At 52.5% G+C, this 68,234-nt stretch overlaps 4 protein-coding genes and 1 non-coding gene across 6 annotated transcripts; 3 read left to right on the forward strand and 2 right to left on the reverse strand.

Moving 5' to 3' along the window:
- Positions 1 to 8,336: 8,336 nt before the first annotated feature.
- Positions 8,337 to 16,788, forward strand: Erf (ETS2 repressor factor). Its single transcript, XM_032894182.1, has 4 exons — positions 8,337 to 8,519; positions 12,804 to 13,038; positions 13,386 to 13,501; positions 13,620 to 16,788. Exons 1-4 carry the CDS (start codon positions 8,498 to 8,500, stop codon positions 14,900 to 14,902), a joined length of 1,656 nt encoding a protein of 551 aa, XP_032750073.1. The 5' UTR covers positions 8,337 to 8,497; the 3' UTR covers positions 14,903 to 16,788.
- Positions 16,789 to 21,045: 4,257 nt separating this feature from the next.
- Positions 21,046 to 30,828, forward strand: Gsk3a (glycogen synthase kinase 3 alpha). 2 transcript variants are annotated; one of them, XM_032894183.1, is made up of 11 exons: positions 21,046 to 21,482; positions 23,123 to 23,310; positions 24,943 to 25,047; positions 25,182 to 25,292; positions 26,991 to 27,121; positions 27,214 to 27,320; positions 28,114 to 28,211; positions 28,299 to 28,394; positions 29,070 to 29,256; positions 29,547 to 29,639; positions 30,178 to 30,828. In XM_032894183.1, the coding sequence occupies exons 1-11, from the start codon at positions 21,200 to 21,202 to the stop codon at positions 30,249 to 30,251; spliced, it is 1,473 nt and encodes a 490-aa protein (XP_032750074.1). In that variant the 5' UTR covers positions 21,046 to 21,199; the 3' UTR covers positions 30,252 to 30,828. The 2 variants fall into 2 exon arrangements, with proteins under 2 accessions (XP_032750074.1, XP_032750076.1); XM_032894185.1 differs by having other exon boundaries at positions 21,048 to 21,482; positions 24,943 to 25,026.
- Positions 30,829 to 31,203: 375 nt separating this feature from the next.
- On the reverse strand, positions 31,204 to 38,215 carry Znf526 (zinc finger protein 526). The gene is made up of 2 exons (XM_032894186.1): positions 37,458 to 38,215; positions 31,204 to 34,719 (listed from the first exon to the last, which is right to left on the reverse strand). Exons 1-2 carry the CDS (start codon positions 37,534 to 37,536, stop codon positions 32,702 to 32,704), a joined length of 2,097 nt encoding a protein of 698 aa, XP_032750077.1. The 5' UTR covers positions 37,537 to 38,215; the 3' UTR covers positions 31,204 to 32,701.
- Positions 38,216 to 39,050: 835 nt separating this feature from the next.
- Positions 39,051 to 54,555, forward strand: Dedd2 (death effector domain containing 2). The gene is made up of 5 exons (XM_032894187.1): positions 39,051 to 39,171; positions 39,802 to 40,168; positions 41,268 to 41,390; positions 46,181 to 46,333; positions 53,454 to 54,555. The coding sequence occupies exons 2-5, from the start codon at positions 39,841 to 39,843 to the stop codon at positions 53,843 to 53,845; spliced, it is 996 nt and encodes a 331-aa protein (XP_032750078.1). The 5' UTR covers positions 39,051 to 39,171; positions 39,802 to 39,840; the 3' UTR covers positions 53,846 to 54,555.
- Positions 43,219 to 43,325, reverse strand: LOC116894837. The gene has a single exon (XR_004387052.1). It is a non-coding gene; the product is annotated as a U6 spliceosomal RNA (small nuclear RNA).
- Positions 54,556 to 68,234: the final 13,679 nt, after the last annotated feature.

Consider the following 68,234-nt stretch of genomic DNA (forward strand, 5'->3'; position numbering starts at 1 on the left):
AGACACACCAGAAGAGGGCATCAGATCCCATTACAGATGGTTGTGAGCCACCATGTGGTTGCTGGGAATTGAACTCAGGACCTCTGGAAGAGCAGTCAGCGCTCTTAGCCGCTGAGCCGTCTCTCCAGCCCCATTCTACTTATTTTGAATGTTTGGCTTGCAGGTATGTAAGTGCTCCATGTGTGTGCCTGGTGCCTATGGAGGGAGTAAGAAGATGTCATCAGATTGCCTGAAACGAGTCACTCACAGTTGTGAGCCAGCCGCCTCTGTGCACTGGGAACCAAGCCTGCGTCTTCTTTGAAAACAACCAGTCAGTTTTAATCCCAGCACTCAGGAGGCAGAGGCAAGTGGATCTCTGAAATTGAGGCCAGCTGGATCTACAGAGTGAGTTCTAGGACAGCCACGGCTACACAGAGAACACCCATCTCAAAAAGCAAAAGAAAAACAAGAAATGTTCTTAGTTCTTAACCACTGAGCCATCTCTTCAGCCATCTCATCTATCATATCATCATCATCATCATCATCACCACCACCACCATCATCACCACCACCATCATCACCACCATCATTATTTTGGAGATAGGGTTTCTCTGGGTTAGCCCTGACTGGCCTGGAACTCTGTCAGTAGACCAGGCAACCCTGGAACTCACAGATCCTTCTGCCTCTGCCCTCTGAGTGCTGGGATTAAAAGTGAGTGCCACCAGGGGCTGGAGAGATGGCTCAGTGGCTAAGAGCACTGACTGCTCTTCCAGAGGACCTGAGTTCAATTCCCAGCAACCACATGGTGGCTCACAACCATCTGTAATGAGATCTGGGGTCATCTTCTGGCCTGCAGGCACACATGCAGACAGAAAGCTGTATGGTGTATACATAATAAATAAATAAATATAAAAAAAAGTGAGTGCCACCAGGGGTTGGGGATTTAGCTCAGTGGTAGAGTGCTTGCCTAGCAAGCGCAAGGCCCTGGGTTTGGTCCCCAGCCCAAAAAAAAAAAAAAAAAAAAAAAAAGAAAGAAAGAAAAAAAAAAAGTGAGTGCCACCACTGCCTGGCTGTCTGCTATTCTTGACCTCGAACTGGATATATGAGAAGGATGACCTTCAACTCCTGGTCATCCTGCCTCCAACTCTCAGGTGTGTTGATTATTGTGTGTAACCACGACACCTCCTTCACCTGTATGGGAGAGCTCACTTGAAATAACAGGATACTCCACCTTCAAGGGGAATCCTAGTGTCTTAACTTGCGTGTGTATAGAAGAGAGGTTGGGTTACCTCTAATGGGAGAACTAAAATTGGTGGAGATGAACAGATCATATAATTGTATGGTTACAAAAGCCCATGAAGAGCTGGAGAGAAATGGCTCAGCAGTTAAGAGCACTGACTGCTCTTCTAGAGGCCCTGAGTTCAATTCCCAGCAACCACATGGTGGCTCACGACCATCTGTAATGGGATCCGATGCTTTCTTCCTTCTTCTGGTGTGTCTGAAGACAGTGACAGTGTAGTCATATACATAAAATAAGTAAATAAAAATCTTCGAAGGCCCAAGGAATTTTTTTTTTTTTTTTTTTGTCGGAGCTGAGGACCGAACCCAGGGCCTTGTGCTTGCTAGGCAAGCACTCTACCACTGAGCTAAATCCCCAACCCCGAAGGCCCAAGGAATTTAACTGGAACATGAGGTATCTATTAATCAAGACTGGAATGAAACTACTATACTCTCACTAGAATTTATTGGAGCCACTGTTGATTGAGGTTCAGTGTAAAAGTTAGGTCTGGTGGCTCCATGCTTCCAGAAATAAGACTCAGGGTCAAAATATATTTACAAACACCTTAGCCATATAGCTAGGCTCTTCTCTGACTAGATCCTAACTAACACAGCCCATCTATTTTAACGTACATTCTGCCGTGTGGCTGGTTACCTTGAAGCCACCTAGGCATGTTGATCATGGGGTTCTCTGGTCGGGAAGCACACAGCTTCTGAGAGTGAGCCTAGTTACATGACTGTCTATATGTAGTCATGTATATGTTGTTCGGGAGTTGCTCCCAAATCCAAAGGAATCCAAGTAATGTGGGAGTCACTCTGCTTGATAAATCACACTAAGGAAAGAATTGTGTGGGGAACATGTGGTTTGCAGCCTGTGTCACCGTTTACGCTCTGCAGTGTCCTGGGTCTCACTGGGTTTGATAGGTCTTTCTCTCGCTACTCTTTGTGGTCATGGAGACTGAATCTAGCGGCTCACACAGGGTTAGGGTAATGGACTACCGAGGAACCGAACCGTTCACCTTGCTGTCTATCTTGTCCTGGCTGGGCACTTCCAGGCAGGGTTCCTGTTCATGTTTTTGGTCTAGTTTGTTGACATTTGTTTTTCTTTTTAAGATGTAATTTATGTGAGTGCTATTTTCATGACGTGTGCATGACAGAACAGGGCATCAGATTCCATTACAGATGGTTGTGAGCCACCATGTGGTTGCTGGGATTTGAACTCAGGACTTCAAAAGAGCAGCCAGTGCTCTTAACCTCAGCCATCTCTCCGGCCCTGTTTTTTTTGTTTTTCAAGACAGGGTAGCCTTGGCTAGAATTTGCTCTGTAGACCAGGCTGGCCTCCTGCTTTTGCTTCCAGAGTGTTGGGATTAAAGGCCAGACATGTGCCTCCTCTGCCGCCACCACCTGTTTTTGTTTGCTTGCTTGTTTGTTTTGATTCTTTTTGCGGAGTCTGTATTGAATCCTAAGCTGTCTTGAAATCACCGTATAAGCAACTGTGGTAGTTTTCCTGTCTCGGTTTCTCAACCGGTACACTTCACAGGTGTGAGTCATCCCACCCAACTCTTGTCCATGCCCTGACAATAAGAGGATGTCGGGCTGGAGAGATGGCTCAGAGGTTAAGAACACTGACTGCTCTTCCAGAGGTCCTGAGTTCAATTCCCAGCAACCACATGGTGGCTCACAACCATCTGTAATGGGATCTGATGCCCTCTTCTGTGTGTCTGAAGATAGCTACAGTGTACTTATATATAATCAATGAATAAAATCTTAAAAAAACAAAAAAAAGAGGATGTCATCTGTGTCCCGGTGGTAATGGAATGAAGTGTGCCAGGCCCATGAGAGGAGAGTTATTTACACTGGTTTTCATGGTAACAGAAGCAAAGCTCCCTTTTCTTCTCTTCTTCCTCTCCCTTCTCATCATCTTTAAACGGAGTCTTAGCATGTAGCCCTGGCTGTCCTAGAACTCGCTCTGTAGACCAGGGTAACCTGGAACTCAAGAGATCCACCTGCCTCTGCCTCCCGGGTACTGAGATTAAAAATGTGGGCCACTTCCCTAGATTGACCACACATGCTTTTAGTCCCAGCATCCAGGAGGTCCAGGACGGCCTGTACCAGGATAGCCAGCACTACACAGAGAAACCTTGTCTTGAAAAAACAGAAAGAGAAAGAAAAAGGCAGAGGTTTGTACAGGGTACCCGTGAAGCATCGGAGGATCCCTTAGCCCATGAGGACTCAATGGCCTCCTTGCAAGAAATGGCCATTGATCAACAGTAGTTTTTTTTTTTTTTTTTTAAAGATTTATTTATTTATTATATATAATGAGGAGCTGTCTTCAGATACACCAGAAGAGGGCCGGATCTCTTTACAGATGGTTGTGAAATGTGGTTGCTGGGAATTGAACTCATGACCTCTGGAAGAACATGCTCTTAACCACATCTCTCCAGCCCAACAGTAGTTTTGATTATAAATTTGACTGTGTGGGTATCTCTCCTAGAGATGGTTGGGTTCACAACTGTTACCACCTTTTAGGCTGAGAATCACACGGCAGTCACATGGATTGGAGAAAGAAGTTACAATAAGATCCGTAAGTAAGTTACCGCAGAAGACAGAAAACCTGGGGACATTTTCGGCCCCTGGCTTCCATTCTCTGGTCGAGGTAGTGGTGGCACATGCCTTTAGTCACAGCCACTCAGGAGGGAGAGACGAACCGCTCTCCTTCCAGGCCACACAAGGAAATCTGCACACACTGCATAAACTCTATCTACGTATGCCTGAATCCATGGTAACCTATGTGGAGGTCAGAGGTTAACTTTAAGGACTTGACTTTTTCCTTCTGCTCTGTGGGTCCCAGAATAAGATTCAGGTTATCAGGCTTAGTGGCAAGCAAGTACCTTCATCCACTGAGCCATCTTACCAGCCACTATTTATTTATTCCGGCTTTCAACCTTCCAAGAGCTCACACTGCATATGTATATTACCCTGCCTGAGCCCTGAGATAGCCCAGATTGGTCTCAAACCTCTTATCTAGCTAAAGATGACCTTGAACTTCTGATCTTCCAGTCTTCACTTCCCGAGTGCAGGAAATAGAGGAGAATGTATGTCCTGTTTCACTCCGGTCAGGAGCGGGAATGAAGGTCTTTGTGCCTAAGAGGCAAGCATTATCAAAACAGAACTACATCTTCAGCCTGGCCCTGACTCCTTTTACTTTAGCCATACCTTTGGAAGCTGGAGAGATGGCTTGGGGGGGTTAAGAGCAAAGGCTGCTCTTTCAAAGGACTCAGGTTCAATTCCCAGCACCCACAGGGTGGCTCTCAACCATCTTTAACTGGATCCAGGTTCAGGGTGTATGACACTCTCTTCTGGTGTTTTGGCTCCAAGGCACATGTCATACACGGACAGACATGCAAGCAAAACACTCGATACATAGAAAATAACAGCAACAATAATAGTAATAATAATAGTTGTTTTTAAAAGGATTTAACTTAGTGCATTGCAAGAGTACAGTCAGCAGGATAGTTAATCAACACCCATCTCTCTGTTTGCTTGAGGTAGGGTCTTGCCAGTTACCTTGGGGTTCCCCCCCCCCCCGGAGCTGAGGACAGAACCCAGGGCCTTGCACTTGCTAGGCAAGCGCTCTACCACTGAGCTAAATCCCCAACCCCCAGGGTCTTGCTATATATTCCAAAGTGGCTTTAAACTTAGGGTACTCTGTCTCAAGCCTCCCAAATACCAGGATTACCAGCAACCATCATCGACTTCACAGTGCCAGTAATGTGTGTTATGTGTGTTATTTATAGTTGGGTGTCTGTAAGGCATAGGGTGCTCACATCAGTGAGGTAGATATATTTGCATATACACATACTATATACACTTATAAAGCATGTATATACATGTTTCTTACTGTTTATATTTATTACCACTATAAATCTCATTTGTATATGTATTTTGTTATTTTAAAAAATATTTTGAGGGGTTGGGGATTTGGCTCAGTGGTAGAGCGCTTGCCTAGCAAGCACAAGGCCCTGGGTTCAGTTCCCAGCTCTGAAAAAAAGAAAAGAAAAAAAAATATTTTGAGCTGGGCAGTGGTGGAGAACACCTTTAGTCCCAGCACTCTGGAGGCAGAGGCAGGCAGGTCTCTGATTTTGAGGTCAGCCTGGTCTACAGAGTGAGTTCCAGCACAGCCAAGGCTACCCAGAGAAACCCTGTCTTGAAAACAAAAACTAAGAGGGATGGCTCAGCGGTTAAGAGCACCGACTGCTCTTCCTGAGGTCCTGAGTTCAATTCCCAGCAACCACATGGAGGCCCACAACCATCTGTAATGGGATCCGATGCCCCCTTCTGGTGTGTCTGAAGACAGCAATGGTATTTCCATATACATAAAATAAATACATATAAAAAAAGAAAACAAAAACTAACTAACTAAATAAATAAATACTTAGCTGGGTGGCACACGCTGTTACTGTCAGCACTCAGGAGGCAGAGGCGGCCAGAGTGTTGTGAGTTCCAAGTCAGTTTGTTCTACATAGTGAGTTCTAGACCGGCTAGAAGTATAAATCAAGGAGACATGATTTAAAATAGATAGATAGATAGACAGACAGACAGACAGACAGATAGATAGATACCTGGGCTGGAGAGATGTCTCAGTGGTTAAGAGCACTGACTGCTCTTCCAGAGGCCCTGAGTTCAATTACCAGCAACCACATGGTGGCTCCCAACCATTTGTAATGGGATCCGATGCCTTCTTCTGGTGTGTCTGAAGACAGCAACAGTGCACTCACATACATAAAATAAATAAATAAATCTTTAAAAAAATACTCAATTAAAAAAATGTGTGTGTGTGTGTGTGTGTGTGTGTGTGTGTGAATGTCAGCGGAGGAAGGAGAGTGTATTACATTTACCTGAAGTGGGATGCACAGACAGGTAGTTGTGGGCTGCCAGATATTGCCTTAGGAACTGACTAGGGTTGTCAGCAAGAGGTGCTCCTAACTGCTGAGTCATCTCTCTACCCTCCTTATTTTGGTTTCTTGAGACAGTGTTTCATGCTGTAGCACAAGCTAGCCTTGAACTCTCATGTAGCCCAGGCTGGTCCTGAAATGGGTGCTGAGATTACTGGAGTGAGCCAGCCCGCAGAGCTTTATTTAATTAATTATTGGTGCTGGCAGGGAAACAGAGACTCCCGAGCCTGCCAGAGACACGCTCTACCACTGAGCTATTACCCCACCCCAAGTATTACTGTGCGTTTACATCGCGACCTTGTTTTTAATAATGATTTTATCTTTCAGATAAATACCAAATAGCATTTTTACAGATGAGGCTTAAAGAGGTGATTTCACTTGTTTAAGGTAAGAGAGTGGGTAGCAGAAGTAGAGTTGCCACTCAAGGCTGTGTTTGTTGTCAGGAAGTGGGGACACGGGGTGTGTTAGGGATCTATTTTAAACAGCGCAGTACAATGGCGAGACTGGAATTGTACGGATCGGGCCTCTCTTACTGATCCCAGCACTTCCTTGCTATAGTAGATTTTTGGCAGATTGATTTCCCCTGGAAGAAAGAGCCTTTTATTCTAAATCTGTGGTAGGGGTTACAATAGTAAGGCCCCTCATTGGGATTTTATGAGTATGAAGATGTTACGGACAATGCTTGGCTCACAGCCTGGCACATCGTGAGCACTCAGGATTGAGAGCTGTTATTGTAACAATGATGATTATTGCTGGACCACGCTGCTCCCAGAGGGTTACAATATCCGTGGGGAGCTGCACTGTCCGTAGGCAAGGTTACATAATTCCCCAAAGGGGTGACACTTCCCTGGAGGCCATGGTCTCCCTAAGGAGGAGGCAAGAGACTTCTCTGCGGCACCCGTGAGCTGGTTTAAAGGCTGAATAGGAAACCGGCAATGGAGAAGTTTGGGTTTGAAGCCTTAAGCACCTATAGCCTGAACCAGATAGGCCTTCCCTCTTGCCTGCTGCGTCTCTGATTCATCATCCTTTCAGTCTCCTAGCCCCATATCTCTTCCTTTGGCCACTCCGGTTTATTTTTCATTATTTCCCTGAGAATGTTCAGGCTTAGCTTATGAGAGTATAGCTTCTGTTTCCCCTCTACCCAGCAGCAGCAGGCTGCCTACCTGCATCCGATCGGTACCCCGATTTCCTGTTTCCCGAGCCTCAGGCTCCATCCATTCTTCCCATCTGCTGCAGCGAACGCAGACTTAACACTTCCCCTACGCTCAGGCCTTTGGTCTTAAGCCCTGTCTTCCTCTCTCCTGGCGACCCCCAATGCTCCTCCGGAGCACATTTGTTCAGACTTGGGTCGCCCCCAGCATCCTGGCACTATCTCCGGAACCCCCTGCTCCAGTGTGGAGGTGGGGTACCTCCGGCCGCGCTCCCAGGACAGCTGCAGCCTAGGGACCGTGGTGATTGTGGGGGCTCCCGAATGCATTCTCTGGTCACTTCCTCCGCAGCTGGACTGGGTCTATCAGGAAGGCCAAGACCCCATCTCCACAGGAGTCGAGGGTACAACCGCCTCCCCATTTCCGATGCTGGGAAATGTTTCCCACCCATTCCACCCCACCCCTGGACAGCTGCCCTCTTTCAGGCTCGGGGTTGAGGGGGGTTGGGTAAACTCAGGCTGGGAAATGGCTCTGCTCTTGATCATCCTCCAAGAACCAGACTCCGCCCCCCTGCAGAGAAGATTCTGCCCCTTCCCCACAAAAATTTCTAATCGTCCCCCTTCATAAAATTCCTTTCCTCCAAAAGGTCCCAAAAGAAACTCTGGAGCCAGGAAAGGGCAGAAGAGAGGCAGCAGGTACTGAGCGCTGAAGACTTAAGTTCTTCTGACTTAGAGACTCCAAGAAGGGTCGTGACCCCCAGGACCCCCCCCCCAGCCCCTCTCTGCCCTCTTCTCCCCTTCCGCCCCCCCACCCCCCCGCCGCGCGGCCCCTTTAAGCCTAGAGCCGACCGGTCCTCAGTGGCTGCGCGCCGGCAAGCGTGTGTGAGTGCGCGGGAGGGGGCGGGCACAGTGTCTCCATGGCGACGCGGTGGTGACGTCGCCGGCCGGGGGGCGTGGGCGTCCCGGCCCCGGAGTGCGATATTAACCCGGGAGGCGGCGGCGGGGAGGGGAGAGGCTCTGAGAGGCGAGGCCGGGTGCGGCGGCGAGGGCGTCCCAACGGGCGCGGGACGGGACGGGGCAACGCGGGCGCCTGGAGCAGCGGCCCGGAGTCGGGGCGCCTTGCCCCGGGCCCCCCAGCATGAAGACCCCAGCGGACACAGGTGGGGGCGGGGGCAGCACGTGTGGGGGAGACTTGTTGCCCCGGGAAACCGGGAGGAAAAACTTTGGGTGGGGGCTGAAGGGGTTCTGGGGAGCCCGATTGATACCCAGTTCTTGGGGACCCCCAAGCACTCGAGACCTGTTGCTTCTCGCGGCGCGAGCTGGGGTGCTGCCTGGAAGCCCCAATTCCGTGGATCTTTTCGGAATGGTGTGGGTGCTGCGGGTGCTGTTCTTTCCCTGCCCGGACCCGGCAACTTGGGTTCTCCCGGGATCACTAGGGTGGCAGAGTCCCCTCCCTGTCGTTCTGTCACGTTGCACTCCGGGGGCCGGGACGTGTGCGGGGCGAGGTGGGGGTTCTGCACAGGGACCCGCTATGCTCGGTTCTGCGTTGCGCGGTCCGGCCCGTGACCTTCACGGCGGCGCGTGCCCAGCACCGGGTGAGCGGGATACGGGATGGCCTGGAGCTGGGCGTGAGTGGGGAACACGGGACTCGGGGTCCGGGCTGCACCGCCCCTCCCCCGTCCGTCTCCTCGCTCCCCCGCCCGGACTGAGTCGCAAAGTTCCAAAGCGCAGCCCGAACGTTCGAAAAAGGAACTTTTTGTTTCCGACCTTAGAACGCGCGGCTTTAAGGTGGCTCAGGGGAGACTTGGGTACCCTCCTCCGACGCGGGCGGAGGCTGGGAGTTGAGGAGGGTGGGAAAGATGGGGGGGGATGCAGAGGCTCCCTCTTCGTCCTTCCCCCCCCCTCCCCGATTCTGCGCCTCTTTCAGCGGGCCGTCTTTTCCCTCCGCCCCTCTCTTCCCCGCCAAGTTGCTCCTCCTTAAGGGGCCAGGGTTCCCCTCCCCCCCCAGATCGCTGGGCGGGGGGCAGCAGGATTAACCCCCCCTCCCACTCGGACTTTCCCCCTTCCCCTCCCCCGCCGCCCCCGGGCTTGCACAGGCTGGACTTTGCGCCCGGGCGCGCGGGGGGGAGGGGGCCTCGCCGCCCCCTGCCCGTCTGCCCTGTCGGAATCCGGCCCGGGGCGGGGACGAGGGAGGGGGAAGGGGGCCGGGCGCCGCTGTTCAAACTTGTTTCCTTCCCCCGGCGGCGGCCGCGGCTCCGGCTCCTATGTGCGGGTGTGTGCCCCGACCGGCCCACCCACCCCACCTCCCTGCTCGGCGGGTGGGGGCGGCTCTTAAAGGGCTCGGAGCAGGGCTCCGGCGCCAGGGGATTGGGGCTGAGGAGGGGGTCGGGGGTGGGGTAGGGGTGCGCAGTGCCGTAGGGTCAGTCACGTGCGTCCCATTTAGTCCCCACTCCTGGACTCTCACAGGCTCCCGGGCTGCGGGGCCCTGGGGGCAGCAGGAGCCTCGCCTCACCCGGGGAGGGGACCAAGGCGCCCAGACAACCCCGCCTTGTCTTCCCTCTATGTTACGGGCCTTGGCCTGACGGGACCTGTAAGGCCACTGCAACCCTGTCTGGGGTCCCGGTCATGTGTAGATTCTCATGGGAAGGCGGGGGACCAGAACGGCCTCGAGGTCGGTCTGTTTCTCCTGACTGCCGGCCACTGCTCGCCCTTCCATCCGATCCTCCATCCCGGCGTTTCTCTGCTCCGCCGTGGCTGTTTCCCACTTCCTGTTTTCTTCCCGGCTCTGGCGCCATCGAGGTCTGCCTGGAGTGGGGGAGGTGTTGAGGCCCCCCGGGAGGCAGACGTATTTTTCCTCAACCACCACCCCTCCTATCTGACCCCTATATTCCCATAAAAAAGTTTAGGCAGTCATGTTGAGTTGGGGATTGTTTCCCAGAACTTATGCCCCGACCCAGGCTTGCACAGTCTGGGATATCCAGGTGTGCCTTCTGGGACCCAGCCATCACAGCCCTTCCTGTCTGCAGCCACCTCTACACCCTGTCTGCGTTTCTGGAGCCCTCTTTCAGTGTAGCTGCTTTCTTCCAGCCTCTCTGGACCCCCCATGCTGGAGAGGTCTTGCACCCTCAAGCTTTCTTGCTGCAGAGCTGGTGTTTCCGTGATTTAAGCACGTGGACCCGTATACAACACACACATGGTCTCCTTGCCCGTGCCTGGCTCCTGGCTCCAAGGCCTGGGGAACAGAGCCCCATTGAGACACCCTGACGTCACCCCCACTCCGTCCCCTCCCCAAAGCTGGGAACAGGCCCTCGTGTATGCTGTGTCCGATGAGGAAAGCCGGTACTGGGGTGGTGCTGGGTGGGCCTGGGCATGAGGAGGGGTCTCTGCCAGAAGTAGCAACCAGGGTCCAGGCCCTGGGGGTGGTGTTTCTCAGGGAAGAAGGTTAGCAAGGGGGCCTGGGACAGCTCCCAGAATGCGGGCTTGAGGCCTTTCCAGAGCCCCCCCACCTCCTTTCCGAGTTCCCTTTGTGTTGCATGTAGTCTCTCTCTCTCACTCCCTCTCTTCTGCAAAGTTTATTTTTAGCCTCCTGCTCCCCCGCTCCCAGGACTGTCGCTGCACACACGTTGCCTGGTTACCGGGACACGGAGGCTGGGGCTGGTGGGCTGGGAAGGGTGGCTTTAATTTTGGGGGGAGGGTGGAAGTCAGTACACCCCTCCACCTCCACATTGATGTCTTAGGGGCTTCAGCCCCCCTCTTGGGACAGGGAGCCAGATTGGAACTGAGATAGGAGAATTGTAGAGCTTCATGCCCTGAAGGGAGCCAGGAGTTTTTTTTGGAGGTGGTTCCAGGGTATATGGAGGGGTGACTTGATGATTTGGGTTCCCAAAGACCTCAGGACCCCAAGGGGTACCCCGGGACCTTGGTTTTCTATATCAGGACAAAGATAATGCGATGAACACCTGGGTTCCCAGGAGAAGGATGAGGCTATGGACGCTGGGGTCCGTGGAAGGGGGTGTCGGGCTGTCACTGCTAAGCTGAGGACCGCTGCTGTTGGACTCTGGGCCCAGCATCCTACACAGCTGGAAGTCCTCTTCTGGAACCTGGCAGTGGTTGGCTGGTTTGAGATGGGGATTTCTGAATGGGACTATGGACCAGGTGGGGAGCGTTGAGCAGGCCATCCCTTTACCTAGGCCCAGGGTTCCACAGACCCACCGACTGACTGACTGTGCAGGGGATGCTGAGTTCCAGTTGGGGAAGGTGCTCTCTAAAGGAGGCAAAGGAACCACCTTTGGATTTCAGATTGAGGTTGAGGCTTTAGGGAGGCTGAATCTTGCTTGCTTTTCTGTTTGAATTGGACCCCGCCCATTTTTAACCATATACCTTGGTCTTCCTTCTATAGTGGCTCCAGGGCCCCTCATCTGCCTCCCCCCTTCCTTGCCTTCCTCCTCTTTCCCTCCTCCCACCCCTCCATTACCGGCTGCCTAGTGCTGAATTATTGATGGCCCCTGATTACCCGGGGGTTTGGGAAATGACAACAACCGCAGCCCCCCCCCCACCCCAGGCTGCCCACCCCCTCCTGGGACCAAGTCAGCCCGCCACCAACCTCCACCCAAGGTTAATGCTGGGGGCGGGCCAGCAGGTGGGCTGGGAGTAAGCAGAGGATGAGAAGACAGGAGAGGCAAGGAGATGACAGTTCTGAGCCTGCTTGGGCTCTGTCTGGGCCAGGTCCCCTCCGTCCAGGTCCTAAGGGTGGACTTGGGGAGGAGGGCATTATGGCTCAGAGGGTCCATTGCTGTGTGGGTTGGGGGGGCCTCTCAGACAGTCTGGGTTTCACTCTCAAGGGAAGACAGAAGCCTCTGTGTGTGCAAGCGCTGACCTCATCGTCAACCAGCCCCCCCCACCCGGCCTGGTCCTTTTAAAAAAAAAAAAAAAAAACCCTCTCCAGTCCTGGGTGGGAGTAGGAGCTTCTATAACCTGAGAGGAAAGATCATATGTTTCTGAGAAGAGGACCACAGAAGCTGAGGGGCACTGTTAGCTTTGAATGGAAGTTGGGGTACACATAGGGGGCTGTGCCCTCATCCTGCTGGCCACGTGTACCCTTTTCTGCCCCTCCCCCTCCCTCACTGGCAGCCCTGCCCGCCATCCTGGCTTGGTGCCTGGCCCCCTGGCACTGGCCCCGGGACCCGCCGCCGTTGGTTTCCTGTTTCTCCCGGTGTCGCTGGAGTCTGCTCCAGCTTCCCCTCCTCCCAGCTCCTGTCTAGCCCCCTCACGCAGATGCACATACTGTTACTCTTTGATTTGGGTCTTCATCTGGCTGAGGAAAGAGGGCTTTCCTAATGGTGGAAGTCTGAGGGGTGGGGCAGATCGTAAACTCCAGGGTAGAAGCCAGAGACACCCCACCTTGGCATCTTGACCCCAGGCAACTCCCTGTCTCCTGTCCCTAGGGTTTGCCTTCCCAGATTGGGCCTACAAGCCGGAGTCATCCCCTGGCTCGAGGCAGATCCAGCTGTGGCACTTTATCTTGGAGCTGCTTCGGAAAGAGGAGTACCAGGGCGTCATCGCCTGGCAGGGAGACTACGGGGAATTTGTCATCAAGGACCCTGATGAGGTGGCCCGACTCTGGGGGGTCCGCAAGTGCAAACCTCAGATGAACTACGACAAGCTGAGCCGGGCCCTGCGGTGAGAAGGGGCTGTGGGCCCCAGAGGACAGGTGACAGGTCCCTATGGTTGGAAATTCCTGGTGTGTGCGGACAGGTTTTGGGTTCGATGTCTGGCTAGCTCTGTTAGATCCTCTAGCTGTGTGAACAAGGGCAAATTCTGGCTGTCTCGTGAACCCATAGGTCATGCAGAGGTGTCCCAGGCAGAGAAACGTAGTCATCGCTGGTGCTCTAGTGTGGTCCTCACTCTTTGGTTACTTGATTTCGAGGCTATGAGCTGCCCTTTATGCGTGACAGCCAGCCCCACATCACGGCGCCTGGGCCCTTTGGAGGGGAGCTTCATGTTCCAATGGTGTTTTATGCCCACAGCTATTACTATAACAAGCGCATTCTGCACAAGACCAAGGGGAAACGGTTCACCTACAAGTTCAACTTCAACAAACTGGTGCTGGTTAATTACCCTTTCATCGATGTGGGGCTGGCCGGTGAGTGTCGGTCGGTCGGTCGGTCGGTCGCTTGGCCTGAATGAAGGGAGTGAAGAGGTGGGTCTTGCTGTGTTCAGAGTGGACTGGAGATCATGATGCAACTCTTTCCTTTTGTCAGGGGGCGCTGTTCCCCAGAGTGCCCCTCCAGTGCCATCGGGCGGCAGCCATTTCCGCTTCCCTCCTTCGACGCCCTCCGAGGTGCTGTCCCCCACCGAGGATCCCCGCTCTCCACCAGCTTGTTCTTCATCGTCCTCCTCTCTCTTCTCCGCTGTGGTTGCTCGACGCCTGGGCCGAGGCTCTGTCAGCGACTGCAGTGATGGCACCTCAGAGCTGGAGGAGCCTCTGGGGGAGGATCCCAGGGCGCGACCACCTGGCCCTCCGGAGCTGGGTGCCTTCCGAGGGCCCCCGCTGGCCCGCCTCCCACATGACCCTGGTGTCTTCCGTGTCTATCCTCGGCCCCGGGGTGGTCCTGAACCCCTAAGTCCCTTCCCTGTGTCACCTTTGGCTGGGCCTGGTTCCCTTCTACCCCCTCAACTCTCCCCAGCTCTGCCCATGACTCCCACCCACCTGGCCTACACACCCTCACCCACGCTGAGTCCTATGTACCCCAGTGGTGGCGGGGGCCCTAGTGGCTCAGGGGGGGGTTCCCACTTCTCCTTCAGTCCGGAGGACATGAAACGGTACCTGCAGGCCCACACCCAAAGCGTCTACAACTACCACCTCAGTCCCCGCGCCTTCCTGCACTACCCAGGGCTGGTGGTGCCCCAGCCTCAGCGCCCTGACAAGTGTCCACTGCCGCCCATGGCACCGGAGACCCCGCCGGTTCCCTCCTCAGCCTCGTCTTCCTCTTCCTCCTCTTCATCCCCGTTCAAGTTTAAGCTGCAGCCACCCCCGCTAGGACGCCGGCAGCGGGCAGCTGGAGAGAAGGCTCCAGGGGGCACTGACAAGAGCAGTGATGGCAGTGGCTCTGGTGGGCTGGCCGAGGGGGCAGGCGCATTAGCCCCCCCACCGCCACCACCCCAGATTAAGGTGGAACCCATCTCAGAGGGCGAGTCGGAGGAGGTGGAGGTGACTGACATCAGTGACGAAGATGAGGAAGATGGGGAGGTGTTCAAGACCCCCCGTGCCCCGCCCGCTCCCCCCAAGCCAGAGCCTGGAGAGGCACCAGGGGCAGCCCAGTGCATGCCTCTTAAACTGCGCTTTAAAAGGCGCTGGAGTGAAGACTGTCGCCTGGAGGGGGGCGGGTGCCTCTCTGGGGGCCCTGAGGATGAGGGTGAGGACAAGAAGGTGCGTGGGGACATGGGCCCTGGGGAGCCTGGGGGACCCCTCACTCCTCGGCGGGTGAGCTCTGATCTCCAGCACGCTACAGCCCAGCTCTCCCTGGAGCACCGAGATTCCTGAGAGCCGTGGGCAAGGGCCCGGTGCGCCACCCCCACCTACCCCACTGCCCCTGAGCTTTTGCTGCCTTAACCCCCCCCCCAGCCCTGGAGGTGAGGGCAGCTCTCTTTAGTCTCCTCCCTGCCTCCTCCCTTTCTCCTCCCCCACATTTTGTATAAAACTTTGAATTTTTTTTAATGGTAGGGTGGGTGGGTGCCCAGAGCTGGGGGCTAATCTCCTCTTCTCTGGGTTTCTAAGTTCTGGGCAAAGTGGTGGGGGGGGTGGGAGGGGGGTCTTAAAGGGGGGGCACCTCCATTCTGGGGATTTCTATTTGAACAGAGGCTTTGGCCTTAAAACCCAGGAACTTTTTTATTACAATCGTAGGAAGTAAAGCCTTGTCTCCCTCCCTCTTCTCTGCCTCTTACCTCGTCCTGCCTCCCCCCCCCCCTCGTGCCCCTCCCCCAGCCCTAACCCTGCCTTCCTTGCCCCTCCAGGGGCTGTGAGTGCCTGGGTTTCTTATACCCCATAAGGTTGCAGCAGAGGCAGGAGGGACAAATTTTATAAACCAAAAATTCTGTGGGGGGTGGTGGGGTGGGAGGCAGAGGAAGGTGAGGGGTGCCGCCTATGGGCCACAAATCTCTACAAGTGCCTGTTCCCTACACCACCCCAGTACTGGTCCAGTCCCTTCACACCCACTCCCAGCTGCTCCTAGGTCTGGCCCATGGGCAGGTGGGTCAAGGGACAGGAAGGGGGGGTCCCTCAAAACCAAACTGGAAGCCCCTCTCTGCCTCCCAGCTGGGGCCCCAGGGGTGGGCTGGAGGGTTTCGGTCAAGCCTTATTCTGTATTGGGAATGGAGGGTGGGGTGGGACATGAGGGGGCTGCTGGAGAATGTATTCAAAACAATAAAACTTTGGACCTTTGCATGTGGTAATCCATCCTAGGTGCTGGGTACAGCCACAGTATCCACACAGACTTGGTTTACTTCTGGACAGGTCTAGACACCTGCTCCTATCTGTGGCCAGAAGGTCTGACTCCACCTGAACAGGTCAGCTAGGCCTGGGGAGTTACTGGCCTACTTTCAGATGTCACAGACCTCCGAGCGGATGATTAAGGTTTCTGGCTTTCTCTAGTCTTGTATTTCCTTGACTGGTTCCTTATCTCATCTGCCTCTTGGACCCTTAACATGACCCTGCTGTTCCTGGCTCTCCTACCTGAATCGAATTCGCCCCCCAGCTCTGGCTGCTAAGCCACACCCATCAGGGCCCTAGGGAAGGAAGGGTCGTGTATTTTGGACCAAGGCCAGCTTCTTGCTCATCTCCCTCAAAATGTATGGAGGAGGCTTTAGTGGTCCACACCTGTAAACCCCCCAGCACTGGTGTTAGGAAGTTTAAGGTTATGGCCTGCCTGGATCATGTAAAAGGGAAATGTGTGATCCTGCTTCGGAGCCTTGGACCCGGAGGCCTGGAGTGTCTTGAAATGCAGCCCTTGGGCTGGAGCGCCGCTCAGCTCTGTGTTCAAGGGTGCTTCCACTCTTCAGAGAACCTCAGTTCATTTCAGAGTACTTTACGTGGGGTGGCTCATGACAGCTGGCACCCCCAGTTCCAGGGGATCCAGCTTCTGGCACCCACACAGAATTGGCATACATTTACTCAGACACATTAACAAAAATATTTTAAGAAATTTATACCTATGCATATGAACGTTTGGTCCGTATGCATATCCATGTATCATGTGCGCTGTGCCCAAGATGGTCAGAAAAGGGCGTCAGATGTCCTGGAACGACAGAAAGATGGTTGCGAACCGACATGTGGGTGCTGGGAACCAACCCTGGGTCATCTGCAAGAGCAGCAAGTGCTCTTAGCCACCAAGCCATCTTTCCAGCCCCAATAAAATGTACGTCTTAAAGGAACCTTGGAAAGTAATTGGAGGTCTTTGTCTCACTGAGCCTCCCAACTTAAGATGGTGACTGACGGGGTTGGGGATTTAGCTCAGTGGTAGAGCGCTTGCCCTAGCAAACGCAAGGCCCTGGGGTTCGGTCCCCAGCTCGGGGGGGGGATGGTGACTGACCTGTTTTGTGCAAGGCAAACATTTCAGGTTCCCACCCCTGCCGGCCAGCCAGTTTCTTTGTATAGCCCTTGCTGTTCTGGAACTCTGTTGAACCAGGCTGGCCTCAACTCAGATTCACCTGCCTCAGCCTCCTGGGTAGTGGGATTAAAAGGCCTGTGTGCACACACCCCGCCCCCGCCCGTCGTTTTAGTTCCTTAAGCATTCAACAACAAAGGCCTTCATTAAACTTGCCTATGGACCTAAGAGTTGAGCTATTCAATAAAAGTGGCCCTTTAATCTAATGTCTTAACTGGATTTTCCAGTGGAATGCCAGGATATCCCAGTCCAGATCAAAGGATCTGGAATCTTGGAATTTGGTTGATGATGATGATGATGATCGTATAGAGCTAAGAAACCAGGAGTTTGGAGAGCTGAGCCCTCAAGGAGATAAAACAATCAGGAAGAATTCAGGCTTTGGTTGCTGGAGGATACAGGCCCCACCTGGGCAGTGCAGGTGTGATGCCCTAGGCCCAGAAAGGGGAAAGGGGTTCCCTCAAGGCCATACAGTTGCTGAGAGATAGAGTGGGACTTGAGAATTCGGCCTGTTGGACCTGCTTCACTGTAAAACTCCACCTTGTGCAGCCCCGAGGGGGACGGAACATGGAGCTGGCAACTGCTTCGCACCCCTGCACTGAAATGTCAGTGTGTGTGAACCCTGGAGTGGGTGCTCCAGGATTCTGCTGCCCAGGACCGGGAGACTGGCAGGAAACAGGCGCCTGTGGCAGCTTGTGGGCAACTGCTCCCTCTCCTGGGTGATGTAAGCCACATTCCCTGGGGTGGGAACCACTGGGTTATTTCTGGAAGTTGGGATGAGACATATCTCCTGGCAACATAGATGCAGCTGAGTTGCTAGTGGGGTGATACAGAAAGGCGGATGTTGTCATTGCAAGAAAGAAGCAGGACTGGCTAGGATCCTCCCTCAGCAGAACTCCTCAAAGTCTTGTGGTTTTTTATTTTATTTTATTTTATTTTTTTATTTATTTTTTAAAGGCTGGATTCCTCCATGTAGCTCTGGCTGTCAAGGAACTCACACAAGGAGACCAGGCTGGCCTCCAACTCACAGATCTGCCTGCCCCAGCCTGCTGGGATCAAAGGCATGTGTAGTCACCGCTGGGCCTTCAAAGCACCTCTAATCATGTGACTCTAATCAAAGCGTTCAGCCTCAGAACCCTTCCAGAGGACAGGTCATGATCTAATCAGACTTGTCGACCCAGATTCTGGCCGTGTGGGATGTCAGAGGGTGCTTTTTGGCCTTAAAAACAGCAGCTCCTCCAGTCCTTTAATCGCCCACCTAAATCCATTTGGAGGTCTGGAACATTTCCTGCAAAAAGATGCCCTGAGTTTAGTGTGGTGGCTCCTGCCTTTGTCCTCCTTGGTGCTGGGAAGGCTAAAGTAGGATTGTTGTGAGTTTGAGGCTAGCCTTGGTCCAGAACTATGGCTCCTCCTCCTCCTCACTGCTGCTCTCCCAGTTTGGTTTTTCAAGACAGGGTTTCTCTGTGTAGCCTTGGAACTCTATAGACCAGGCTAGCCTTGAACTCAGAGATTCTGCCTGCCTCTGCCTCTGCCTCTGCCTCCTAAGTGTTAGAACTAAAGGTGTGTGTGTGTGTGTGTGTGTGTGTGTGTGTGTGTGTGTGTGCGTGCGCGCGCTCGTGCTGGGGATGGATGCGGCTCAGTTTGTAGAGTGCTTGCCTAGCACACAATTCTCATCACCATAAAACTGTCTTGGCGGTACTAGTCGGTAACCCAAGCACAATACAGGCAGGCAGGAAGATGTCTTCAGCTTCATAGTGAATTTGAGGGCAGTTTGGGCCCCATGACACCTGGTCTCAAACATAAACAAGACACATGACTTTGGTCCTGAGATCTTTGCTTCCAACCAGAAAATCCTCCGTGGACCTTTCGCATTTTACAAATGAATCCATTCCAACTAAAATCCCATTTGCAACAGCCCTCCTCCCAAGTACCTACACGGCTGACTCTCCCAAAGTCTCTTCCTTGCGTTTCTCAGCCATCCCCACTAATACAGGCTGCTCAGAGATTTTCCCTCATACCTTTCACAAATACCCCTTGGGATTTCTCCATAATGCCCCAATTGTTTTGCACTGCTCATAGCCTATCAAAGTCTTTCATCTCTTCATGGATCCCCATCAATTTCTCCAAACATCTTTCGGACTCTCTTAGATGCTCAGGGAACACTTTACAGATCTCTGACATTTGCCCTCCAGTGCCTCACAGCTCTCAAGGCCAAGAGCAGTCCACTGTGCAGGTCTCACGGGTTCCGGCGGTTAAATAATCTGTTCTATCCTCCTACACACACCCTAGTGAGATTCTTTGGTCCTATACCTTAGGGCTTGACTTCACTTTTTCAACTCTGAGCAGCCATCAGAGGGCAGCCACCATTCGACTGCGTTACTCCAGAAACTCCCTCTCCAATGGAGCGTGAAGAGTCTGGAGGCTGTGCAGAGAGGAAGTACACGCGCTTTGCCTTCTGGATAACGTAGTCTTTAGACTGCGTTCCCTGTCCACAGTCAGCAAATGACCGAGTGATAAGACTTTAGGCTTCAGAAAAGCCCTAACAATTAGACGGAACACAGGCTACAAGTAAAGTAGAGTACAGAGACTCCGTTCCCGAGGCAGGAGAGCTGACAGCACTTTGATCTCTGCCTCTGTGTTTCTGTTTCACACACACACACACACACACACACACACACCCCTACCTCACGGTGGTGGTGGTGGTGGTGATGGTGGTGAGGACAGTGTATTTCCTACTTTGGAGCGATTTCCCGCGGTATTAATTGGTTAACGGGAGATTCATACTCAGGAAAGCTGAAGCTCCTTCTTGTAGTCATTGGAATCCTGTAATATAGGAAGAGGGTAGACGCAAAAAAAAAAAAAAAATTTGAGTTGGGGTTCAGGATAGAAATTCTCTCTCTTTAAATCTTGCAGCTCATCTTCTTGGTCCTAACTATATTGCTAGGGAAAGGTAGACTATCCGAAAACAGATGTTCTGAGACACGGTCTGGACTGTTTACAATACTAAATCCTTTGAGAATGCAAGCCGACCTTTTTCTCTTCTCTTTATGTGGCCACTTGGGATTTTTTTTTTTTTTCCAGCACTCAATTATCAGTTTAGGTCTTAGTCCTAGGGACCAGAGGAGACATTGTAACACATTAGTTTCCCCCTGGGAACTGTCATTCTTAACCTTTCACCTACACTCTCAGCCACCGTACTCCCTTTAGACTACAGCTCCCACCAAGCCCCAGAGCTTAGCTTCACGAAAAGTCAGGGTCCACTGTGGATTATTCCCAGCATGCTTCTGGTTGCTGGTAGCTCCCCTCCGCTTCGTCAATGGTGAGGCAGTGTTGAACTTCATTTCCCAGAAGACACCAGACTCACAGAAGCGACGCGCTTAACTCTTGGTGTCGACTACATTTCCCGGAAGGAACTGCGACGCCGCTAACTGGATAGAGAGAGCACGATGCCTATTCTATTTCCTATCCTATGCCTTCCAGTTACAGTACCTACTTAAGGTTTGAGGACCACCTGAGACTTCATTTCCTATCGTGCTTTATCAACCGTTCTATACCTGCAATGCGGTGAGGGCGTGGTGACGACTTCATTTCCCAGAGTGCCTCACAGCCCGAGTACTAAGTAATCACGGGTGCGGACTCGATTTCCCAGAATGCACGCGTGCAGGAAGTCACCGACCGCCCAAAGACTAGGCGGGTGGCTGGACTCTATTTCCCGGTGTGCATTAGGCTTGAATGACGCTCAGTATTGGAGTGGCTAAGATTTCATTTCTGAAATACCCTAAGGGACTTGCTTTTGCCTCTGTGTAGTGAGTGTGTAGCTCTGACTATGTTTTTCAAAGTGCTTCCAAGTTGGCTTTTGGCAGAGTCGGGTGACATTACCCAGGACTCTATTTCCCGGTGTGCAGCGCGAGCCGTCACACCCCGCCCCCAGCGGTCAGCTACTCTGAGGTCTTGAGAACTCCATTTCCCGGCGTGCTGTGCGAGTCGAGGGTGGTGACAACGAAGCCGACGGCAGAGGGACTTCATCTCCCGGCGTGCCCCGCGGCGGGCGCTGGGCCGGAGCCGGAGCCCGAACGGCGCGGCCTGGAAGAGGCCGGAGCCCAAGGGAGGCGGCGGTAGAGGCAGCGGCGGGGGCAGCCCAGGCAGCCCGAGCCCCGCGGCCTGGGCCTGCGCTCGGCGCCATGAGCGGCGGCGGGCCTTCGGGAGGTGGCCCTGGGGGCTCGGGCCGGGCGCGGACCAGCTCGTTCGCGGAGCCAGGCGGCGGAGGCGGAGGCGGTGGCGGCGGCCCCGGGGGCTCGGCCTCCGGCCCAGGAGGCACTGGCGGCGGGAAGGCGTCAGTCGGGGCTATGGGTGGGGGCGTGGGAGCCTCGAGCTCTGGGGGTGGCCCCAGCGGCAGCGGCGGAGGAGGCAGCGGTGGCCCCGGCGCGGGCACTAGCTTCCCGCCGCCCGGAGTGAAGCTGGGCCGTGAGTACTTAGGGGCGCCCTGTGGGGTGGTGATCTGGGTTTCCCAAGCGCATCAAACGGCGATCAGATTCTTTCATGTACCCAGATAGAAGCTCGAGGTCACCGTGCTTCTTCAAGCCGGGATCTGAGCTTTCTGTTTCCCAGATAAAGGAGTTTGGGGGTTACCATCACTTGGAGTTTAGAATCAGAATTACCAGCACCCGAGAAACAGAGGTCACAGGTCCTATTCTTCCAGTTATCAAGGTCTCGAGTACTTGACGACGTTGCCATCACTGGAGAATAGGATCAGAGGTCATAGTTACTTGCCAGTGGTGATCTAGGATTGCTGTCCCCTAAGAGACAAGAATATGATTGCTGCCACCATCCTGTATGAAAAGGGGCTATTCATTTCCTTTCCATCAAAAATGGGCATTTGGATTGAATATCCTTTAGAAACACCGATTCAGGATTATTAATGTTTCCCAGAACAGGGCCAGGTTTAAACCATAAGGCCTGACATTACCACCTAGCCCACTGAAAACGTGTAGCCTTGTAGTCAGTCCTCAATGGTGGCAGTAAATAATCACTGTTGTTTATAAATAAGAACAGATTGGAAATCAACATGGACGTCTAATCCAGCTCATTGCCAGTTTTCTTTTAAAACAAGGTTGGGGAGCAGGGCTCTTTAGCAAAAATAGAATTGGGGTGGGGGTGTCACACAGGTCACACCTATTATAAAGGTTTTGAAGTGGCTGGTACTGGCTCTGGAAAAAAATTAACAGCCATGTGGACTATTTTCCAAATAACCCTCAGTTGCCCCTCTCTCAAATTGAATTTGTTGATAAGTTTCCCAAAGGGAGCGGGTCCCTATGGGTGGCATGTAGGTTTGCTGCTACTCAGAGACAGGGAATTGGAAATCAAAGGTTTCCTCCAAAGGCATCAGGCTGGAATACACTTCAGCAGTTGTGGAGATTAGCTGCGCTGTTCGTTCTCAGGCTAGGTACCACTCTGGAGCACACGGAGGCCAGGCCAGTGCTCATAACAATGCAAAGTAGTTGGTAAGAGTCACAACAGACCCACAACCCTCCAGCCCCTACCCCAGTGAGGATCAGGGCAAGGGCTCTTCAGACCAGTTCATTTCCTTTACATAGAAGCTCTGCCAGGAAGGATTTAGAAGCCAGAGCTCTCTGGCTGTGAGGATTGATAAGTGTTTTCCTGAAGAAGGAACGCCCCCATAGTTTCTGCTCCTTTGTGTGGAAGCTGGCACCTTGTACCTGCCCTGCAGAAGGGAAAAAAGGCTGGGGAACCCAGTGTGGCTGGATTCTACACTTGGGGTATTGGTGCCCCCCACACCCCCATCCAAGTGATTTCGCTGTTTGCTAGAAGTAGAAATCTGTAGGTGCTTTACCTACCGACGGAGAGTGAGTTTGATGTTGGTGTATATATGGAAGGCAGACGTTGGGGTTTCTTGGAGGAGGCTCTAGGACGTGACCTCCCCAGCTTAGGTACTGAACCCAAGGTACTGGCCTGTGTGTGCCAGACAGTCATTCTACCATGGGGTAATCACTGTCCCATCCCTACAGTGGCTGGACAGCTTCCTTTCCCTGGGCTATGGTGGCTAGAGAGGAGAGATCAGGGATTGTATTCCCTTTGTTCCTTAGGTGACAGCGGGAAGGTGACCACAGTGGTAGCCACTCTAGGCCAAGGCCCAGAGCGTTCCCAAGAGGTGGCTTACACCGACATCAAAGTGATTGGCAATGGCTCATTCGGAGTAGTGTACCAGGCACGGCTGGCAGAAACGAGGGAACTGGTGGCCATCAAGAAGGTTCTTCAGGACAAAAGGTTCAAGGTAGCTTGGGTAGACTGGAGGTTGGGCACTGGGAGTGACTGCTGAGTGTGCCCAGCAATAGAGTTGGAGCCAGGAATTTCATGTTCTCAGTATTTATTAATGTGTGCATATGTCTGCTGTCTGTATGTAAGTGGCTGGCATGCGCATGCCATGGTCTGTATGTGGAAGTCCCAGCCTTTGGAAGTTGGTGGCTCTCCCGCTGCAGTCCAGGGACTGAACTCAGATCTTCAAGCTTGCACGGCAAGCACTTTTACCTACTGAAGCCCTCGGCAGCTTGAGCTTGGGGTTCAAGCTGGCCCAAGGAGAGGGGAAGGAAGAGAATGAACAGGGGAAGAGGGGATGCACATTCCAGAACAGCTGAGAGCTAAGGTTTAGTGGGCATTTCCTCAGTGTAAGTGCTTGACAGGCAAGTTTCTAATTTAATTCACCTGAGGAGTCTCTGAGGGCAGGTACTGCTGCCGTTGCTGTTGTAAGTCAGCAGAAATGGAGCCGCATAGTAAGGCCCCTTCTGGAGGAGGCTCTGGCCTGTGTGTCTCACAAGTCCTCCTCAGCCCCTTGGTCACATCTCTTCCAGGAGAAAAACTGGTAAGGCTGCTGCTGGCAGCTCTGAAGGTAGTTTAGAATGGAGTCCAGCCCTTCCAGGGCTCACTAAGCCACTTGTCATGCTGCAGGGCTGTCCCTGGAGGGAAGGGTGCTCTGTAAGCTAGCTGAGGCCTAGGGAACCTTAGAAAGAGAGGGAAGTGGGGGGATATGTGGTGATTGGAGAACTCTGCCAGACTAGATGAGGTGACTGGCCAGGACCTGGGCAGTGAATGCTCTTGCACAGGAAGAACTCCGGGGCATCAGACCTTGGTGGAACAAAGCTGAGCTGAGAACTGAGAGGGATCTGAGGAGAGTTCTGAGGCCCTAGAGGACTGGACATTGGAAAGAGTTCCTGGTGTGGAGTAGAAGATGAGATTGGAAGTCTAGAGACTCAGATCTAAGCTAGAGCTGTGAGCCCCCTGTACTTCCAGGGAAGGTGACAGGGGTCGGGGTGAGCCAGGCAGCCACTGCCCGTCTGCTGCTGCCTGTGCCAGTGTCAGGTGGTAATGTCTATGTGGTCTGATTTCTTTAGTTTTGATAGTATGTGGGATTGAGCTAGCTAGATTCCTAGCACTCTCTACTTTTGAGACAGAGCTGTACTAAGTTGCCCAAGCAGTCCTTGAACTCGAAACTCTCCTGCCTTATGCTTCCGAGTGGTTGAGATTATAGACCAGCAACCATCAGGCCTAACTTCAGCAAATTTTTCAAGACATGCTGAGGATTGGCGTTATGAAGGAAATAATTGGTCTTTACATGTCTCTAGTAGTCAGAGAACCTCTAAAAAGCAGGTTGAAGTAGTAAACACATTTGTGGCCCTGGACTGACCGACCTGACCTGCATAGACCTGCAGCTTCCATATGGGGGTAGGGGCCAGGGCTGAAGAAATCACCCCCGTCTTCTGCCTCCCACAGGCCTTGGAGCCTTGAGTTTCAGACACAGAACAGTTGCCTGCTCTACTAGCAGAAATTAAGTGTAGGGTGGCGGTGAGGGTACTGGGGGGAGGAGGAGGCAGGGGATTGGATGTATTGAGATTCTCCCTTTTTCCTCAAGAACCGAGAGCTGCAGATTATGCGTAAGCTGGACCACTGCAATATCGTGAGGCTGCGGTACTTTTTCTACTCCAGTGGGGAGAAGGTGAGACACTGGGAATCTAAGGTGTGTAGTAGCCCCCCACACTGTGATGCTGTCCACTTTCCTGCCTGTCTTTCCCAACGGTCCTGTGTCCCTCACTGTTCCTGCACACTTTCCTCTTTTCTTAAAATATCTCACATCTCTCCTTTGTTCATCAGAAAGATGAGCTGTATTTAAATCTGGTGCTGGAATATGTGCCCGAGACGGTGTACCGAGTGGCCCGTCACTTTACCAAGGCCAAGTTGATCATCCCTATCATCTATGTCAAGGTAGGCGGGCAGGTGGGTGGGCTGCTGGAGCACAGGTCCACGGCCAGGGAGTCGGGGGCCAATGCACCTATGGGTTCCTTCCTCTTCCCAGTTGGTCTTGGAGGCTTATGTTCCCTACCCTCTGCTCTGTAGCTTGCAAATGGGTTTGGCTAAGCCTGGGAGAGGGCCAAGGCGGACCAGTGTCATTGGGGCTGGGGTGGCTGGGAAGACATAGTGGCAGGAAAGATATGCCAGAGGAGCCATCAGGCCTCTCTCCCGTGTCACCTCTCAGTTGGCTCTGTGTGGCTTCAGCGCCCTGCACCTGGACGAGCGGACACTGCTGTGGGCTGTGCTGTGCTTGCTGCTGCTCCCATGCTGGGAAGGGCCTTGAGCTCTCAGTCTGAGGGCCATGCTGTGGCCGTTACTCTGCTCAGCCAAGTGCAGAGCAGGTCCAGAGACACAGCTGAGACCCAGGCCTTGCCTTTGAAGAGATTTTTGGCTGGACATGGTGGCACACACCTTTTGTCCCAGGATTCAGGAGGCAGAGGCAGGAGGATCTCTTGAGTTCAAAGCCAGCCTGGTCTACATAGTAAGCTCCAGGACAACCAGGGCTACATAGAGACCCTGTCTTTAAAACAAAAGAGTTGTGTTTGGTGAGGTTACAGGCGCCATCAGGGGAAATGACAAAGCTTAGGAGCTGCTGCCATGGAAAGGCCACAGTGAGGGCTGGAGACAGAGCCCTATCTGCCTGGCTCCGGGGCCTCAAGGATGAAGGAATGCTGGGAGAGGAGTAGTGACAAGGTGACAAGGCTGGGAGAGGAGTAGTAACAAGGATGAAGGAATAATGGGAGAGTAGTAGTGTCATGGAGGCACAAGCAGTAGTTAGTGTGTGTGTGTGTGTATACATACATGTATGAATGTATGAATGAACATCGCGTACTGGCTTAGGCCCAGGAGACTCAGGAGCTACAACTCCAAGGTCCTGGCTGTGTGTAGTGGTGCATGTTTGTAATCCCAGCACTAGGGAGGCTAGGGCAGGAAGATTTCAAGTCCAGGACCAGCTTGGAATCCAGTCTTTCACCCTGTTTTGAAAGAAAAAAACCTAGAAAGGTTCCATTGGTAATTGTGTTTGCTGCTAAGCTTGAGGCCAATTCCTGGGCCACAAATGATGAACCTGTAGAGCATGTTGTCCCGATTGTCACTTGTGGTCTATGCACATGTATAACCCCTTTAAATCCAGAGGCAGTCGTGTACATACAACCAAACTGTTACATAAATTAAAAACAGATCAGAACTGGAAACCTTACTTTGGTTCTGGTCAGTGGGAGCGGGAAGCAGGAAGAACCTGGAGAAGACCTATGCATGGGAGCTGCTGTCAGCGAGGTGGGCTGGGGGCTGAGGCCCTCCAGAGCTGGTGGATTTGATGAGACGGGAAGCAGAGTACTTGGCCCACAGCCTGCGTCACAGCAAGACCTTCTAGTGCCAGTCATCCTAGGTTAACTGGAGCAGCAGTTCCTCATGTGTGACCAGGCCCAGTGGCCTGTCTTCCTAAGTCTCCCTATGATTGCAGCAGGCAATAGAGTTCCAAAGCCAAGGATTTACAACAGTTCAGGAGCTGAGGCCATGGGGCAGCCAGCCTGGACAGTGGCGTGATATGGGCCAACAGTGTGTTCTGTGGGAAGTGTGGGCTGGAGTTGAGCTGTGCCCTGCCCCTCCTAGGTGTACATGTACCAGCTCTTCCGGAGCTTGGCCTACATCCACTCCCAAGGTGTGTGTCACCGTGACATCAAGCCCCAGAATTTGCTTGTGGACCCTGACACTGCTGTCCTCAAGCTCTGCGACTTTGGCAGGTAGGTCTGACCTGCAGCCTGTGGAGTGCCTGAAGGGATCAAAGATCCTTGAGTTTGGTTTCATGCTTAACCCTGCCCATCTCTTCCCACAGTGCAAAGCAGTTGGTTCGGGGGGAGCCCAACGTGTCCTACATCTGTTCTCGGTACTACCGTGCTCCGGAGCTCATCTTTGGAGCCACAGATTACACCTCGTCCATCGGTCAGTTAGGGGAGGGGCTGGGGAGTGACAGGCTTGGCGATTAGGGCCTGCCTGCCTTCTGTCCTTGACTGGTCCTCCCAGGCTGAGGAGGCTGGAACTGCTGCATCTCTTTAGAGCAGCTAAGCAGTAGGAAGGACAGAGCACTGCTCAGGACAGGGCTGGGACCTCATATCTGACTGGGCTCCAGAGTCCACCTCCACTTAGAGACTCCCAGTGAGCCTCTGTTCTCAGTTGGAGGGAAGGGGTGGGCAGTAAGTAGCATAAGGGCATGGCCTGCTCTAGGGCCTGTCCTTTCTGTTTCCGAGCATGGCATTACCCTCTTCCAAGCTTGAGGGGAAGGCTGAGATGGGAGTGTGTACATGGAAGGAAGGGTTGAAGGAGGATGTCTGTCAGTCTGAGGAGCTGGTGAGGTCCTCAGGTGTGAACTTGTACCAGTGCAGGTCAAGGTACAGAGCAGGGAGGGGTGAGCAGGCCAGAGGCCAGGTGGTGAACAGCTAGTTCAGGATAGGTGGTTTCCTTCTGGCCCAGAGCACGCATGTGCCAGTTGGCAGGGCCAGGCCTTGTGCCAGTCCAGAAAAGTAAAGAATGTTCAAAGGATTCCTCGGGATCACTCACCAAGGGCATGAGGATGTGAGCATATCTGGACTGGAGAGCACATCTGCCAGGCACCTTCTGTTTGAGACAGCGCTGCTGCAGTGCCTCTGGGATAGCTGTGAGAAGCGGTGTTGGTGAAGGGGTCGGCTTGCTGGCCTTGGCCGTCTAGTGCTTACCTCCATTCTTCCTTCCCCTTCAGATGTGTGGTCAGCTGGCTGTGTACTGGCTGAGCTGCTTCTTGGCCAGCCCATCTTCCCTGGGGACAGTGGGGTGGACCAGCTTGTGGAGATCATCAAGGTGAGGACAGGGCAGGGTCAGGGCGAGGGAAAGCAGGGGTGGGCTAAGGAAAGGGCCTTTGTTTCAAACCCTCACTGTCCTTTCCAGGTACTAGGGACGCCAACCAGGGAACAAATCCGAGAGATGAACCCTAACTACACAGAATTCAAGTTCCCCCAGATCAAAGCTCACCCCTGGACAAAGGTAGGGGCAGAAATATGGGCTTGCATGGCATGGCTGAAGGTTGGATCCCCTTGGAGACCAACTGCTCTGGAGACCTGGTTTAAAAACCATGGTTTGAGGGGTTGGGGATTTAGCTCAATGGTAGAGCACTTGCCTAGCAAGCGCAAGGCCCTGGGTTCGGTCCCCAGCTCTGAAAAAAATAAAAATAAATAAAAACCATGGTTTGCAGAGCTGGAGAGCTGGCCCAGAGGCCAAGGGCACTTGTTACCCTTACACAGGGCCTGGGTTTGGGTTCCAGCACTCACAGCCACCTGTAAGCCAGTTTCAGGGGATCCTTACAGGCATGCATGTGTTAACACAAATGTGCACAAGCAAAGCATTCATATACATAGGTAAACATTGAAAAATAGAAATATGGTGGGGGTAGTCTCTGAAGTTATCCAGGGAGGCAGTCAACACTTTGAGATTGTGAAGTTTATAGAATTTTAAAAATTGAGAACTCAGAGGTAAATACAAGATTCCCATTTATATGGTGGCATGTACGCATTAGGACTCACAAGTCATGGACCCTGAGCCAGCACCCATCTCATTGTGTCGGTCTCCTTACCAGGGAGGTGGGTGTCTGGGAAGCAGGCTGCCACAGGAGAGCACATGACACGGTGTCACAGCACCTCTCACCTCTGCATTAACCCACAGGTGTTCAAATCTCGGACACCACCTGAGGCCATCGCACTCTGCTCTAGCCTGCTGGAGTACACTCCATCCTCAAGGCTCTCCCCACTAGAGGCCTGTGCCCACAGTTTCTTTGATGAACTGCGGAGTCTCGGAACCCAGCTCCCCAACAACCGCCCGCTTCCCCCCCTCTTCAACTTCAGTCCTGGTGGTGAGCATAGCTGGGGCCAGTGGAGGTGTTGGGGATGTGGAGAGGCTTGGTGTTGAACAAGACTGGGGAGCTAAGAGGGTACAAGGTGGCCCTGGGCTCAGCTAGGTGTCTCCACATTGTGGCTGCATACCAGGCCTTTTCTACTTTTCCACCTAAGAGTCCTGTGGCTAAAGATTCCTCCACCTGGTCTTGCCAGTATCTGGGTCCTTGTTTGGTTCCTCATCCTAACCTTAACTGGCTTTCCATAGCCTTGCCTCTCCTTGACTGGGGATGTCAATTTCTGTCTCTAGAACTTTCCATCCAACCGTCTCTCAATGCCATTCTCATCCCTCCTCACTTGAGGTCCCCATCAGGCCCTGCTACCCTCTCCTCGTCCTCACAAGGTAAGCTGGGGAACATGTGTAGAGGGGTCGAGCGGGGGTTGTTCTTGGCTTCTAGCATTTTCTGTGGGTTCTGAGCTGTTGACATCTGACAGCATAAGAGGCATATTTTACAGTATGTCAGCAACCAGCTTTATAGGGTGATATTGCCCACAGTTGTGTTTAAATGCCAGCTGGAAGTCCAAACATTTCTTTGGTCTGAACAAATAAACAAAAAGTTGCCCACATTTAAAGATTGGGCCATTCTGGGTAAAAACCCAGATTTCCTGTTTCTTAGGGGAAAGAAGGTCAGGCTTGGCAGCCATGGGTCTGCCCTTCTCCTGACAGCAGCTGGAGCTGTTTCCAGTGCCCCTTCCCTCCATGGAGCCTGGCTCCTTGTGTAAGCCACTTCAGTGTCAAGCTGGTCCTTTGGCATCAGTTTGTAACCCTGAGCCCAGAGTGACAGCTGTCACTCTTGCATAGTGTTCTGAAGCAAGTTATTCTCGTGGGCATGGGGTGTGATGCAAAGGCCAACTGTCCCTCCTTCCCTCTCCTCCTTCAGCTTTAACTGAGACTCAGACTGGCCAAGACTGGCAGGCACCTGATGCCACAGCTACCCTCACTAACTCTTCCTGAGGGCCCTACCGACTACCCCTCCACGTCCATCTGGGAAGGCTCAAGTGGGGCTGGGAAGGGGGCCATAGCCCATCCAGCTCCTGCCCTGGCTGGGCCCCTAGACTGAGGGCAGAGGTAAATGAACTACCCAGCATCTAGGCCTCCCTCACCAGCCTCACCTTTGTGGTGGGCTTTTTAAAGAGGATTTTAACTGTTTGTGGGGGAGGGAAGGGAAGAGAAGGACGGACGGGGTTTGGGGGTATGAGGACCTTCTACCCCCGTGGTCCCCTCCCTCCCCAGGCTACCCTCCCCCCCCCATGTCCCTTGTAAATAGAACCAGCCCAGCCCGTATCCTCTTCCTGGCCCCTTGGGTGTAAATAGATTGTTATAATTTTTTTCTTAAAGAAAACGTCGATTCACACCATCCAACCTGCCCTCCCCCTCAGCTGTACCCCCCTCTTGTCCTCTGCTCCCAAGGCTTCCTCCCTCTCCCCATCCCAAGGAGGGGAGTAGGGAGAGCCCCTGGTGTCTTAGTTTCCACAGTAAGGTTTGCCTGTGTACAGACCTCCGTTCAATAAATTATTGGCATGAAACCCTTCTTCCTGTCTGGCTGCCTGTTTCCACAGAGGTGGGGGTTCAGGGTTTGGAATGAGTTCCACCTCAGTTAGGGGGACTTGTCAACCACAGATGTGGAGCCCGCCCATTTCCTGGCACAAACTATCTGTCAGTGGCAGAAATGATGCACACCTGGGCGCTCAGTGCGAGACCCGGGGGGACGAGTCTCAGGCTGCACATCTAATTGCCTGTAGACTTGGTGGCACGGGTATATATGTGCATAGGCAGATTCCCAAGGCTTAAGGTACCCTGTCTGAAGCATGGGACCCACTTGCTTTACTTCTTAGGGGGTATTGGGAAGTGGCAACCTTGGGAAGGTGGAGGTTGAGAGTTTAGCCTTTCTTCTCTCCCTTTCCCTCCCTCTCTGGTTTTGAGCTGGTCTTCGGTATAGCTCAGGCTCGTCTGGAACTCAAGATCATCTTGCCTTAGGATCCCAAACACTGCAATTACAGGCTTGTGCCACTCTGCCTGGCTGTTCCCCTTGACTTTTAAAATACACTGGAGCCAGATGGCGGGGACCATGGGCAGAAGGAAATGCTGTCTCTACATGGTGCCAAGCAGTGAGTGGGCAGGACGCTCCAGAAAGGGAGGGGACCTGGGAGGGAGCAACTTTGGGTCCTCTTGATAGATTCTACTGATGCAGAAAAAGTAACTTTGGAACATATCCTTGAGGGGAGTCCAGGATTTCTGGGCCTTGCTGGATGCTTACGTCTGCCCCAGAGGTCCCTTTCTGCCCTGCAGGACTGATTCCATCCTCTCTTGCTCAGACATGTTACAAAGCAGGGTGAGCATGGCTGCTCTGCGTCAAGGGATGGACTGAGTGTTCTCTGTGGTCACTGAGGGGTCAGGTCTTACTCAGAACAGCAGAGATGGCCTAAGAACTGATTCCCATCTCACAGCCTGAGACCCTGGGCAGTTCTCTGTGCTGTCCTTCCTCATACAACCAGGATGTGTACACAGGTCCACCTTAGGCCTAAGGGACATTAAATGTCCTGCCGGATACTGCTGGGCAGTTGGGTGTGTACTGCAGTTGTAACTGGACGGCCTGCCTGAAGGGTTATTTTCCTCTTGTGCTGATAGATTACCACTTTTACTTCAGGAACTGGCCCACGAGAAAGTCTCTTCTCAGGTCCACTGTCCCTGCACATCCTCGCCTCGGCCCAGGGATCCTCAGACCTGACTCTCCTTTAGCCTGCAGCACCATGGCATGTGAGGGAAGCTCTGGGCTGAATGAGCCGCAGGCAGCTGTGTGTACGTGAAGGTGTCTGGACTACAGTCCGTTGCCCACTGGGCTGAGCATGCCTGAGTGTGGAGCGTGACTGGCTCATGCCTGGGTCTTCAACGTCACCCAGGCCGAGCTGAGTCCTGGGGTTACCTACAGATTTCTTTCCATACTGTCAAAACTGAAAAAAGCCCCGTGAAACTAAGTGCCTTCCTATACCAGGCAACCCAAGGTCCAGAGGGATGGGGATGGGGGTGGGGATTTACAAGCGAGAGACCTGAAGAGGTCCATGGGAGTGTCTGGCACAGGCCTGGCGTGTGGTTGGTGCTCAGGAAAGGTTACCTGATGTTGCTGAGCACCGGGTGATGCCGTGCAAAGAGCCTTGGCAGACCCCGTTCTGCAGCGCAGCTGTAGGGCTGAGACAGATCACATCACTTCTCAGAGCTTCAGTTTCACCGGGGGCAGGGAAAGGTGACAGGAGAAACCCTGAGGACTCAGCAGTTAGAAGAGGCCAGCAGGGTGGGACCCTGCCATGTGGGTGCCAGATTAGGTGGCCAGAAGGGGTCCTCTTCTCCCCTGAGGTGCCTAGACTCAAGATTATAACCAACCCCTTTGATCATTGCTCTTACGCTTGTCACACAAAGGCTGTGTCCAGCTGCAGCAGTCCGCTCGCTTCACTGGCCCCCAGTGCCGCCTGGCATAGCTGCAGTGTGTCCTCAAGTGCCAGCGGCTGTGACGTCTCGATGATGGCGATGGTCTCCCCAAGCTCCGTGCACATGATAGTCTGCTGAGGTTCCGGGGCTGGGGGTGGGACTGGAGAGGGTGATCTTGGGGGCTGCAGTGTCAAACTCCTGGCCCGGGCATGGACCCTCTGATGCAGCCGAAGGCCTGCCATGGCGCGGAACCAGCGGCCGCAGGTCCCACAGTAGTAGGGGCTCTTGTTGTAGAGACCGGTGATGGGAAGGCGAGGGGCACGAGCAAAGGCGACAGGCCGTAGGTGTAGCCGCCGGTGCTGCTGCAGGTTGGAGCTCTGTGTAAAACGCTTGCCACAGTCCAGGCACTGGTAGGGACGCACTCCTGTGTGGGTCAGCTGGTGGCGGCTGAGGTTGGCTAAAGAAGCAAAGGTCTTGCCGCACGAGTGACACTGGAAGGGTCTCTCGCCTGTGTGGGTCCGCAGATGGTTGCGCACATGGACAAGCTTCTTGAAGCCCTTGCCACAGACCCCACACCTGTGTCGGCGTTCAGGGGGGCCGTGCACTGCGCGCCGGTGCCTGGAAAGCCTGGAGGCTGAAGCAAAGGACTTGGGGCACTGTGGACAGGGCAGTTGGGCAGGTGGGGGTGGGGGCATGGGTGTGGGCTCAGCTGGAGCTGGGGAGACAGTTGCTACCTTGGTGGGGGTTCCGCTTTTCCCAGTGTGAGTTCGTCGGTGGTATAGGAACTTGGTCATGTTGCTGAAGGTCTTGCCACAGCGACAGCGGTGGAGTGGGTTGGCAGTATGGGCCCGCCGATGGGCCACCAGTGTGAGCTCAGTGCCAAAGCCACGGCCACAGTCCACACATAGATAGCGGGCTTCCCCCCGGTGCAGCCGCTGGTGCTGCTCCAGAGAGGCTGCCTTCTTGAAGACCTTGGAGCACGTGGTACACTCATAGGTCCCACCCACATGGGCCCGGCCATGAGCCACCAGCCGGTTAGCTGAGCTGAAGCTGCGCTGACACTGGCTGCAGTGGAAGGGGTGGGTGGCTGATGCTGGGCCATGAGATGCCCTTCGGTGTTTGCGACGTGCCCCTGAAGAGGTACAGTGCTGAGAACAATCTCCACAGCTCCGAGCCGGGTCAGCTGTGGACCTGTCACCTTCTGTGTCATCAGCAGTGAGCTCTGTGGATGTTTCCTCCTCATCAGTTTCTTCATCATCGTCATCTTCCTCCTCCCCCTCCTCTTCCTCATCTTCCCCCTCCTCTTCTAACCCATTTCGTTCTTCTTTCTCCAGGGAGTCGAAGTGGGTGCCCTGATGCTCCAAGAACTCCTCAGGGGTAGCACAGAGGGTGGAACATTCAGGGCACTCGTAGGGCTCCATCTTGATTTCTGGTGGCGGGGGTGGGGGGTTTGGGGGAGGCAAAGGAGGTGGTGGCTCGTCCGATGCACTGGAAAGGTGCTGAGTCTTGCGATGAGCTACCCATAGCTCGGGTGAGGGGAAGAGCTCCTGGCAGTCTCCACACTGGTACTGGATCTGGCTTGCAGACTCCTGCAGGTGGGCATCCTGGTGGGCTAGGAGCTCGCTGGGAGAGAGGATGAGCTGGCTGCATTCACCACACTGGAAGGGCCCCTCCCCAGTGCTAGGCATGAGCTCAGACTCCAGGCCTGTGTCCTGGGTGGTCAGCGTCTCCTCCTCTGACATGGTGAGCAGGTGTTGTTCCTGGTGGGAGAGGACTTCCTCCAGGGTGTTGTAGAGGCTGCCACACTCAGAGCACATGAACTGGTGATGTTGGAAGAAGAGGGAGGAGGCGAGGGCCTCCCCAGAGGTCATCTCAGTCACTGCTGTTGTCATCTCTGCCAGCTCCCCTGACACCGCAGTTGAAATTTCCACTGCTCCTGGTGATTGTGTGGGCATCTCAGCCTCTGCCACCATCTCTGCCATTGTGGGGCAGGCAGTGCCTGGGGAAAGAAGGGCAGAAGCCAGTGGCACAGCAGGAACCCAAGTGGAGTGTGGGATGTCTCAGGTGTTCCCTAGCTCATCCATTACTCACCCGTCTGTCAGTCAAGTCTTAGTTCAAGGTTTATGCCTCAGCCTTTCATGGTCCCATGTCTCTGAGCCTGTGTAGCCACTATAGTTAGGTATCTGCAAAAGAGTATGGACACCCTGCAGTCTATTCTGCCGTCTCTCAGAGGCCCAGTGACGCCCTTTCTAAACACACACACACACACACACACACACACACACACTTTCTCCCTCCCCTCTGGTCCCTCAGCCTTACACCCAGGCAGGTTTCTCTCTGTGCAACACCTTTTCTTCTCTCCTGTATTCCCACAGCAAAGTATTTAAGAGAAGAGTGGGAACTAGACTTCCCTCGGCTTGAATCTGAGCTCTTCCACCACTTCTCCTGAGATCAGTTTTCTCACCCATAAAATGGAACTAAAGTCAGACTGAGCGCAAGGCCTAGGGCAGCTGGTTAACAAACACCAACACTTGGGTTTGTAGGCAACCTAGAACCTAGGCTGGCCTCAAACTCACTATGCAGTGGAGGGAAGCTTTAGAGTGATCCTGCCTCGCCTCCAGCAGTGGGATTGTGCGTGCACTACCACACTTAGCACCTGGGATACAAAACTCTCCAATCTGTCAGTCCCTGCCCTAGGCTCTTTGTCTGGTCTCAACCTAATCCAACCCCTTTCACACAACAGGAGCCTCAGTCCATCCCATGAACCCTCCTTAAACCTTCTCCAAACCCTAGAGTTTGAGGAGATTTTATTTTATTACACCTTTTTATTTTTTTTTTAATGGAGAGGGAGCATGTGTATGGAGGTAAGATAACTGCTGCATCCAGTTCTCCTCCCACCATGGGGCTTCTGGGGTCAAACTCAGGTCATCAGGCTCAGTGCCAGTTGCCTTTACCTAGCCGCCTTAAAGGCCCCCACCACTTTTTGGCTTATGTTACTGCGTGCCTGCATGCGTGAGTTCAAGTCAGGCACACGTGTAGCACATAGAGGAAATCTTTATGGAGTCCATAGCTCCCTCTTTCCTCCCAATGTTATGTGGGTTCCGAGGATTGAACTGGGGTCATCAGGGCAGCACCACACACACCTTTACCTTCTGGGCCAGCAAGATAGCCTGTTTTTGTTGATGATGTTTGAGACAGATTTTCTGTGTGGCTCTGGCTGGCCTTGAACTCACAGAGATCCACCTGCCTCTCTGCCTCCCAAGTGTGCCACCACCACCCTGTTGGTTCTGTTTTGGGGACAGAGTTTATATACAATGGCTGGCCTTGACCTCAGTAAGTCCACAGGAAAGTCTGGTTCTCAGTCTTGTTTCCTCTGCCTCCCACGTGCCGATGGCCACCGTCTTTACCTCTTTTATTCTGCTCATGCCAGGGGCACGTAGACTTTATGCTGGTAGCCCTCGTATACAAGCTGCTCATATTGCTCCCAGAGGGCAGGAATTTTAGCTTCTTCACCACTGAGGTGTTTCCAGTGCCAAGAAAGATGCCCAGCACACAGCAGATACACAGACTCCGTAGTGACTAAGGCTCCTGTAGAAGTGATGTCCTGGGACCTTAACCAACCATCCCTGTGCACACTACACTACACATCTACCCACTGAACTCTCCCATTTATGTATGCATTTTCACGACACAGCCCAGTACAAGGCCCTGTTTTTTAGTTGCTGACCAATAAATGATCCATGGATAAATGAGTTGCTAAACGCTCAGGAACCAAACTTTCCTTATCTACCAATTCCAAACACACCATTAAGTGGGGTTTGTTTTGAAGCACTCACTATATAGCCCTGGCTTGTCTAGAACTCACTACGTAGAGCAGACTGGCCTCAAACTCACAGAACTCTGCTGGCTTCTAGCTCCCCGGTGCTTGCTTTGAAAGCATGTACCACTACACCTGGCCTGTCATTAAGTCTGAACCATTCCATAAAGGATTTTCTTACAAACAATCAAATGGGCTGGCGGTGGGGGTGGATAGCATTCTGCCTTGGTAACAGCTCCACTGACAAGAGAGAACTCCCCTCGGTTGGATCAGAACATGCTACATGGCTTGGGGCAGGTAAGGAGTGGATGCACAAACTTTACAAAGTACGGATGAATTCAGACACAGAAAAAACACGGTGCAGAGGACCCAATCCACCATGTGTTCACTGAATCTCATCCAACATAATCCTTCCAAAACTCACTTAACATGCACACAATTCTAACAACACTGACTTTCTAGAAAGTAGCACAGGTATTCCGAAATGGGCACTTTTCCACCTGCATTCCTTTTCCCCCAATCCTACACCGTGTCAAGGGGTAGGTGGAATTTAGCTATTACTTCTGTATACAGAAAGTAGATCTATCTAAGCACCTCCACCAGGGGCCTGAAAGTTCAACTTTCCCGCTACACTCCTTTTTCCTCCTACCAGATTCCTCTGCTCCGCAGCGTGAGAGCCCCCTGCAGGGGTGGGGTGTGCAAGAGAGCTCAAGCTGAGTCCAGCACACAGCAGGGGCTCCACCGACGCCTCTAGGGCACACAGGAAGGAGCTGTCGATCATCCCGCGCAGCTCCAGCCCCAAGCGCAGGCCCCAAGGCTCTCCGACCCTTAGCGTGTCCTTCTCTCTTCCTCCATTCTCTCGCTATACCCAGCGCTCTCTTCCCCGCCCGCCCTGCGGCGCCCTCACCCATCTCTCTTACCTCCAAGCAGCCCCTGCCGCTCTTGACAGAGACCCTCCGCTTCAGGAGTGTGGGACCCTTCACTATCCACGCCTCCCATTGGGCGGTGCTCTTAGGCTAGGCAACCAATCAAAGCTGGTAGCGCAGGGCACGCGCCCTTGCGCCTGCGTGTTGAGATTCAGGCGGGGCTCCGCGAGTTTCTCCACGCAGACACCAGTGCCCTGTAGGCGGTGTCCAGGGCCAGGAGAGGCGCCTGCGCAGTTGTCCGGGGCCGCTCCTCTCTTGCTGTTTGAAAATTCAGCGGAGAAAGTGTGCATCCTTATAGAGCGAGGTCACATAAATGAACTTGGTGGCGCGAGACTTTGACAGGTGTTATCTCGTGGCAGAAGAGACTGAGCGTCTCTGACAGCGTAACTAAAAAGCCAGACACAGTTGAGGTACTTTTCCTGGGCGGGCCGCCTCAGTTTTTACTTACATGCAAAGTGGGCTGGGATCACATCCTCCCGAAAGGCGTTGAAGGCATTGGATTTTATCATACATGTAAAAGATGTTCGGGTCGAGGCCTGATATACCGCAATACTTACTATAACACATCCAACACAGAAGCTTTCCCGTTTATAAATAGCGTTCCCTTCCTCTCCTTCTTTGTCTGATTTAATGATATTCACACAGAAGGCCCATACCGAGGACTCCACTGCCATCCGTTTCACAGGTGGAAAAGCTAAGGCCTAGAAAAGAGAAACAAACAGCCAGTATTGAGCCACAGCCTCCCGCACAGGTCTTCCGCCCCACAGGGAGACAATTCCGGGGGTGGAAACCAGTCCTAGAAGAGACCTGTCTCAGGCACGTGCTGGCCCTGACTTTGAATCACCTAAGTGGGGAGGAGGAGCGACTGTCACACTCAAGGCCCCGTGTAGGGGACATGAAGACACCCTAGCCTCCACTTCTGTGACAGAATTGCTCATAGGTGCAGGTTGGGGGAGCATCTGGTGGCTCCAAGACTCAGGAGGGCACAGAAGCGATTGTAGAAAGGCTGTTCTAATCGTGGGTGTGGGTGTCTACGATAGGAGGTGCTGATGGACGTCTTTGGAATGGGCACAGAGGGGTGATTTGGGAAGATGTATCATTTTGCGACTGGAGAATTTATAAATTGCGACTGGGGAGCTGTATGAGGAAGAATTTCCATATAGGATCTGAGACAGCAGAATTGAGTTGTAGGTTCCTGGTTGCCACCTAAGAATGGGGTGTACTGTATTACAAGTCCTGATTAAGAGCCTTGAGCGCTCCTGGGAGTCGGGACCCTCGTGACTGGTTTACTTTGTGCTGGCAGCTGGTGGCACTGGTCACGTTGGGTGTTTAGGTAGAGATCAGGAGGAAGATGTAGTCTGTGGGGCCATGAGTAATTCCATCAGGTCGTGTCATGAGATTCAGGGTACACACACCGAGCATCAAATCACCGTCAAGAGCAAGACACAGCGAGAACTTGCCCCTGCGCAAGCGCAGCACGGGCGCGTCCTGACGCTTAGGTTAGGGGCGGATCAGGAGTCCTGAAAGGGGTGGGGCTTGGCGGTCTCATTCTGCGCTTGCGCTGTAGGGGCGTGGCGGTCGCACCTGCGCGAGTTGGGCGAAAGAGGAGGAGCGAGGTGACGCAGGCGTAATAATAGAGAAGGTGCCAGAAAGATCCAAAACAAGTGGCTGCGGCCGTCGCCCAGAAGTCATCGGACGCTGGAATCTGGTGAGGATCAGAGAGGCCTAATGGCGACTGATGGAGGGTAGCTGGAACCACTTGGGTGCTGGGGTGAGAGCAGGGATGAGAGCAGGACCGATCGCCCTTCCAGGGAGAGGGGTCGGGTTCAGACAGTACCACCTGTGTGTCGCTCAGGGTTGTCTTGGTCGGTTTCACTAGCAGGGGGCGGAGGGTCACTTCTGAAAGGTATCACTTGGATGGGATGTAGGAGCTGGCTGGAAGATACTAGTGGACAGAACCCAAGGGCTACGTCCGGACATTTGCCACCCAAAGTCACCGGGCAGTGGACAAGGTGCCCTGCAATGGGCCATGTAGCTCATTCCAGCTGATCGCCTAGGTCAGTCGGTGGCAAGTTCGGAACGTATTACCCAGAGAGGGGCATCTGGGCTTGGCCCTCCCGACTAGTCGGTGGACCGGTGGGGTCTAGCGTCTCGACCTGTTACTATGGGATCTTGGGCGATACCATTCCTGTCCGTGGGAGGGAGAGAGGCTGAGACCGTTGAGGGTTTGGGGGCTACTCTGCCCGGAGACACCTCGCGGTGCCCACGCGCTGGCCTCTGTGGTCTTTGGGCCACTGTGTCGCTGACCACGACCTCCTCCCCGCCGTGTGGGTTCTAGGCCCTGGTTCTGAGCTTGTTCCGCACCCCTCCCCTGGGAATGGCGTTGTCCGGGTCGACCCCGGCCCCGAGCTGGGAGGAGGATGAGTGTTTGGATTACTACGGCATGCTGTCGCTTCACCGTATGTTCGAGGTAGTGGGCGGGCAGCTGACCGAGTGCGAACTGGAGCTCCTGGCCTTCCTGCTGGATGAGGCCCCCGGCGCCCCCGGCGGCCTGGCCCGCGCCCGCAGCGGCCTGGAGCTGCTTCTGGAGCTGGAACGCCGCGGGCAGTGCGACGAGAGCAACCTGCGGCTGCTGAGCCAACTCCTGCGCGTGCTAGCCCGTCACGACCTACTGCCACATCTGGCTCGCAAGCGGCGCCGGCCAGGTAGGGTTTGCTCCCTCTGGGCTCCTGTAGTGCTGTGATAAGGATTCCAGTCTCCCCTATTCCACAGCGAGAAACCCAAAAGTGAGAGGACATGGCTTAGGTAGGAGTAAGCTTGTGGGATTCGGCCATATCAGTAATGACTTGTGGCCACTGTTTGTGGAACTTTCTATGCTAGGCAGAGGTAAGCCTTTCATATGAACTGTCACCTGTCAGCCCTCTCTTACTCGCCTCCAGGGAAAACAACAGGTTCAGAGTACTGAGTACCTTGCTGTATGTGAGGCCGCAGAGAAATGACAGTCAAGATGTCAACTCTATAAAAACTTGCATTAGTGGAGGAGTCCATAGTAAATAAGGAACTTAGCTTTAGATATGACCCTAGACTGAGAGGGGTAGAGTACTCCAGAATGAGGGGAGGTAACCTTAAATTGGGTAACAAGGAAGGGATACTTTTTCCTAAGAAGATGGCGTTTGAAATGGGGCCTGGAGGGGAAGGGGGAGGGAGGAAGGGAGGGCTGAAGATGGATCACACACCTAACATATGTAGCAAGGATTCAAACCTGACTGGCCTGTCTCCAGGGTTGAGGCCCTTGATTCTTCGGTAAAAAGGGAGGAGCTGGGAGGGGTCAGGATACCAGGAGCCTGTCTGTAGGTTAGGCTGTTGGCTTCTTTCTTGAGAGATACAGTGCAGAGTTGGGGGCAGGGGGGTTGTGGGATTCGTGTGAGCTGATAGATGGCCATCTGTAGGGATAAGGCTGTCTGGTTTTGGAAAAATACTATCTTGAGTGTCAGACTCTAGAAGCAGAAAGGCCTACTTATATATCGTGGGGGCTCCAGAGTGAACTTGGGAGGGTGTGGGGGGGGGTGTCAGGGGCTATTGCAGGGACCTGGGCTACTGAAAGAGTAACCTTGGCAACTGGAGCTGTTGGCCCGGGTTGGGCAGCCCCATGAGTACTCTGTCCTGGGAGGTGCTTGAGGAGGCGTGGGTATTTGGGTGTGACCTCTGAGTGGGTCAGGCATCCTGTGGTCCAGGCATTCTTCTAGGATGCTGGGCTGGGAGGTAAGGAAGCTGTGAAAGCTTCTTCTGTTCTCCTTCCCCCAGTGTCCCCTGAGCGATACAGCTATGGCAATTCCAGCTCGTCTTCCAAGAGGACAGAGGACAGTGGCCGGTGTCGGCGACAGGCGAGCAGTTCCTCCGATTCTCCTCAGAGTCAGTGGGACACAGGTGAGTCCACACTGTGACTAACCTGCATCCTGGTCCATCAGGGAAGTGGCCTGAAGGGTTGTCGTGTCTTGTAGTGTGCCTGTGTTTATAATTGTGAAGTGTGTGTCCTGAAGCAACAGGGCTGAGTCACAAGGACTCACTCAGGTAGCATCACGTTATGGCCTATGACCCGGCAGTTGTGGCTGGATGTAGTTTACGGTGGATGCCTTCTTCAACTTGTTAAATTATTGTGTTCTAGTCAGTGTAGTCACACACACACAAATCCTGATTTTTAATTACGTAAAATTTCAAACACCTGGAGAAGTTAAAAGATAACAGCAAAGGCCTGGAGAGATGGCTCAGTGGTTAAGGGCACTGGCTGCTCTTCCAGAGGTCAAGGGTTCAATTCCCAGCACCCACATGAAGGCTCACAACTGTTTATGCCCAATGCCCTTTTCTGGTATGAAGACAGCCATGCAGACAAAACATCCATATATACAAATAAATCAATGAGTCTTTTTTAAAAAAAAGATAGTACAGAGAACGCCTTCACTTGGATTCAGGGATGGCTAACCTTCTGTGACTTGTGCTGTGTGTATGTGTGTGTGTGTGTGTGTGTGTGTGTGTGTAATTCTGAGGTTTTCGTTGAGCCCTTTGGTAGTAAATTACAGATATTATTAGATCTGCTTCTGAATTAGCTAGCATAATTTGAGAATGAGATGTCCCTCTACCCTTTGAAGACCATTATCACCCCTAAGAAAATGGATATTAGTTCTCTGATCTCCTCATGGTCCACTTTCAGACTTCTTAAGGTCTGTGGGGTTTCAGAGTCTGTTTATATTGTTCGTTGTGCATGCAGTTTAAAGATAATAATTATTACTCTTTTGAGGTGGAGTCTCATTCTGTAGCTCATTCTGACCTGGAACTCACCTTGTACCCCAGACTCACCTCTAACTAGAGCAGCGGTTCTCAACCCGTGGATCAAGACCCCATCATGGGGTGGCCTTAGACCAACCACAACACACAGACTTTACATTACGATTCATAACAGCAGCAAAATCAGTTACGAAGTAGCAACAAAAATAATTCTATGGTTGGGGTCACCACAGCACGAGGAACCATGTTAAATGGTCTCAGCATTAGGAACATTGAAAACCACTGACTTAGAGATAATCCCCCGACTTCCCCCTCTCCAGGATTGGAATTAGAGACGTGAGCCCCTATGCCTACTGGCATTCATGACTTTTTATCTCTGTGATCTCTGTAGAGTAGAAACTTCTTTCTTGACAGACAGACCCACCTTCCTCCCTCTGTGTGGGGCTGGGCCTCCTGTGTACCGACTGCTTCTATACCACCAGACCACAACTGCGTTCGCAGCCCTCCTCTCCAGCCCAGACGTCTCTGGTTTTGTCTACCCTACAGGGCTGATTAGTGTGTGCAGCATTCTGACTGCTTCTGGTTGTCACGTGACGGCGTTACATGATGGTGTATCCTGTCACTTGTCCCTCCCTCCCCCCACAGCATCCAGATATCTACCATGAACACCTTGCCTGTGCTGAAGTTTTCATCATGAAAAGAGGGAAGTGCAGTGAAGCACTTATGGTCACATTGGCCACATTTATATATCGGGAAGAGACTCCTTTGGGGGTGGGTGTATTGGTGTGTGTGTGTGTGTGTGTGTGTGTGTGTGTGTGTGTGTGTGTATGAATGAATGGGCAAGTTTAAAACAGGTTCTCAGTTGCCTGTGTCCTCTTGCTTCAGCCTGTGTAATAGCTGGAATCTGGCTTGTGCTGAGACTGGAACAAAGTAATTTTTAAAACGTGGGTTTTTTTTGTTTTTTGTTTTTTTTAAAAATATGGAACGCTTCATGAATTTGCCTGTCATCCTTGCGCAGGGGCCATGCTAATCTTCTCTGTATCGTTCCAATTTTAGTATATGTGCTGCCAAAGCGAGCACGGGTTTTTTTTTGTTTTTTTTTTAAAGATTTATTTATTTAATTTATGTGACTACACTGCAACTCTCTTCAGACACACCAGGAGAGGGCATCTGATCCCATCACAGACGGTTGTGAGCCACCATGTGGTTGCTGGGAATTGAACTCAGGACCTCTGGAAGAGCAGTCAGTGCTCTTAACCACTGAGCCATCTCTCCAGCTCCTAAAATGTGTTTTTTGTTGTTGTTGGTTTTCGTTATTTTTCAGTTTCTGAGGTACTAGACATTAAACCTAGGGCTTCGCGCATGCTCAGCAAGGGCTTCTTTCACCAGGCCGTGTCCCCTGAGGCCAGAGCGTTACAGTTGAGCTGTTTGGTCTACAGCTCCTTTTTTTCTTTCTAATTTAACAACAGAGTATCTTAAGTAACCCTGGCTGGCCTGAAACTCACGAGACCCACCTGTCTCTGCCTCCCAAGTGTGGGAATTACAGGCGTGAGTCACCCCACCCCCACCCCTTTGTTCTGTGTTTGAGGTGGAGTTCTTTCCTCATCTCCCCTCCCTTCTTTACTTCCAAGTATCACTGTGTAGCTACTTACTGTTTACTTTGTAATAGTCAGTCATTCTTACCAAGCTTTGGATTGCTAAGGCTCTGTCCTTTGGACTTAAGCTTCACTCTTGGCCTGCTTTGTGCTTTACAATGCTCCAGAGTGTCCCACACTCACCTGGTACTCACCCCCAAAGTCATCTGCTTGTCAAGGTGCCTGGCTTCTTTCTGTTAGGGACCTCGATACTTAAGACACCAAATATCTGACACTGGGTGTGTAGGGCACCAGCTTCATTGGGCTGGATGGGAAATCGGATGCCTGCTTTTGAGAGAGAGTTCTCAAGAGCCGGGTTTGATGGCTCTCTAGGGCCTGCATTCCCCTGGGCATTTAGGAGGTTGATGCTCTTAAGTTTACTCTTAAGTATGTGTGTGTTTGGGTTTATAACTTAGGTGCTCATCCCCAGGGAATCCAGAAGGTGTCAGATCCCCTCCCCAACACCCCCAGGAGCTGGAGTTACCACACTTTGAGCCCCCTTAGGTGGGCATGCTGGGAGCTGAACTCAGGTTTGGCTTAAGAACAATGTGCAGGCTAACTGCTGACTGTTTTCTGTTATAGTGAGTCTTGGCTCTTGGTTCTGAGATAGATTTCCTTCCTTTGTTTTACAATAGTAGTGAGGCAACACCACATTTTATCTGTAGAGACTCATTTGTTCCTAATGTATTCTTTCAGGGCTTGCAACAGAAGTGACATGTAAGGGGTGTTCTGGAGTGTTTTGATTTCCTCTCCTGCAGTATTGCAAACTGTATTTTGTTAGTTTTGTTTTTTTTTTTCCAGCTTTTGTAAGTTTTTCCAGCTCTGCTTTTCTTTAAAATCTTACTGCTGGAGTGTGTGTGCACGTGCGTGTGTGCGTGCGTGCATGTATGTGTGTGTAAGAACCTTTGAGAAAGGATCTTACTAGGTAGCTCTGGCTTGCCTGAAACTCACTATGTAGACCACACTGGCCTTGAACTCGTAGATATCCACCTGCCTCTGCCTCAAACGCTGAGATTAAAGATGTATGGTATGTATTTGCTCTTGTATGTATTTGGTTAAATCCAGCTAGTTTGCAGTCACAAATGTTCTAAGGCAATGGTTCTTAACTTTCCTAGTGCTTGTGTTGTAGTGACTCCCATCCTTAAAAATTGCAACTTTGTAACTGTAATTTTGCTGCTGTTATGAATGGTAATGTGGAGTCTATGTTTTCAGATGGTCTTAGGTGACCCATGGGAAAGGGTCGTGTGACATCTGATGGTTGAGAACCCTGTTCTAAGGTACCTGCCCTACTTCTTTATCAGAATACTGGTGTTACCAATCATGTGTACACTGAGTTCATTTGTGCCGCTTGACTTTACCCTTCGCTTCCCCTCAGTTTACGTCTTGAAGTGTATAAAACAGTTACATGACCGGAAAAGCAAAACTGAAAGCATTTTAAGCAGCCGTTTCAGTTCTTTCTAATGTGTCCTTTCAGGGCTTGCAGCAAAAGTAACAAATGTCAGGAGAGTTCAGGTTTCCTCTCTTAGACAAAGTGTTGCAAACTCTACACATTTATTTCGTCTCCGGCTCTCTGTATTTCGGTTCTAAGGCAAGGTTGCTGTGTAGAGCAGCCTGGCCTGGGATTGTTTGTTTCTCCTGTATAGAGAATGCAGGCGCGGGGGACTCCGCCTGGCTCCTGCTTCCTTACTGGGTTCAACAGTTTTTTGTTTTTTGTTTTTTTTTTGTTCTTTTTTTCGGAGCTGGGGACCGATGGGTTCAACAGTTTACATGGAAATTTTTCCTCCCTGATAGACTGTTGCATTCTTATGTTGTCCATTTTATCTTTTTAAAAAACAAAGCATCCCAGAGATCAAATACAGGTTCTTAGGCCTGGTAGAACATACCTTTACCCACTGAGCCACTGTGCATATGTGTGGGTGTGTACGTGCCGATGTCTGTCTGTCTGTCTCTCCTCCCCCACACACACAGAGATTGAATGAACCAGGGGATAAGGAGTTATGGCAGGATCTCTTAGAGCTGGTCTGGCCTTGAACTCCTTATCTTCCTGCTTGTACCCCAAGTGCTGGAATTCCCTGCTGGCAGTTGTCAAGCCTGTCCTCTTCGTGAATGCGTCGCCGTCCTCTGGGGTCAGACCCGCGAGGGTGTACTGTGTGGTGTATGCACACTCACTCTTATGGATGGAGTGAGTGGCTCCTCTTTTAGAAGCCCCCCCCCCCAAGGCTCACTGCACTAAGACCTTCTCCCAAGCACCCACCTTGGCATTCTTCCTTCCTGGTCCTGAGCTGCCTCTTTGTCTCCTAGGCTCCCCATCAACCAAGCGGCAGCGTCGGAGTCGGGGCCGCCCTAGCAGTGGTGCCAGGCAGCGGCGGAGAGCGGGCCTGGCAGCCTCGCAGCAGCAGCAACAGCAGCAACAGGAGCCGGGCAGGTCGTCCTCAGAAGGCAAGGTGACCTGTGGTACGTACCCGAGGGCCTTGAGAATGCTATAGTGCCCATGGTGGACCAAGGGGCTGGAGGGTGAGCCACACCACATTCCTTAGGTCTTAGCCTTGGCTTTTGTTCCTTTTGTTTTCGTTTTTTCAAGAAAGGGTCTCACTTTGTATTCCTGGCTGTCCTGGAACTCACTCTGTAGAAGACCAGGCTGGCCTTGAATTTACAGAGTTCCACTTGCTTTTGCTTCCAAAGTGCTGGGATTTAAAGGCGAGCGTCACCACCTCTCTCTCCCCTTCAGCTGTGGCATTTAAAGAACTGCCAGCCTCGGGCAGGTGACAGGGGTGGGGGACGGGGTCATGTCCTGCATCTGTACAGGAAGATGCCAGTGCTCCTGCCTAGAGCTGCTGTCTGTCAGAAGAGACAGTCAACCATAGTGCCTGGCTGGGACACGTGCTGGGTGAGGTCTGTGCAGGGAAACTCTGTCGCTGTAGAGCTGACCTTGCAGTCGGGTGACCATCCTTTGGAGCTGAGACCATAATGGGCACTGCCAAGGGCTGGTGGGGAAGCCAGCCGGACCGTAGCTGGATGCTGGGCGGCTGCAACCTGGCTGGAGTGAGGGTCTCTGCCCATGCTTCCGGTTTTTTTCTTTCTTTTTTGCAGGGTGTGTGTGTGTGTGTGTGTGTGTGTGTGTGTTGGTGGAGGTTTTTATTGTGTGACCCAGGCTTGTCTGGTACTCAATATATAGTCACAAAGCTGGCCTTGACCTTGGAATCCTCTTGCCTCAGCCTCCCTAGTGCTAAGTTATGTAGACATGTAACCACCATCCTTGTCTCTGGTGACGAGTCTTTGCCCGTGAGATATTGCACTGTGTTCTGGGGGGTGGGCTGGGGGATTGGGTCTGACAGCCATCGCTGGTCCTTCTGTCCCTGGGGAACAGGTAGACCTGGGGACACAAAGGGACTCAGGTACGGTCTCAGACTCCAGAGTGTGTAGGCTGTGGGAGCTTGGATAAGGGACATGGGACCCAGGCTGACACAACAGAGTCAGTGGGTGTAGGGATGCTGCAGAGGAGCTGGGCCGGGGGTCCCACGTGACCTCTGTGGAGCGAGTCCAGGGGGGTCAAGTGTTGGAAGCAGAGGCTTTGCTGGACTGGTGTTCTGGGGCTGCAGAGCCCCAGAATGGTCCACTTACCATTTCATATAATTCTTTCCTTTGGAGCATCTCTTTATCAGGCACTGTAGGCGTTGAGGACACAAGTGAGACCAGGTAGGGAAGTCCCTGCCTCCCCCGACCCCCAGGAGTTTACGTGATAGTGTGTGAAGTAAATAACTCACAGTACCAAGGTGTCATGTGATCTCAGCTAGCACAAAGCCTGGGGGGCCTGCAGGGACACCCTGAGGAGGTGTCACCCCACGTGATGGCAGCCAGGAGCTGCAGGAGCCCTCAGTAGCATGCTGTCAGTCGAGCAGCTGGCACAGCGAAGGGGCTCCTAGAAGCTGGAGGTTAGGGGACAGATAGGGCAGAAGGAGGTGCTGGGCTCCTCTGAGTCTATAGGATGCACGGAGGCCTTGGCCAGGGGTGGGGTTGGGGGGTGGGGGGTGCCTCCTCTTCCCTTGTACGAGCAAACACAGTTTGCATACACCTGCCCCTCCCATTGCCTGTGTGGCCTCCCAGGCAGTGGGTGTTGCCCATTTCAGAGATGAGATGGCAGATACCTGTGCTGGGTACAGCCGGCAGCATAGCCAGCCCCTGGCCTCACAAGGCGCTGCTGACTGAGGGGGTGGCTGCCGGGTGCGGGGAGTCAGGCAATTACCAGTCATCTGGCTGGCTGGGTAAGTTAGGGAGTCACTGCCCTGAGGGCCTGGGCAGACTGGGGAGCATCCAGGCTTCAAGTGTCTTCCCTGAGGCCAGGAGGTTGTTAGCCAAGGTGTGGCTGGGTCTTGAAGGACCATGAACTGCCAGTCTGACTGCTGAGTCACCAGGCGGGGTGTGGCCGGCCGAGGCTCTCCCTACTTGGGCCCTCATTTTCCCTCAGAAAAGTAGGGATGACTTCTTTAACAAGGCAGTGATCCTTTCTGGTCCGACAAAGGAAAGACAGGGCTACTCTTGCTCCTACAAACCCAAAATGCTTGACCCCACTGAGAGACAGACCCTAAACTACCAAGCCCTTGAGGGTATAAGAAGAAGCCCTTGGGGGCCCTAGGTTTGGACACAGGGCCCTGAGTCCGCACACCTCAAGGCCATCCAGTGGGAGTGCTGGGCGTGTTACTGGCCTCTACTTTTCAAGACAACTATTGAAGTAGGGCCCGTGTTCACCATGGTGTGAATATGTTTAAAGGCAAGGGGAGGAAGTCCCCAGTACCAGAGTTGGGCAGGAAACAGACTTGTGTCTACAGAGAGCCTGCAGGGGCCTCTGTTCTCAGTGAGCTGTTTTCTGGTATGAGGAAAGCCAAGTCAGAGGTTTCAGCTGGGGCAGGAAGCATCTCAGTGCGCATGTGCCCGTGTGGTCCCTGGAGGCTCAGAGGCCGTGATGGGTTGGTGGAGCGATGGGAGAGACTACTTAGGGGAGGCCAGGCAAGAACGGGGTCCTGCTCTGGGGCTTTGGCTAGCCTGAGATTTGCTCTGTACCTAAATTGGTCTTAAACTTCTGGAGATCCCCCTGCCTCTGCCTCCTGAGCAGGAGTTCTCGTCTGGCTCCACATCATTTTGTGGGTGCAGCAGGGGGATCGGAGGGGGCTTTTTTGAGACAGTGTCTCTCATGTGGCCCAAACTGACCTAGAACTTGGTACCTAGCCAAGGTTGGACTTGAACTCGACGCCTTTGTCTTCAAGCGTTTCGTGCTACCATGCCCAGGTTACAACTTTGTAGTGAAAATTACATAATAGCAGAAGGATTGACCTGATAACCCTGGGCCCTTTGATACCAGTTGTCGTGGTGACTGATGTCATCTCCGTGTGCCGTGTTGTTTCACAGTTATCTCAGTTGTCTTATTTCATAGATAGATGCAGTGTCCTTTTCAAAAAAGTGTTTAGACAGGATAGCAGGCTGGACTTGAACTTGACAGTCTTCCTGCCTCAGCCACCCACATTGTCAGGATTGCAGGCATATGTCAGCACTCTGCTCATTGAAGTTTTCAGGCTCTTTTCCTGGGCCACAGTGGTTCAGTCATCAGGAGGCAATGGCCACTAAACTCTCTCTGAAGCTTGGGGGCAGCCTCTCTAGTCTAGTTCAGGTGATAGAGTTAGGAAAGGACAAGAGTGGCTGGCACAGAGCCAGGCAGCTGGAGCGGGAGCCCCCTGTTGACTCCAGTGGACCTTTATCCAGGTTGGCCCTTACTGTGGTGTATATTTCCCCGGAGGCCACTTGGGCTGTGATCTTGAGTGCTGTGAGAGCCCTCAGCACGCCCACCCAGGAAAGCCAAGGGAGGTTCATCCCAGGGCTCTCAGAGACTCCAGTTGGGAGGCAGCTATGCTCACCACCGTAACACCAATGCGAGCCTCCAGTTGGAACCTGCTCCCTCCATCAACCTGATGCCCAACCTGATGCCCACTTGAGAAGCCCCTTTCGCCTCTGCATTTTTTTCTGTCCCCAAAGTGAGATGGGAGCAGGGCAGTGCTCAGGTCCATATGTGTAGGAAGCGGACACAGCTTCCCTTTTTTAGGAAGGCAGAGCCCGTTGGGTAGCTGCATATCCTCAGCTCTACCAAAACAGAGCTGTAGGCAGCCTGAGCCAGGCCCGCCCTTCTCTCTCTCTCTGCCTGTCTTTCCTCCTGAGTGTCCTGGCGGTCTTGTCCTGGCTCATGCCAGCTTGCCACTGTCGCCCAGCAGCTGTGGTGGCCATCCTGAGTCGGGTGGCCTTGTCCTCACATCACTCATGCTTTGGGCCTCGGTGCTCACCGGAGATCACTGAGCTATGGAGGTGTGGTTACCTCCAGATGTCCACAGCAGGATGCTTTGCTGTTAAATGAGACCAGACCTCCCAACCCCGCTGCCAGTGACTTTCCGCCACCTTCTAGCGGCACTGTCCCCTCGGCTGGCGACTGCCCTAAGCTCTTTTCTCCCAGACACAGCACCCTTCCCACTTCTTCCCAGTGTACTCCTCACACTTCACTTCAAGTGCTATTTCCTAGAACGGAACCCTAACTTAAAGCCCCTGCCTGTCGTCTTCCCTCCTGGCCTTAGAGTGCCTTCTAATTGTGTGCTTGTGTGAGCGGCAGTGAACAGGGTTCGACAGTGAAGAACTTGGGCTCTGAAAAGAGCCGGGCACCTGGGATAGAATTCTGGAATGGTGTAGCTCAGTGATTCAGCCTCTGGGCCTCAGTTTCCTCATCCACAAAAAGGAGCCTCAGTATCGCCTTGTAAAGCTGTGGCATGATCAAAGGGCTCAGGGCAAGGTTCATGCGTCCGGGGCAGCCGGAAGACAGTCCACGCAAGTATCACCTGTTCATGCAGGCTCAGGGTAAAGGAGAGGCTGTGTGGTGAGCAGGTGATTCACGGCCAGGGTGGAACGTGGTGGGCGGAGCTCATTGTTGGAGCCTCTTGTCCTTCCCTTTCCTGTGATCCTTTTCCAGGTCAGAGGTGGACTGTGCGCTGGTAGGTGGAGTGTTTCCTCCTCAGTAAATGGCAGTGATGAGGGGACCCTTAGGATTAGATGGGGTAGGACAGGAAAAGCCCCCAGGGGTGGGCCCGGCCTGGGAGGAGAGTGCTAATACTGGGCAGCTCGCCCCTGCCCACCTGTGGCATGCCCCTCTTCATCCCCGATGTAAATACCTGGTGAGAGACTGCTGGGTGTCTCTTCCACCTTCCCGAGGGCGGCGAGCACTCTGAGTAGATGGATGCTTGCCGGTCGGTTCTGTGTGCTGTGGGAGAGGGTCAGGAAGGCCTGGCCGGGCTGGACATGGGTGCCTTCTGCAGCGCTTTGGGTCAGTTGGTTCTGTTCTGGGCAGAGGAGGTGCGCAGACCATTCTGTGAGGGTGAGAGGGAAGGCAGAGCGTGGAAAGGTGGGGCGGTGGTTGGGAGAGTTGGTAAAGGAGGAGATTGACTTAGGGACCCAGTGGAGAGTACGGGTCACGTGGGGAGAGAGGTGGGTTTTGAAATCACAGTTCCTGATTCTGTGGCCTTCATGTGCTGTGAGCCCCTGACCTTGGCACTGTACCAGTTGCTTCATTTAATCCTCGTGACTACCGTGTAGCAGGGACCTCTTGTTTGTGTTTTTCAGATGGGGAAACAGGCTCAGAGAGGTGAGGTCACATGCCTGAGGCCCCACAGCCAGAGTGTGGCAGAGCTGGGACTCGCTTTGAGGTGTGTGGGACCCCACCAGCTGCCTCTGCCTCTGCCCAGCCCTGTGTGGCCTTGGGCAGCTTCTGATTCCCCCACTCGCATGGTACCCACCCTCAGTTGGGAAGGATGGGGGCCCAGAGGGCTTGTCTGGCTTAGGATGAAGGTGGCTGGGTCCGTGAGCAGCCCTGGGAGCTGCGGCCGACCCCTCTGGGCTGAGTTCTTTGGGCCTCCAGTGGACAGGATGGGGTTCCCCTCAAGGTAGAAAGAGGAAGGCTTTGGGGGAGGAGGAGGAAGTGAGTGTGGTAAGAAGTCATCTGGGGTTCGAGGCCCTTCCTTCTACTTTTTGCTCTCTGTGGATGGCTGTGAAAGGTGACGGGCGCCCACTGTGGTAGACCCATCTACTCAGGGCTCCGGTTTTCTTTTGGGTTGAAGGTGGCTCCCGACTTCAGGGCTAGGGCATGCCCAGAGTCAGTCACAGCTGTCTTTGGCCACTGCGGTTCAGGAACACCCCCTGAGTTGCAGCCTCCTTGCTGGCTCAGTGCTCCCTGTCCCCTCTGTCTTTGTTATATTCTCATTACCAGCCCTTCAGGCAGGGGCTACGCCCTGGTCTAGCTGTTTACAAAGGCTCTGATTTGCCCAGGGGTACTGCTGTCTGGTCCAGAGGCCCTGCCAGGCTGTGTGACCTTGGACTCTGCTTCAGATCTGTAAATGGGGTGTTACAGGGGCCTGCCTCAGGGTTGTTTGTGGCTTGAGCTCTGTGACTCACACTGGAGTCTGGGATGTTTGGTGGTTGTTGGTGCTATAGAAGTGTTGGCTGCTCTGGTCCCTACACATATCTGGACCTAGCACAACCATGCCCCAGTAGAGAGGTGACAAGCCCAAACCCATGCTCTCAGTGACTCTTAGAGGACCATCTTTGTCCCCTGGGCAGAGCTGCTACCTCCTTTGGGCAGATGCAAGTAGAGGTTAAATGACAGGAACTTACCTTAAAGTGTTTAAGGGAAATTGAGAACCAGTGGTGGGGCCTGCTAGTCTGATGGTGGTGCCTGCTGGTCTGATGGTGGTGCCTGCTGGTCTTGATGGTTTCTTCCTGATACGTGATGAACTCAGGGATCTTTCCCTCTGCATTCGACCCTGTGTGGGCTTCATTCTCTTCCCTGGGTGACCTGGTAGCACTTAGCAGCCTTAGACTCACCCTGCTGTCCTAGAATACTGTATGCTCAGCAGAGCCTGGTCTCCTGGGCTTTGCTGAGGCCCCTTGCACCCTTGAGCTTGGAGGATGGGCTGTGTTTGATCTGAGAGTCTCTCTGTGTGAGAGGTGGGTATGAGGCTGGCAGCCGGAAACCAGGTCCCTTGGCTTATGTGTTGGTTCATTCACAGACACAGATACCAAGCTCTTATGCCCAGGGTATGTGTGTGCCTGAGCAACACACTAAGGCCTTCAGGGTGTTGCTACCCGGGGAACTTGGGATTCTGCTGCTGCTGCTGCTGGAGTAGGTTAGAGATGACAAGTACCTTGGGGAAAACCAAGCTGGGCCTGGGGAGCTGGGGAGCTGCCGGAGAGTGAGAGTGGTGGTTGGATCTGAGTGGGCCTCACTGGGAACTGAGCATCGGAACAAAGGGCTGTAGGAACTGGGGAGGGAATAACCCTGAGTGGTGAGAGGCAGAGTTGAACTGGATGGAGGAGCCTGCCTTATGATTAAGGGAGCAGCAAGGAGTTGAGATTGGAGGGGATGCTGTACATCGGAAGTAGCAGGGAGGAGGAGGAGGTGTCAGGACTTCCTCGGTGTGGCTGTGGGAAGGGGTTTTGGGGCAAGGGGAGGGGAAATGAGGTTCCTGCTGATGAGCCCCTCCTTCTCCTGCAGACATCCGGCTCCGGGTTCGGGCAGAGTACTGCGAGCATGGGCCAGCCTTGGAGCAGGGCGTGGCATCCCGGAGACCTCAGGCATTGGCCCGGCAGCTGGATGTGTTTGGACAGGCCACTGCTGTGCTGCGGTCAAGAGACCTGGGCTCTGTGGTGTGTGACATCAAATTCTCAGAGCTCTCCTATCTGGACGCCTTCTGGGGTGACTATCTGAGCGGTGCCCTGCTGCAGGCCCTTCGGGGCGTGTTCCTGACTGAGGCCTTGCGGGAGGCTGTAGGCCGAGAGGCTGTCCGCTTGCTGGTCAGTGTGGACGAGGCTGACTATGAGGCTGGCCGGCGCCGCCTGTTGCTGATGGAGGAGGAGGAGGGGCGGCGTGGGACAGAGGCTTCTTGATCCTGGATCTGGCAGGACTGACCCCACCTCCAAGTCTCCAGGCCACCCGAAAGGCGACCATCTTGCCCCCAGATGACTGTGATTCAGCCGCACAAGGACTGCATCAGGACTGCGTCAGGACTGCAGGTTCCATGATAGCCTCTCCTATGATGTGGGCTTTGAGGCATAAACCACTTCTAGCTGCTTCCATCCCAAATTCCCCACTCCCAGGTGGATTCCCTCAGCCTTGGGGGCCCAGGGTCACAGAGCCCTGAAGTAGGGAGGCATAGCCCCCTGCACATCATGTCTCTCACCCTGGGCTGATGCTGTCCGGCCCCACACACTTTAGCCTAAGGCTACTCTCTCAGGATCTCAGATTTACTGTTCCCACGTGGTTTCAGCCACAGCAGTGGGCTCTGGAGCAGGGGTGCCCATGGGGCTTGCACACCTTGCCCATTCCTCACCAACCAGGGCTCTGCCTGAGGCACACACAGATATCCAACTCTCGTCACCTTCCCTGCTCCCTGGAACTAGACAGACTTGCCTTTGGGCCCTTTAACAGAGACTATCCCATGTGGGCTTTGAGGCCACATCAGGTCAAAGGCAGTTGCTTCGTACAGAGCTAGGACCAGACCCAGCCACCTCGTGAAGGGAGGCGAGGACTCGGGCTGATGGGAAGATGTTTCACAAACTGTGCCAATAAACCTGCCCTGGAAAGGGCACAGGTGGGCGTCGAGGCTCTCCGGTACCTTTGTTGGTCGGCGAGGGGACGGGCTGGAGAAGAGCACGATGCTAACTCATCTGCCAGTCGCATCTGCCGCAGGTGTCTCCATTCCTTGGGCCTCGTTTCCCTTAACCATTAACCTCAGCATCGTGGACCCCCAGCCTGTACACGTGTGCTCTGTCGGAGTCTGTGTGTTCGTGGGGGGAAATCTTGTTTCATGTGTACAGGTGTTCTGCTCGCATGTGCTTCTGTGCACCACATGTGTTCTGGCCTCCAAGGAGGCCTGAAGGTAGTGTTACATGCACTGGAACTAGAGTTAGAAGCAGTCAAGTCACTGTGAGGGTGCTGGGTCCTCTGGAAGTGCAGACAGCGATCTTAACCACTGAGCCGTTCCTCCAGCCATTTTCAATTGGTCAGATGGGGGAAGGGGGCACGGGGCACGTGCACTTGAGTGTAGTGCCCATGAATGTCCGAGTCGTGAGTCGTCCCCTCCCCCCTCCAAGGGAACTCAAGTCTCCAGAAGTTGTGCGCTGTCTGACATGGCAGCTCAGATCTGAACTCTGGTCCTCTGGAAGAGGACGCTGGGAGTTTTAGCCCTCTCAGTGAGAGGAACTGATTGTTTCCAAAACTGTTGGAACCAGAATGGGAAACTGGAAAGGAGAGGAGACAACCGGGGATTCTCAGCCTGCAATTGCTTCCCCTGGGGCTCCCAACCCTCCCTTTCTGGTCAGAGCCCTTTCAGGGTCCAGAGTTAAAGCACTACTTGCCACTGTGCGGCCTAAGGGGAGCACGCGGCTACCTTCTCCCCTTGGAAGGCAAAGGCTCAAGAGTGCTCTTTACCCGAAATCAAGTCTTCCATCTTTAGGGAGGGACTGGAGAGATGGGGATGGGGGTAGAGATTCCAAGGGCTGCCCTTTAGTGGGGCAAGAAGTGCTCCTGCCATGCCTAAGCGCCCTTCCTGGACCCCTAAAGGTTGGCAGACAGGGAAGGAATGGCAGATGTAGGGGCTGAATTCTGTCAAGGAGTGGAGGTGGGTCCCATGGTCCTCCATGTTGTCAGAGCCTGCTTTTACAGTCTGGGGCAAATTTCTACTAGGTGGTCTGACAATACTGCACTGTGGGCTCAGCGAAGGGAACGCCCTGGGGGATGGTAGTTGCAGGTGGGCTGGACCAGTGGTGAAGCTTGCTTAAGTAGCCCTTTCCTGTCTGACCCAGGAAGAGCACAGGCTCTTTTGTTAGTTTGAGAACTGGGTCTCACCCTGTAGCCCTGAAACACAATGTGTACCAGGCTGACCTCAGAGGTCGGACTGCCTCCGGCTCCAGAGCTCTGGGTCTAAAGGTGTGCGCCACCACACCCTTAGGTTTTCCCACCACAGTTTAGCTTTGAGGCTCTCCCCCGTGTGAGTTTTAAGTGTACCTGGAGGTGAAGCTGCCACTGTCCTTAGCCCAGGTCTGGCTCTGTTCAAGCCTTGAGGAAGCTCTCCTTTTCCCTCAGCTACCGTCTGAGGCTTCTGGCTGGGCAGGTTTCCCGCTCCAGGCCAGTTCTCTCCGGTCCTCTCTCTGACAGTTCCCCCAACATATTCTGGAGGCCTCTCCTGCCTGTTTTCTCCACCCTACCCCCACCTCACCCCATCAGCTCTCACTATCATGTGCACCAGGAGGAAGTTAACCTAGGTTGGAGGGAAGGGACCTGTGCAGGTGGAGTGTCTTCCCAGAAGTCTACAGAGGCACGAGCCTGAGGTGTTGCCCTGTCACACCTGAAACCTTACTGTGGGTCCCTCCTGGGCTTGTCAGAGAGTTTTGAATACAAAAGCGGTCTAGAGGATCTCCAAATACACCAGGACCATGAAGACAGCTAAAGAGCTTCAAAAGTCCAGAATCAGGATTTTGGGGGGCAGAATGCAGACGGGGTCTTAGCTCTGGAGATAGGACCCTGTTGGGACTTAAGGTTAGTGGCCCATCACTCCACAAAGGAACAAAGCCGAGGGCTGGCCCTGGGATGAGGAGTTCCCAGAATGATCCCAGTATGTCGGGGTTGAGGGGCAGAACGGTCCTTACCAAGGCCTCGGAATATCCTGAATTAGATATAAAGTGACTAGACAACAAAGGAGACGTCTGTAGTCTACCTGCCTCCACCTTCTGTATGGGGGATCAGAGAACTGTCAGAGATGGATGAGAGCCCTTGGAACAATAACATAAAGTGACTGAGGTGGCCCTAGTGCACATGGAGCTTGACAGCAACTGTTCCACGAACCCTCCATGTAGCTGGGCAGAACTGAAGACCTGAGGGGATCCCAGGTTGGGCTCTAGAAGAGACCCTGTTTTGTTTGTTGATACCCCAGACTGGCACCCTGGGACTCACAGGCCAGAGTGACCAGACAGCTATGACAGCAGTTGGAGACGCCCAAAGGCTAGTGAACAGAGACGTGTGGCCTGTTACTAACACTACTAGGTCCAACACAGTACATGGCTCTTAACCCCTCAAGCTTGGAGGAAAAAGCAGGAGGATCAGGAGTCTAAGGTCATCCTCAAACACAGCAAGTTTGAGGCCAGCCTGGTTTCCTGGAGACCCTGCCTCAAAAGCAACAGTGACAGAAAAAAACGACCACATCACTGAGTAACATTTGAGTCATGAAATACAACATTGGGAAGAATACGGAAGACACTACCTGTAATGTAAATCTCTTGTGTAACCCATGTCAGGAAGAAGAGAAAGAAAAAGCCATCTCTTCAGAAGGCCCCTACTAGCTTTTCTGTTCACTATGTAGCCCTGGCTAACCTGCAACTCCCTATGTAGACCAGGCTGGCCACAAACTCAGAGATCCACCTGTCTCTGCCTCCTGCACACCACAGCTGGCTGGTACAATATATTTTTATTTTTCATATGTCTTGTGTCGTGTCTTATTTTGCTCACTGCTATGCTGCGAGGGAGTCGTTGTGTGTGTATTGCTATGTGTTATCCAAGTTTGTGGATACACTGCTAGTTCATGTGCTGGGTGGGTATTTTGAGTTGTCCCCATTTGAAGCTGCTATGAACATTGTCGAGCATATTCGTTTACTTGTTTTGTATGTGAACACATCCTTCTTTCCCACTGGGATCTCCCTTGAGGTAGAATTGCTGGTCATGGTTATGAATAGGCTCAGCTTTGGTAGATACCATCTGAACCCAGCACCCCATAATCCTGATTAGGCTCCCACAGACATAGTGATTTAACACATTATCAGCCACCATGTGGGTGCTGGGATTTGAACTCAGGACCTCTGGAAGAGCAGCCAGTGCTCTTAATCCATGAGCCATCTCTCAGCCCCTACAGTGAGCATCTTTTTCTGCCTGCTACATTGTTTTCTCTTTGGAACCTTTCCCTTAAAGTGGATGTACAGATACATTGTCACCAACGCTGCCTGAGCGTTCCCTGCTTCCTCCTCACCAGTCCTTGCTATTGTTAGATGTGTTCATTTGCTCATCTGTTGGGTGTGTAGTGGTGGATCATTCTGACTTTTCTTCTCTCCTGTGACTAATTTCTGCTCTTCTAAGAAAACATTTTGCTTTACTTAAGGTGTGTCTGTGTGTGTGTGTGTGTGTGTGTGTGTGTGTGTGTGTGTGTGTGTGTGTGTACATGTGTTTGGAGGCCAGAAAAGGACATTGAATTCCCTAGATCTAGATTCTCAGGAGTTTGTGACCTACCCAAGCGGCTCCTGGGAACCAGACTCTGGTCCTCTGCAAGAACAGCCACAACAGACAAGAGCTTAGCTGTTGAGCCATCTTTCCAGCCTCCTCCTTTCCCGATAGGGTTTTGTTCTGTAGTCCAGGCTGGCCTGCTATCATTGTCTGCCTGCCTTAGTTTTCCCCGGTACGGGGATTACAAGTGTGCTACCATGCCCAGCTGGTTTCTGCCTGTCCTTCTTCAGGGGGAGTAGGTAGGGCACAGCAGTCTGAGACAGTCTTATGTAGCCCAGACTGGCCCTGGGTCCAGCCCTTCTTCCATTTCTTGACTGCTCAACTTACGTGTGTGTGTGTGTGTGTGTGTGTGTGTGTGTGTGTGTGCGCGCGCGTGCGCGCGCCACTATTGCCTGGTTTAATTTCTACTTACTCTTTAATTAAAGTATATTTTGGGGGCGGGGAAGGAGAGAGAGAGACAGAGAGGGTCTGTTTTATATCTGGTCATGTGTGCACAGTGCACCTGAGAAGACCAGAGGACAACTTTGAGGAGTCAGTTCTCTCTACCTACATGTAGGTGCCTGGCATTGAACCCAGAGTTAACACACTTGTCTGGTAAGCACGAAGCCATCTCACCAACCAGGTTTCTGCTTGTGCTTGAGTCGAGACTGTGAGGGAGTGAAGTGGGCAGAGCAGGCATGCATCCCACACTCCCCTCCACCCCAGCCTGTGCACCCTGCTGCACACTCGACCGCCCTGTGATGACCTATTTTTCTTGTTACACAGCGTCACATTCTCTTTCCCCCTCATCTGTTGACTAGCCTCTGTCTCACCTCAGCCATCCACTCCCTGGACCACACCTTGGACTGAGTCATTCATTACCTGGAAGTGTACAACAGACAAAGGGACATTTCCTGCATACTTACACCGTGTGCCAGGCACTGTGCCAAGGGCTTTGCGTGCATTTATCCCTCACACAAACCTGCAAGGCTGGCATTAATTCCCTCATCATTTAAGCTGTATGAGACACACACAGGCGAGGCCACTTGTCTGAGTGACACAGTGAAGTGACAAGCAGGATTGTCCGAGTGCCAAATTTAAATTCTTAGGGGCGTGAATGTCGCTTGCTGATAGAATGCTTGCTGAGTGTGTCCAAGGACCCAGGGCCACATGGATATTCTGGGTTTGGGACTGGACTTTGGTCTCAGCGTTGAGAGTTCTGATTACTCTCCCAGAGGACACAGATTCGAGCCTTATCACACACAAGGCAGTTCATGACTGTCACTTTGATTTCAAGGGTGGCCAGCCTCTGTAGGAATCAAGTATACATGTGGTGTACATGTAGACAGAACACCCATGTACATACAGTAAAAAAAAACTTTCAAAAATTTAAAAGATTTAAAAAAATATTTGGTCTTCTTCCTCCTCCTCTTCCTCCTCCTTCCTCTCTCTCTCTCTCTCTCTCTCTCTCTCTCTCTCTCTCTCTCTCTTTCTCTCTCTCTCTCTCCTTCTCTCTTTCTCTTTTGAGATAGGTTTTTTTCTGTGTAGCCCTGGCTGACCTGGAACTCACTCTGTAGACCAGGCTGGCCTCAAATTTAGAGACCCACCTGCCTCTGCCTACTGAGTGCTAGAACTAAAGGCTCAGTGCCACCACTGCCCAGCTGTTTTCTTAATATTTAATATTTAATTTTTATTTTATGTATGCGTGTATGTCTGAGTGTATGTGAGGGCACCACATATGTGCAGAAGTCCACAGAGTTCAGAAGGGGCCTCTGGCATTGGTTCCCCTAGAACTGTAGTTCCGGATAGTTTCCAGCTGTCATGAAGGTGCCGACACCAAGCAGAAAGTACTCTAACTGCTGAACCATCGTTCCAGTCCCTAAAATTTAAAAGTCACATTTGTTTGTGTGTGTGTGTGTGTGTGTGTGTGTGTGTGTGTGTGTATGTGTGTGTGTGTCCTGGAAATCAAACTTAGGTAATTGGACTTGTCAGCAAGCACCTGCCAAGCCTTCTCACTGACCCCAAATTCCTGAGTTTGATCCCAATGCTATCCAGCCTTCCATGTCTTCCAACTCCAATATCCCAATCTCTGATCCTAGCATCTGCCATCTCCACCTGACAGGTCTTCCTAGCTGTCACATCTGTGACAGTTCCTCTCATGATCCTTCTGTTGTGTACCAGTGGGCCAGATCCCTCTGGCTTCTCTCCCCCACACAGCTACCGTCTTCTGGCAAACCTTCTGATCTCTCTCACTAACCCTCTGTATAGTCAGAACCCCAGCAGAAAACAGAAGGGACCACAGCTGGACTTGACTTGCAAAGATAATTTAATGAAGGAACTGTTGACAGAGGTGCGGACATGGTTGAGGGAACCTGGAGGGAGGGTAGGACCACAGGAAACTGACCACGCTGCCCTTAAGTCTGACCGGCAGGACGGTGCATGAAATGCTGTCACTGGAACCCATGAGCCTGCCTGGAGGAGGTGGGGCTGTGGAAGGCACCACACAGTTACCATCAGAGCCGAGGGAGTGAGCAGAGCTGGGAGTAGGAGGGATGCTTGAATAGCACGCTCTTCCTGCTTTAAGGCCTTGCTGGCGCTTCTCAAGGAAAACCTAATTGGATGCTAAGATGGAAACGTTAGAGGGGTGGCGCGCCAGGCTTCTTGGGCAGTGAGGCAGGAGGCTTGAGAAGTCAAAGCCTGTCTGGACTACATGATGAAACCTTGTCTCAAAATAGAAGCAAGGGGCTGGGAGACAGTTGTCTGTAAAGTGCTTGGCATACAAGCTCCTCGAGACCTGAGCTTGGGCCCTTAGCATCGTGTCAAAAGCGGGAGACTTGTTTGCAATCCCAGTTTCTGGAGAGGCAGAGATTGGTAGATCCCAGGACTTGCTGGTTAGTCAGTCTAGCCAAGCAGACGAGCTCCAGATTCAGAGAGACCTCGGCTTAAAAATGCCATGAGGACTGGAGAGATGGCTCAGTGGTTAAGAGTACCGACTGTGCTTCCAGAGATCCTGAGTTCAAATCCCAGCAACCACATGGTGGCTCAGAACCATCTGTAATGAGATCCGATGCCCTCTTCTGGTGTGTCTGAAGACAGCAACAGTGTACTTATATATAATAAATAAACAAATCTTAAAAAAAAAAAAAAAAAAAAACCCCAAAACACTGTGAAGAGTGATTGACGAACCCTCCAAAGTCAACTTCTGGTGGGCGTGCACACAGAAATTACAAAGTGTAAGGAAGACTGGGATATGAGGGACTGGGGGTGTGGCTCAGTGGTAGAGCCCCTGCCTAGAATCTCCCAGTGAGGGGCTGAGGGGGCGTGGCTCAGTGGTAGAGCCCTTGCCTAGAATCCCCCAGTTGCTGGGGGTGTGGCTCAGCAACAGAGCACTTGTATAGAATATGAAAATTCAATCTCCATTACCATGAAATGGGTAAGGGCTGAAAAGATGGCCGAGCAGTTAAAGGACCTGGCTGCTCTTCCAGAGGACACAGCTTCAGTTCTCAGCACAAGAAGCTGTGCCTCACAACCATCTACAGTTTAGTTCCAGGGGCTCAAACACCTTCTTCTGACTTCTGCAGGCATGCCTGTGGCACACGGACGCACATGGGGGCAAAACACTCATGCACATATATTTAAAACCTCATTTTAAAAAACAAGTCAAGGGAGCCCATAAGATGCTATCCATGGGGTTGGGGATTTAGCTCAGTGGTAGAGCGCTTGCCTAGCAAGCGCAAGGCCCTGGGTTTGGTCCCCAGCTCTGGAAAAAAAAAAAAAAGATGCTATTCATATGATGCTACCCACATGGATTGGAGGTTGGCCCAAGGTGAGACCCTGAGGAGTGGGGTTGGGGAAATGGAAATGACCAGTTCACGCTCCCTCATTCCCACAGCTTTCTGCCTCACTTAGCAGCACGGACAGGTCCTCTGGTCCAGGGAGTAAAATAAACGGAAGCAAATGTTTACTTGAACTTCTTAGCCACCCCTCTCGTCACTTTTCTGCCTTGGTCATTCCTGCCCCACTATTTCAGTCCTAACAAATGAAGTCCAGACAGTTCAGTCAGACTCCTTCAGCTTCCCAAGGACTTCAACCCAAAAGGTGTCCACATCTCGTCTTCAGCTCCAGGACTCTGCTCAGGCCCTGAGCCTTCCTCTTCCCACCACTAGGATCCGGGATTCTATTTTTCCTCCCTCCTCTTTCAGAATCCCTCCCTCTTCTCTCTCCTCAGTGGGTAAAGGTGTGCAGATTTCTACCATCTTAAAAACCACGGTCAACTGGGAATGTAGCTTTGCAACAAAGAAACCCCAAAGCTTGCAACAACAAACAAACAAACAACAACAAAAACAAGATAAATAAAAGCTCCAGACACTTGGGCTTCCCCAACCCCTACCTCATCCGTTCTCCCAGCTGTCATACTTTGCCTTCATCCCAAACTTTTTTTTTTTTGTAACAAAGTTTCTTTGAGTGACCCTAGCTCTCCTCGCACTTGCTCTGTAGACCAGGCTGGCCTGGAACTCACAGAGATCCATCTGCCTCTGTCTCCGGCTGAGATTAAAGGTGAATGTCACCACACCTAGCTCCCAAAATCTTTAAAATATTTTTTTTTCTTTATTAGTTTGGGGTGGAGAGAAGCAGGATGTGCCATAGGGCACCTGTGGAGGTCAGGGGACAACTGGAAGGAATCTGTTCTTCTGCACAATTTGTGGGTTCTAGGATGGGAGCTCACACTGTCAGGCTGTCAGGCTTGGACGGCAAGTCTCAGCTCAGTGTATGCCTCGCCCCTAATTCTTTTTAAAATTTGTTTATTTTACATACATGAGTACTCTGTCTTCACACACACCAGAAGAGGGAATCAGATCCCATTACAGATGGTTGTGAGCCACCATGTGAGAGCTGGGACTTGAACTCAGGACCTCTGGAAGAGCAGTCAGCGCTCTTCACTGCTGAGCCATCTCTCCAGCCTCTCATCCTTAATTCTTAAAAGAACATGTATGATATATGACTATATGTGATATGTATGTATGATACAGCTTGGGCTACAGGCCATAGAGACTGACTCCTGCTAAATTAAACAAACAAACAAAAACAAACAAATATTTCTGTGCTGGCTAGTGTTAGCTCAATCTGACAAGCTGGAGTCATCTGAGAGTAGGGAGCCTCAATTAAGAAAATGTCTCTATAAGATTGGGCTGTAGGCAGGACTGTATGGATAGGGTATTTTCTTATTCGTGATTGATGGGGGAGGGCTCAGCCCATTGTGGGCGGGGCCATCCCTGAGTTGGTGGTCCTGGGTTCTGTAAGAGAACAGACCGAACAAACCATGACGAGCAAGCCAGTAAGCAGCATTTCCCCATGGCCTCTGCACTGGCTCCTTCTTCCAGGTTCCCGCCCTGTGTGAGTCCCTGCCCTGACTTCCTGTGATGATGAACAGTGATGTGGAAGTGTAAGTCGAATAAACACTACTCGCTTTCGGTCATGGTGTTCCACGGCAGCAAGAGTAACCCTGACTAAGACATTATCTATTAGATAAAATGAGAATGGTACCCAGGAAGCAGACTGCAGGGAAGGCTGGACGGAGGCCAGGTAGATCAAAGAGGAATGGCAGTCCCCTTAGGGTCGTCACTGCAGCATGAATCAGCTTCAGCCAGGTTCGGGCCTTCTGTCACGCAAGCTCAAGATTCAAATTCCAGGGAGAGGCTCTGATTGGTGCAATTCGAGTCATGTGGTCTCCCCTTCCAGGGAGAGGCGCTGATTGGTGCAACTGGAGTCATGTGGTCTCCCCTTGGCCTGTAGATGGCTTGGGTTCCTTGATGGACAGTCTCATGGAAATGGCTTTCAGTGGCCCTTGGTGGTGACTTAAGAGAGAAGCCGGGGAGCTGTGATCAACGAGCGAGCCGAGCTGGAAAGGGAGAAACAATGGATGTCTTGGACAGCCCATATCTCCTCACCGCCCAGTCCTCCACCTCCCTACGGCTCAATGTGAGCCAGCCAATGACCCCATGCTCGATTTAGCCTTTAATTCTCCCCACCAATCCTCTCTCTCGAAACATTTCCTTCCTTGGCTTTTGTATAAGGAACCAACCCAAAAGTCTCATTTCAACCTCACAAACACCATCTCCTAGTGCCTATGGGTCAGGAATCCAGAAACAGCTTGACTGAGAGGTTGTCGTTTCTTCCAAAGCCTTTAGGTGCTGGGCAGTTCCACAGATCTGTGACTAATGGGAGGGGAAAGAGGGCACACACACAGTCCCACTTACACCTCGAAATAAATATACTATTATTTTAAAAAAGAGAGCGTGACCTTGGTTTGCAGGTGTGCGTGCATGTGTGTGTGTGTGTGTGTGTGTGTGTGTGTGTGTGTGTGTGTGTGTTGGGAACACAGACATACACTCACATGGAAGTCAGAGAACAACTTGCAGAAACGGGTCCCCTCCTTTCACCGTATGAATCCTAGGGATTGAGCTCTGGTTGTCAGAGTTAGTGACAAGCACCTTTATTCGCTGGGCCATCTCACCGGCCCATCTTGCTTTCCCTGTTCCTTTTCTTTCTTTCTTTTTTTTTTTTCCCAACGTGGAAAGGTTTAATGAGAGAAGAAGAGTAGAGGAGGAGAGGAATAAAGGCTGGCCATGACCACGTGGAGGGAAAGGGAGAGGGGGACGGGGAGAGAAGGGACAGGGACAAAGGGGAAGAGGGCAAGAGACCAGACAAGAGAAGAGCAAAGAGCTCCCTGTCCCTTCTTTTGTCTCTCCTTTCTTCCCTCTTCCTTCCTTTGGGAGGGGCTTGCTCTGCCGTCCTGAATGGCTGTGAACTTTTCATTATTCTACTTCAACGCCCGCCCCCTCCGCCCCGAGTGCTAGACTATAGACACCCATCTCCCATAATCAGCCTGCCTCCCTCTCTCCTCTTCCCTCTCCTCCCTCTCCTCCTCCACCAGGGTCTGATGTCTCCCAGGTTAGCCTAAGTCCCCATATATAGCTGAGGATGACCTTCCTGCCACTACCTCCCAAGTGCTGAGATGATAGGCGTGTGCTACCACACCCGGTTTCTAGGGAGATCAAACCCAGGGAGGGTGTTGTGCAAGCTAGGGAGGCTCTGACAACTGAACCACATCCTCGGTGGGCCCCTATTTCTCTTTTTAGATTTATGTTTTTATTATGCACACGAGGAGTTTGCTTGCATGTATGCATGTGCCTTGTGTGCATGCGTGGTGTCTGTGGAGGCCAGAAGAGGGTGTTGGGTCCCCTTGAACTTGTCATAGGTAATTGTAAGCCACTATGTGGATGTAGCAAATGCTTTTTTTTTTTTTTTTTTTTTTTGGTTCTTTTTTTCGGAGCTGGGGACCGAACCCAGGGCCTTGTGCTTCCCTAGGCAAGCGCTCTACCGCTGAGCTAAATCCCCAGCCCCAGCAAATGCTTTTAACACTGAGCCATCCTTCTAGGCCCACGATCTACACACTTTCTCTTGAAAGACATCATCAACTTACAGGATTTCACCTATTAACTTTATGCTTCTTACTGTTTCTTGAGACAGGGAAGCGGTTCTCAACCTTCCTAATGCTGGGACCCTTTAATACAGTTCCTCATGCTGCGGTGACCCCCAACCATAACATTATTTCATTGATACTTTGTAATTTTGCTACTGTTACGAATTAAGGTATGCATTGCATATACCTGTGTTTTCTGTGGTTCTTGACACTGGCGATGGCCACTGCAAACAGGAAATGGATCTTTCTTACTTAAGCTTCCCTGAACTAGGTCCTACAGGGTTCCAGGCCTGATGATACAGGCCTGTAATCCAAGCTACCTGACAAGGTGACACGGGAAGATTGCAAGTTCAAGGACTGCCCGGCCTACAGAGTGAGTTCAAGACCAGCCTGGGAAATTCAGTGAGACTCTGTCTTAAAATAAGTAAAAAGAAGGCTGTGGGCATGGCTCAGTGATGGAGCCCCTGCCTAGAATCCCCCAGTGAGGGGCTGGGGGCGTGGCTCAGTGGTAGAGCCCCTGCCTAGAATCCCCCAGTGAGGGGCTGGGGGCATGGCTCAGTGGTAGAGCCCCCAGTTCAGAATGTGTGGGTTCTTAGACTCAATCACTGATACCAGTGCTCAGTGGTTGAGAGCACTGACTGCTCTTCCAGAGGTCCTGAGTTCAATTCCCAGCAACCACATGGTGGCTCACAACCATCTGTCATGGGATCTGATGCCCTCTTCTGGTGTGTCTGATGACAGTGACAGTGTGCTCACATACATGAAATAAATAAATGAATCTTTAAAAAAGGAGTACAAGACTAAACTTCAGAGACTCCCCTCCGTGTCCTCTAATATCCAATGATATTTAATGTTTGAGCCCCAGGCAGTCTCTTCAGCACAGTCTCTTACAGTTAGGATTCAGGAACCCCTGCGGAAGGCACGGAAACAACTGATCCTCCATGAATGCTGTTCATGATGCTCTCTCTAATGTCAACGCTTTTCTCCTCATTGCTGGAAGACTTTTTCCCTTTTAAAACTCAAGGAAAACCTACTGGGCAGTGGTGGTGCACACCTTTAATCCCGGCCCTCAGGAGGCAGAGGCAGGTGGATCTCTGAGGTCAAGGCCAGCCTGGTCTACAGAGTTGGTTTCAAGACAGCCAGGGCTACACAGAGAAACTCTGTCTTGGAAAAAAACCAACCTAATCCAAACCAAAAAACCTCAAGGAAATTCTCCAGGCTAGTTTTGTGTGCCAGAAGATTCTATTGCTGTAATTGAAGAAAAAACAATTTACATATTTGTGTGTGTGTGTGTGTGTGTGCATATTTATAGGTGTGTGAGCATGTCACTGTGCATGTGTGGAAGTTAGAGGACGCCTCATGAAACTCGGTTGTCTCCTTCCACCATGAGGGTCCATCGTGTTTGGAGACAAGCTCCTTTATCTGCTGAGACATCTTGCCAGCTCTGCTGTTGGGAATTTTGTATGCATTTTCCTCTCTTACTGGACTGTAAAACCTTGACAGCAAGAAACAGAGGCTGGCTCTCACAGGTTGCTCTCTAACTACCATACTCTTGATGCCTAATAAATAAAAAATAATAAACATAAAATATAAATAAATACAAAATAGACATGTCTTTTGAAAAAGGAATGACCTTCCCGAAGCCCCCTGAAGGTGTGAAGGTGTTCACACCCACCTGGCCCTCCTTTTCCCTTTTCATTGTTATCATTTTGTTTTGTTTGAGATGGGGGGTCTCACTGTGCTGCTTTGGCTGGCCTGAAACTGGCTAAGTAGATCAGGCTGTCCTTGAACTCACGAAACTCTGCCTGTTTCCCAAGTGCGGGGACTAAAGGCAAGGGCCATAGTCATTCTCACCTCTATGTTTGAGATATTCTCATGGAAGTGCCCAGGCAGGCTTTGTATTTCCAGTCTCTTGCCTCATCCTCCTGGGATTACAGGCCTGAGCCACCGTGCTCCAGGGTCTCACTGTGTAGCTCAGGATAGCCTTGAACTCTCCATCTACCCGTCTCAGCCTTCCCAATATTAAGAGTACAGGCACGGACAGCTAAAGCTCGTTTTACTATTAAGGAAGGCGTTTGGAGAACTGGCTGGAACTTCAAGCCTGACGGGATGTGAGGAAGAGGTCAAGGATGGGGGTCATTTATCTGAATTAACTTGGTTAGAGGAGGGAGGGCAGGAGCCTGAGTCTGGGTGTATTGCATGCACAGATTTGAGGTGTTAACTTGGAAATGCTTTCGGGAGAGGCTTTGGGAGGGAGTGCTAAACTGAAGACAAATTTAGGATCGCTTTCGTGGAGATAGCAGATGTGGGACGGGATGATTCATGCTTGCAGAGAACCGAGAAAGCAGGCCTTCTTGGCTGCGGAGAGGGTACTTTTGAATACGGTTGAGGTTGTATGCTGCAAAGAAGGAATGCCAGGTAGGGTTGAAAAGCTCCAGTTGGATTTAAGAAGTGGGCTGGCCTGGAGCCTGAGCACGCTCCTGATGGGAGTGGCCTGGCCTGGGCTCCAGAAGGGTCAAGGTTGGGTTGGGCCAGGCCACGGAATT

This window comes from Rattus rattus, chromosome 2 (assembly GCF_011064425.1).
Source record: "Rattus rattus isolate New Zealand chromosome 2, Rrattus_CSIRO_v1, whole genome shotgun sequence".
In the NCBI taxonomy this organism is placed as follows: Eukaryota; Metazoa; Chordata; class Mammalia; order Rodentia; family Muridae; genus Rattus; species Rattus rattus.

What these genes read in the sequence shown, in the direction of transcription:
- Erf (XM_032894182.1), top strand. Translation starts at nt 8,498, where the DNA reads ATGAAGACCCCAGCGGACACAG. An exon ending in AAGCTGAGCCGGGCCCTGCG is followed by an intron (nt 13,039 to 13,385) that starts GTGAGAAGGGGC and finishes TTATGCCCACAG; the next exon opens with CTATTACTATAACAAGCGCA. An exon ending in CATCGATGTGGGGCTGGCCG is followed by an intron (nt 13,502 to 13,619) that starts GTGAGTGTCGGT and finishes TCCTTTTGTCAG; the next exon opens with GGGGCGCTGTTCCCCAGAGT.
- Dedd2 (XM_032894187.1), top strand. Translation starts at nt 39,841, where the DNA reads ATGGCGTTGTCCGGGTCGACCCCGGCCCCGAGCTGGGAGGAGGATGAG. An exon ending in TCGCAAGCGGCGCCGGCCAG is followed by an intron (nt 40,169 to 41,267) that starts GTAGGGTTTGCT and finishes TCCTTCCCCCAG; the next exon opens with TGTCCCCTGAGCGATACAGC. An exon ending in TCAGAGTCAGTGGGACACAG is followed by an intron (nt 41,391 to 46,180) that starts GTGAGTCCACAC and finishes TTTGTCTCCTAG; the next exon opens with GCTCCCCATCAACCAAGCGG.
- Gsk3a (XM_032894183.1), top strand. Translation starts at nt 21,200, where the DNA reads ATGAGCGGCGGCGGGCCTTCGGGAGGTGGCCCTGGGGGCTCGGGCCGG. An exon ending in AGATTACACCTCGTCCATCG is followed by an intron (nt 27,321 to 28,113) that starts GTCAGTTAGGGG and finishes CTTCCCCTTCAG; the next exon opens with ATGTGTGGTCAGCTGGCTGT. An exon ending in AGCTTGTGGAGATCATCAAG is followed by an intron (nt 28,212 to 28,298) that starts GTGAGGACAGGG and finishes TGTCCTTTCCAG; the next exon opens with GTACTAGGGACGCCAACCAG.
- Znf526 (XM_032894186.1), bottom strand. Translation starts at nt 37,536, where the DNA reads ATGGGAGGCGTGGATAGTGAAGGGTCCCACACTCCTGAAGCGGAGGGT. An exon ending in GCGGCAGGGGCTGCTTGGAG is followed by an intron (nt 34,720 to 37,457) that starts GTAAGAGAGATG and finishes TTCTTTCCCCAG; the next exon opens with GCACTGCCTGCCCCACAATG.